Source organism: Lathyrus oleraceus, chromosome 7 (assembly GCF_024323335.1).
Source record: "Lathyrus oleraceus cultivar Zhongwan6 chromosome 7, CAAS_Psat_ZW6_1.0, whole genome shotgun sequence".
Lineage (NCBI taxonomy): Eukaryota > Viridiplantae > Streptophyta > Magnoliopsida > Fabales > Fabaceae > Lathyrus > Lathyrus oleraceus.
This window is the reverse complement of record NC_066585.1, coordinates 536,304,775-536,376,863: the sequence shown is the minus strand read 5'-3', so window position 1 is coordinate 536,376,863 and position 72,089 is coordinate 536,304,775. Positions and strand designations below refer to the sequence as shown.

The following is a 72,089-nucleotide window of genomic DNA, read 5'->3' as shown; positions in this document are numbered from 1 at the left end:
ACAATTAAGATGATTTATCTAATTTTCAAGATTTGGAATCATTTCTTTTTGGACATAAATTTTCTTAAAAGCATTTATAGAATTCACATACATATCATTAAACGCTTTCAACAACTCACTATAAGAATACTCATTATCAATATTAGAAATGTATACCTTTGAGATTTCACATTTCTTATGTGCCATTAAACATAGGTTAGCGCACTCATCATCTGAACTTGAGAAAGAATATGAGGAGGAGCTCTCATCTTCTTCTTTCCACGTGATATAGGCTCTGCGACTTTGGCGTTTTTTTCTTTCTTCTTGTAGACTTCCTTATCCTTCATTCTATGATGTTTAGTAAGACTTGGAGAAGTGGTTCTATAATGCCCTAATTTTGCACACTCATAACACGTAACATCATCATCCTTTTTCTTATGATCTCTTTTAGGCGGGTGAATATTTTTGAAGTTTACCAAACCTTTGTCAAAATACTTAAGCTTGTTTCTTTTCAAGTATCTGTTGTATCGTCTAATAAATAAACCCATATCATCTTCTTTAGGAGCTTCTTCGTCAGAGTTATTACTTTCTTCCTCTGACTTCTTCGTTTTAGATGATGAAACTTTCAAAGAAAGATCCATTTTCTCTTTTTTCCCTTTCTACTTCTTGTTCGACTTTACTCCGCGAGTCTTTTCAGTTATGCTCAGCTAGTTTCCCAAATAACTTTGTGATGTCCGAAGTACTAAGATCGTTATATTCTTTTATAGTGGTAACTTTTGGTTGAAACTCCCCGCACATAGACCTTAATATTTTGTTAGCACAATCTTTGCTAGAGAAGTTTTTTCCCGAGTTGCTTAGTTTGTTGATTAAGTGGAGGAATTTATTCTACATGGAATTCACTGATTCTCCGTGTTCCATATGAAATAGTTCAAACTCCTCTATAAACACGTTGATATTAGGATACTTGAAGTCATTTGTTCCCTTATAGAGAGTTTGGAGAGCGTCCCATATACCTTTAGCACTCTTATGATGTGAAATTGAGTAGAATACTTTCGCTTTAAAAGTTGAGATAAGTATGTTCCCGGATTTCTAATCAAATGAAGCCTGATTGGTTTCATTATTTGTCCAATTCTTTAGGTGTTTAACAACATCATCACCGTTCTTAGGAATAAAAGGTCCTTCGATGACGGCTACCTATAGATTGTTGTCAACAGATAGTAAATGTACATACATGTTCTCTTTCCAATAAGTATAACTCTCGCCTTTAAAATCACGTGCTCTATTGTGTTCTCCATTGGGATCATCATCATCCTCCATATTCTCAAACCTTTTAGTCAATTAGACTTAATCAAAATACCAGACTATTGATGCCAATTTTTCGATGAGAATATGGAGTATAGAAACAGTCTAAAGGGGTGAATAGACCCTTATTATAAATTCAACCAATTTTCCAAAAAATAGAATATCAAAGGTTTTTCCAAATTTGTATGCGGAAGTCTTAAAGAAAAAAATAGAGACTTGTGCTTTTATTGAAATTCAACAAGTTGACAATTACACAATTCACAAATTTCTAGATTGTTCAAAGATAATGATTAATTTAGTAATTGTAGATTATACGAGATGTGTCATGTACAATTGATTCAGTTAATATTGGATTCTAACATCACTAGTTTTCCAGAATTTAATTAGCACTAAAGCTCAAATATGTATCAATTCTAACAAAACCAAACCTCACGTAATAAATCTCTACCAATTGAATAAACGATAAACTACGATAAGAAATTAAAACCTGAGCATGAAATATCCTACAAAAATTAAATGCAAAAGTGTGTGTGTGTGTGTGTGTGTGTGTGAGAGAGAGAGAGAGAGAAAGAGAGAGAGAGAGAGAGAGAGAGAGAGAGAGAGAGAGAGTTTGTCTGTGTGTGTGTGCAATAAGACCGTCAATAGCAAATTGATGATTTTTTGGCAAGTGTATCGATAATGTCGCAGTAATAAAATAAGATCGAATCCATAATGACTGCCTTCAAACAATACAAAATGTGTGCAATGTATAAAAAATAATAAAAATGCGGGGTTTAGAGTTTGCAATGCAAAAAATAAATAAGTATTAAACAGAATTACAAAAGCGGTCAGGTTGTGTTTTAGAATCCCCTATTTCTCTATTGTTGATGTTTGATTCCCTATATGAATTATCTTTTGACTATAACCCCACGGAGAATTAACAAATCCGCTATAACAAATCTCTCACGAAATAGCTCACTAATCACTACTCGGAGCTTCCTATCCCTAGTACGCCAACGTAAGTAGGATTAGGCGATGTACAAAATGTTAATTCCCTATGCCACTACTCGAGGTCTCCTATTCCTATTTAACCAGCATAAGTACAACAATTTCCCTAGGTCCAACACATAAACTAATGGTAAGTATTCCCTATGTGCCCAAAATCAATTTAAAAGAGTATCTCATACGAAAAACATTAAGAACAATAAGTAATTGAATAAGATTATAGATCAAAAGATTCATACAGAGTCAAATCAACATATTACCCAACAATATTGAAATAAGTTCATCATAACACAACCTAACATAGAGGAGCTTAACTACTCAAAATCCAGATTACAATACCATAATTGCTAGATGAAAATATCATATGAATTACCTTGAAGTAATGGCCTCCAATGGCTTCCAATGCCCTAAAAATCACCATTGGTGCTCTCAAAATCGTGCTTTGCTCTCCAATTTTCGTAACCCTTATCAAAGTGAAAAGATTCCCCTTAAAAAGAGCTCAGAATAGATCAGATGCGTCAGAAAAAGCCCAAAAAAAAGGGGCCATCACACGCGCGACATAACAATTATGACCTTATCACGTGCGCGATGATGTGCGTGATTTTTCCCAAAAGTTGCCTCTTTTGCTTCTTTTTTTCACCCAATTTTTCACTAAGTCCATAATCTTCACACTTAGCTATTTTTTTCTCATTCTTTGGCTTTTCATCTTCAAATTTTCTCATCTTTTACATGTTTTGATCCGATTCCTTGACTAAATTCATGCAATGACGGACTGTTATCACAAACCTTCATTGTACTAACATGGTCTATAAAACCTAAGTGAGTTTGCATTCAGTCATGGATGGATGACAGCTGTAACATCCTAAACCCCGTAACTTGTATAGGGATTACTCGAATATTCAAGGTATCACCAACGATAATCCTTTAAAACTTATCAAACAATTATCAACATGTAGCAGAAATCTTATTATAACAACCTCAATAAAGCATCCTCAAATAAGTATTAAACTTTTTAAAACACAAAAACAACATCAACTCAAAACATAACAAACGCCACATTCCCGATGTTACAAAATCTGAGCACTAAGAACCACTAATGTGTGATAAAAATGGTAAATGAAAACAAATAATGGCTCCAACAAGCCACCTTCAACATACATCAACAACTTAAGTCCTGAGTATCTGCAAGATGTCTATGGTAGACAACATTCACCAAATGGGTGAGAAACAATATTCAATATGAATAGTATAAAGAATGTGAAGGTAGAGAAACATACAACATAACACACATTCAATACACAATCAACGTCACCATAATCTCACACTCATTCACATCAAGATACAATTATATGTATGCAATGGGACTCACAACACAACATGACACTTATGGATGTGATACCAACTCAATATTTGGTTCCCTCTAGAACTGAGTCCTCCCTTCTGAACCCATGATCCCCCCCCCCCCCCTAATGAGCTTGGGACAAGCCACTAGTCCCCCCTTCTGAACTAACGAAAATGCCTCTTTCAACGACATGACACTATGATGCATGTCCATAAAAATCAATGAAAAACAATAATATTGTCCACGACCCCCTTCTGACCATAAACAACATGCATTGACACACAATAGTAATCCCCCTTCTGACCATAAACAACATGCATTGACACATAATAGTAATCCCCCCTTTCGAATTACTATCCACCAATAGCAAAAATTATGCACACCAATAATACATAATTAATCACCACATAATCATGTATTTCAAACACAATATGGATCATATTCACACCATGTATCATCACCAAACAACAACACCGTGTCAAACATATATTCAAATACAACACCCAATCATGTTATCATTCAACATTGATTCATCATTAAGCATGTATGATAACTCACATAATTAGACATACATTGCACAACATATACTCACACATGAACATACAATCCTATAGCACTCAAGCATGTCAACTTCTCTTATTGAACACACCCAAATAGCAACCAACGTGTCACCGGAGTAAAAAACGAAGTAATAAATCCACATGCTTTTCATCATACTTTGAATATATCAGAATGTCATCTATGAACACCACCACAAACTGATCTAAGTACAGATGAAATATTCTATTCATATACTCCATGAACACTCCATGCATATTAGACACACCAAACGACATTATTGAATACTCATAATGACCATATCTCGTTCGGAATGCAGTCTTCGAAATATCTTATGGTTTCATGCGAATCTGATGATAACCTGAATGCAAATCAATCTTACTGAATACACAAACACCAACCAGCTGGTGCGTCAAATCATCAATTCTCGGAATAGGATAGTTGTTCTTGATTGTCACTTTATTCAGTTGTCTATAATCAACACATAATCTCATGTTGCCATCTTTCTTCTTGACTAGCAACATTGGCGCTCCCCAAGGTGAAACACTCATCCAAACAAACTTCTTATCGAGCAATTCTTCCAATTGTTTTTTCACCTCACTCAACTCTGAAGCATGCATCCTATAAGGATACACCGACATAGAACTAGTACTAGGTACTAAGTCTATGGCGAACTCTACCTCACACTCCGACGGAAAATTAGTGATATTATCTAGAAATACTTTTGGAAAATCATACACCACTGGTAGTTCACCAATCGCATATTTGCTTTTGGCCTTCATATAAGGTAATATCATAAACACCTCAGCCTCATCCTTCATGAATTCACCCATTTTCTTAGCAGACACAAACAACTTATCACTTGCATCAAACTCGGGAAATGACACTGACTTGTCAAAACAGTTGATATGAACATGGTTGAACTCCAACCAGTTCATTCCAAGGATAACATCGAGTTTATTCAAGGGTAGATATACTAACTCCATCCCAAAATTCTTACCATAAATTGTAAGTGGGAAATTCAAACACACCTACGAGGTAGTCACTGAACCATTAGTTGGGGTATCAATAACCATACTCCCAACCATAGAACACAATTTTAAACCCAACCTCTCAACATAATTAAGTGAAACAAAATAGTGTGTTGCATCCGTATTAATAATAGCAATCAGAGGAATACCATTAATAAAACACGTTCCTCGAATTAATATGTCATAGCTAGTAGTTTGTGAGCTAGTCAAAGCAAAAACCTTCCCTCTAGACTGAACCTTCTTGGGCTCTTGACAATGATTACTAATGTGACCTGACTCTCCACAGTTGAAGCAAGTCAGGCTATTATCTTACAATCAACAAATATAATGTCCAGTCTTCCCACATTTGAAACATCTCTTCTTAGAATTCGTGAAGTCATTGGCATGATAACCCGTGACACCACACTTAAAACACTTGATAGAAGAGAGAGTCTCTCCCCCACTTGGCCTTTTCTCATCTGGAGCCTTCTACTTCCATTTGTCAGCTAGAGCACTATACAACTTCCCTCAATATTAATTCTTCCCTTTCTTCTCACTAAGACTCTTATAGTGAGCAGAACGAGCCTTGCTATCCTCATCATATATCCTACACTTGTTCACCAACACGAGAAATCGGCGAATCTCATGATAACCAATACCTTGTTTGGTCTCAGGATGTAGACCGCTTTCAAATTTGATGTACTTCGACCCCTCAACAGCCACACTATTGTAGTGTGGGAAAAACTTCAAGAGCTCTTCGAACTTAACATCATACTCAGCAACTGTCATATTTCCCTGCTCGAGCTTCCGAAACTTGATCTCATTCTTACTGCGCATGTTCTCTGGAAAATACTTCTCTAGGAAATAAGCTCCGAACACAACATAAGCAATATCAGTACCAGCAGCCTCCAGTCTGACGTGCATTAGCCCACCAGTCTTTGGCCTCTTCTGAAAACATGTGAGTATCAAATTGCACCTTCTGAACTTCAGTGCAAGCCATCACTCGAAAAATCTTCTCAATCTCTCTGAGCCATGATTGTTCATCCTCTGGCTCATATCTTCCCTTGAACATTGGCAAATTGTTACTCTGAAACTTCCTTAATCCACGAAACTCATCACCAGCCTGATTCTACTGACCCTGCAGCACCTGAGCCATTGCTTCCAAAGCATTAGCAATAACTCTGTTGTTTCTTCCAGTCACTCTGCACACCGACAAATAGACATTAGAATAAATAATGCATCGACAATGTTCACACACTCGTTGCATACTAGGGAACAAACAACATTACAAAAATCTGGCCGGATGGACCGACCTACTATGATACCACTAATGTAACACCCTAAACTCTGAAACTTGTATAAAAATGATTACTCGAATATTTAAGGTGTCACCGGCGACAACTCTTTAAAACTTATCAAACAATTATCAACATGCAGCGGAAATCATGTTATAACAACCTCAATAAAATTTCCTCAAATACGTTTTACACTTTTTAAAACACCAAAACAACATCAACTCAAAACATAACAAATGCCTCATTCCCGATGTTACAAGATCTGATCACTAAGAACCACTAATGTGCGATAAAAACGGTAAATAAAAACGAAGAATAGCTCCAACAAACCACCTTCCACATACATTAACAACTTTACTCCTGAGTATCTGCAAGATGTCCATGATGGCCAACATTCAACAAAGGGGTGAGAAACAACATTCAATATGTAAAGAATACGAAGGTAGAGAAACATACAACATAACACATATTCAATACACAATCAACATCACCATAATCTCACACCCATTCACAACAAGATACAATTATATGTATGCAATACGACTCACAACACAACGTGACACTTATGCATGTGGTACAAACTTAATATTTGGTTCTTTTTGGAACGGCACCGCTCCCCCCTTCTAAACCCATGAGCCCCTCTTCTGAGCTCCAAGTCCCCCTTCTTAGCTTGGGACAAGCCACTGGTCCTCATTCTGAACTAGCGAACATGACTCTTTCAACGACACGATACTATGATGCTTGTCCATACAAATTAATGCAACAACGATAATATTGTCCACGACCCCCTTCTAACCATAAACAACATGCATTGGCATATAATAGTAATCTCACCCTTCTGAATTACTATCCATCAATAGAAACAACAATGCACACTAACAATACATAATTAATCACCATATAATCATACTTTTCAAACACAATACATGTCATATTCACACCATGTATCATCACTAAACAACAGCACCACGTCAAACATATATCCACATACAACACCCAATCATGTTAAATTATTCAACAATGATTCATCATTAAGCATGTATGATAACTCACACAATTGCACATATATTGCACAAGATATACTCACACATGAACATACAAGCCTACAACACTCAAACATGTCAACTTCTCTTATTGAACACACCTAAACAGCAACCAACATGTTCCCGAAATCGAAAACGAAGTAACAACTCAACATAAAGCAAACTGTCCATGTCATGTCTTCCTCGCCAAGCGAGCACAGTAGCTCGTTGGGTGAGACATGGCTCGCTGGGCGAGCACACTCAGACCATAACCTTCAAAAACATGATTTTCCACCATTGAAACCCTATCAAACCTCCGATTTCCAATCTCAATCAATCCCAAACGCCCAAAAAATTATATTATAGGTTATATCATTATTACAACATATTAAATCACTGAATCACACCATTTAATTAATTCAATTTTATCCATTCATGTTTATGATCATCCTTTCAACAACTTCAACAATGGTATGAGCATATATGCACAAAAACAGAATAATATACATGTAATTCAGCATTCGAAAATTGAATAATAATACCTCAATTCACCAATTTGCACCATAACTCATGGCAATAACAAATCATATCATCCCTAAAGAGAGTAAGGATCTATCATCTCTATCCTTCATGCTATTTACTCATATTAAAGCCTTTTCTCCCCCCTTTACCTTAGTTTCTTTACAAAAATTCAGAATGGACCAAGGTTGCTCTTCCCTCTTCAAGTCCTAGCCTTGCCTTTGTCTCTAATCTCCAAATTTTGTTTTTACTTAATGTGTTTTTCTCCAAAATTCTACTAAACACTATTTATCCCCAACCTAATTATTCAAACTCTTAATAATTATATTAAGGCTCAACTTATGTTACAACTTTCACCACTCCCCTCGTATTCTCTAATTTCCTACTTTTAACCCAAAATCTCCTATTTTAATTTATTAATCAAAATATTATAAATTTAATTATTTTAATTATACTAGTGCTTCTACCACCCCACCAACGTTCTCACAACACCTCACCAATATCTCAAATGTAATATAAATCACCGTACATCACCAATATCTCAAATATAAATATAAATCACCATACATATTTAATAAAAACATACCAACTTCTAAATAATTAAATAAAATATGAATAATCAAATTAAATAATTTAATCAAATTTTAAGGTATTATAATTCAAATATATATATATATATATATATATATATATATATATATATATATATATATATATATATATATATATATATATATATATATATAATCTGTTGACATTATATGTAAGCTTAAATATTTTAAATCAAATATGAACCGTTAATAAAAATAAGTTAAACTATCATATAAAATTAAATAAAAAATTAAAAAAATATATGATATTTCTTTTTTTAAAAAAGTTGTTTATTTTTTAAGGAAAAATAACTTTTTTTTATTCATTCTCGCTATCAACTGTGATTTGGTGCAAGAGTTTAAATTTTCACAAGATGTGAACTGATCATATATATATATATATATATATATATATATATATATATATATATATATATATATATATATATATATATATTTTTTTTTTTTTTTATGCCTTATTGACCTTATGGTGTATATAACCTTGCCACTAACCTGCCAGCTACTTCTAGTCCCTTCACCGATATATACTTTTTACTATAATAAAAATTATTATAGTAAACCGAATATTTATTCATTCTACTAAGTAAAAGGCATTGTTGACCTTTAGAATCTATGTTGCAAACAAAATAGACTGTATGTATGCAGAAGGAAGATAGACTGAACGTTAACGTCAAAGCATTTAAGGATTTGAAAAATGATATTACTCCTATCTCCTAAATATATGTCTCTTAAAAGTGTTGTTTTTAATTTTCAAATCAATTTTAAATTATATTTATAATTAATATTTATAATTTTTTATCTTATATTAATGATAATTAGAATTAAAAAATAATAATATTATTATGCTCTCTTTCATATATCATAATTTTTAATTTGTATAAAAATGTTAAATATAACACTCATTTGAACTGAGGGAATAGTTATTATAGTATAAAATTTTAAATTTAATTCTATTACATCCACCCAATTAAATCACATTAATTAAATATATATATATTTCTAAAAAGTTGTGTCAAACAAAAACTGTCATTATAATATTATTTAATTAAATCTATGTATTAATAAACGAAAAAAAAAACTATTTTGATATGTATAAAATTGGTTAATTCATATTATAATTTGGTTAATGAATTTTCAAATATAAAAACATTTTAAATGATAAAATAAAGGTTAATAGAATATAAATATTGTTTAATATATTTTATAATTTAATGTTGGAAAATAATTTATAATATTATATTTTTTATTAGTTAATAAAATGATAAAAGTAGTTAATAAGTTGTACCTAGAATAAATGGTTAATAATAGTGTGATGATGAAATTGGTTAATCACATAATCTTATATATAAATTATAAAAAAAATTAAATATGATTTAATTGAAATACATTTACAATGTAAAAGAATTTTACACCGTCAATTAATCTGAGACGTTGAATATAAAAATAAATTTGAATTTTATTTTAAAAATCTATAAAATAATGCAAACGGATGATGACCGTGTAAATCTTTTTAGATTGACAGTGTATAATAATTAATCTCATTAAAATATATACCATTTATAAATATTATTATTTTTATTGAAAAAAAATATTATTCCCGGTAAATAGTGCATGGTGTCATAATTTAGATGTTAACATAAATAGCTGTAAATAAAATTACAGTATTGATGTGCATACAAATTAAATGTTTGAAATAAATCATATCTTATGGGATATGGTTCCTGCTCCACACAGTAGCACCCATATCTAAAGAGAGTTTTTCAGTGATTTTGTCATGAACCAAATAATACATCCACCGTGAGAACCGGATCAAGCACCCTGCACAAATAACAATTACCATTTTTGTTTCATTGTCTTCTTCATATTAATTATATCACTTCTTCAAACATAATTCTCATAAGTCATAACTATATATTGACCTCTTTTTTGTCCTCTTTTCTCAATTACATTAATTCAAAATTTGAACAATTTTTTTTAAAAAAAATTATTACAAAAAGCTAGAAAAAAAAAGCACTTAGAATAGGGATTGTAAGTAAACACATAATGGATTTATTTTCTTGTTTCTTGAAAAGTTATAACTATACATGTTATGTTAGAAAATCTTTTTTTGTTGTTGAGATTTTGCTTTGTTTTTGGTTTGTAAATTATTGTATCTTTTACTACTACTGTTTTTCAATACTGTTCTGATGTATAAGTTTTTATTTTTCCTTATTGTTTTCTTCTCTAAATTTCTGTCATTTATAGAGTTCCACGTTCTATTAGTGCTAGCCGCAATGTCAATTATTCATGTGTTATCATTCTGTTTTCTTAGAAATGTCTAAGGATTGAAGAAGAGCTCAGGTTTGAACAAGTTTTAGAAAAATTGAGTTGTTAATAGAAAATAAAAAGAATTGAAAAATATAAGAAATGGATTTCCAAAATAATAATTATTCCAATGCGAAATAGAAGATTAATGACATGTAGATTCCGAGTTCTCCCAGTACAGTACAGTGGTGTAAGGCTCTGATGCGATAAAATGAGATTTACCTGCAAAATTAACACTCTATCGTTTAAGTCAATGAAGTCAGAAATGTGTAATTTTTCAAGAGTAAGTGAAAAGTACTTATTATGGCGCGTAGACGAACTTATATATGATGGATGGGTAAAATCATTTTTGTTTGACTCAGCGTGAAATGTGTGAGACCATCTGATTAGATCCAATGTGGCAGATCCCCACCTTGGAAATGGGGTTAGAGAGATGTTAATTAGGAATAGGTGACCTCAAGAACATGCACACTAAATGCTTGTCTTGTAGCTGAAACATTTTTGAATTTTAACTTTTCCACGTGGCCCTAGGCTTCAAGGGGCAGATGTGATACTTTTAGAATGCTCGAATGTTTTGATAAGATTGTGATCAAACCTTAAATGTTGGTTGTGAGTGTGTTTTCCTCGATCTCACGTAATATATCAACGTAAAAAAAAAAGGGGATATGATCTTCTTTTTTGCTTCTCTTGTTTGTTAAGCCCTCAATCTCTTCGTTCCCTTCTAATGTGCTCAACACAATGCATTTCTGCTCTTCCTCCTCTCAGTTTTTCTTTCTCTACTCCGATGACATTCTTGGAGTTGGGATGACTACATCCCTTTGCATATTGAGCCTTTTTTTAAGGAAGCAAACTTGATTATCTTTTTACTACTTTGTTTGTCATTCGTTGGGATTCTTAGGACGGTTGTCATGGAAAGTTCAAAGGTTAATATTCTTATTCAAGGGGAAGGTACTACTGGTGGCATTGGTCTTAAGGAAGTCGTTAGGGACTTTGCTTTCCCAACTTTTACTTTAACCAACCTAGAGCACATAGGTGACTTCAAGCGAGAATAAAAAGCTCAAACTTATATTAGGGTACATTAATGTACTTTTATTGTGATCCAACTAATAATGAATTGATGTAGTTGATAGAATCCTAATCGTGTGCTTATTCTTACGACCATTATTTTTTATCTGTTCTCAGTGAATAGGCAATGGATCGAGGAAACCATGAGAACAACATGGAGTTCGGAAATGAAGATCGATTGTCCTGGGTTAACCAAAAAACGTTGGTCACGATGTTCCCCTTCACTGGTAAAAGAGGTTTGGACGATGCTTTTACTAAGGTAAGTTCCTCATTTGACTGGGGGTGCTCTCCCAAAAGGTGATAAGAGGTTGTGCATCAAATATAAGGGGCATTTTCTTCCTCTCCATGAATGTCTATTTTTTTATATAGGGTTTTGCCTTCCTTTTAACGATTTTGAGGTGGGAGTTCTCAACCACATGGGAATCGCCCCTTCACAACTACATCACGTGAGTTGGGCAAACGTCAAAGTCTTTCGATACTTGTGAGAAAATAAATAGGGATACCAACTCTAACACGCTTCTTTCATATTATAAATAAAGTGGTGGAAATGCAAAGCTCGTTTATCACAAATGAAACCAAATGATCCAATCAGGCTTTAGGACATTTAATATGGTTGAACGTTGACGATATGTTTGCTTAAATTTTTTATTTTGCAGCTTTCAAAGATGTGAATACCTGCAAGCACTCTAACGATCAAATTAGTATAAATCGTGAGTGTGATATTTTAGGGTTTAAAATATTGTGCACTTGATTCTTAACCATTAGTTAAACCTTATATAAATGGGTTTAGGGTTTAGAGGATGTACAACCTTTCCTTCGGATTCTTTCATTTGGCATTTCACAAGGATCAGTCAACCCACATCTAATGTACCTGTTCAAGGCTGGCCATATCCTCTGCAATTCGACTACACCTTTAGAGATATGGCCACCATAAGGAAAGGACTCCCTGAATTGCTCTGAGCCATCCATGTTCCTTTTCTAAATAGGTCACCAAAAGGTGTAACATCCCGGATCAGCTCAAGTATTTACTAAAGCTTATGGAATTTTCTCCTGACCACTAAACCTTCAATGATCTAAAAGTAGGAGATCCAATCCTCCAATGCATCCAATGGTCCTCTGCATCCTATGCCGGAGGGGACCACACCCCTGGTATAACCCAAATGATTGACGAACTATAATATTTTCTTCTTAAGAATCCTTGACGGTAAAGGTGCTTTCTCTATAAACATAGGAATTATTCTCCAAAAGAAAGTGTTTCGCCGATCAACAATTGGGAAACACTGGCTTACATTCACCTTTCACATCTGACTCAACCGCACAAAAAGCTACTTGAGCCTCAGGGTGAAAGGTGTGACAAAAAAGAATCGGTCGATAAAATAAGGTAGTTCAGAGAAAGCTTCAAAAATACGTATCGTCGGCACCAAAATAACCAAGCCCCGCTCTCTTGGTTGAGCCAAAGTGCTCCGGTCGCAATGAAAAAGATGAAAGAAAAAAACAACAGAGGGTTTCCCCTTCAGATGCTCACACCAGTGCTGATAGGATTTAACATACATTCAACTGGTGGAATGGAGTTGAGATAGAGCCACCATCAGATAGTTGAGAACATCCACTTTGAAAGTAGTAAAAAGGCAAATAGGCCCCCAGAGACGAAAAAAGATACTCGTGGTTCACATTCGAAGTTACGAAGTAGTTGAAGCAAATAAAATATGGTTGATTGATGTATGAGAATCCTTTAAACCCTCACACCTATTCCTTAAATGCGAGGGCTTGGGGGGCAATTGTTCTAGGCCGACAATATCCTATGCGATTCCACCACATCTTTAGAGAACCGACCACCAAAAGGAAATGAGTCCCTAGATTGCATTGAGCCGTGCATATTCCTTTTTCTAAAACGGCCACCACAAGGAGTAACATCCTGGATCTACCTCAAGTATTTACTAAAGCTTATAGAATATTCTCCTAACCACTGAACCTTCAATGATCCATAAGCGGGAGATCCAGTCCTTCAACGGTTCAAAGAAAGCTTTAAAAATATGTATCGTCGACACCAAAATAACCAAGCTATCTCTCTTGGTTGAGCCAAAGTGCTTTGGTCGCAATAAAAGAGATGAAAGAATAAAACAACAGAGGGTTTTCCCTTCAGATACTCACACAAGTGCTTATAGGCTTTAACGTACGCCCAACTGGTGGGATGAAGTTGAGATTGAACCACCATCAGATAGTGGAGAACATCCACTTTGAAAGCAGTACAAGGCAAATAGGCCCTCAGAGACAAAAAACTATACTTATACAGAGGAATAGTACAATTATCATACTCAATACAAAATATGTCTTCGTCACTAGGAATGGTAAGCCCCCAAAGCGGAGGTTCACCAACGTCGAAAATGGCCCAATCTAAGTTCCATTCTTTGGTGAAGATTGAAACGGTTGAAGAAAATACAGAACCTTCCCACAGAGAAGATGGGTTCACATAATTGTTTTTCACGGTTTTCCGAGGTCTCTTCGCCATATCATGAAAGAAAATTTAAGAAAAATAAATAAATGCTTTAGAGGAAAAGAAGAGACAAACGGTTCAGAAACAATGGGAAAGAAAATCCTAGAATAAAGAAGTGACTCTAGTTCTTTCCACATCTACGAATTGACCTTAATAAACGAAAGACGTATTAACAGTCACTTCTCTTGCACATAATACTTGAGTATTTCAGTTTCCTAGAAAGATCATAATCACTCCTCCTAAACATATTCGAAGTTCCAAAGTAGTTGAAGCAAAAAAAATATGGCCGATAACCGATGTATGAAAATCCTTTAAACCTTCGCACCTATTTCTTAAATGCGAGGGCTTAGGGGCCAACTATTATGGGTCGGCCATATCCTCCGCGATCCTGCCACACCTTCAGAGATCCGACCACCATAAGAAAAAGACTTCCTGGATTGCTCCGAGCCAGACATGTTCCTTTTCTGAACCGATCACCACAAGGCTTAACATCCTGGATCTAGCTCAAGTATTTACTCTAGATTCTAAAACATTCTCCTGACCACTGAACCTTCAGTGATCTAGAAGCAGGAGATTCAGTCCTCCAACGGTCCTCCGCATCCTACTCCAGAAATTTAGCAAGGTAGTTATTCAGCTCCCCTATATATGCGGATTGTGTCATTTCATGTAACAAGTTTTCAAACACCATTTGAATACTTTCTCATCATTCACATACTGACTTGAGCGTTGGAGTGCTAACCTTGCATATACATCCCCGCTCCGTCGTACCGGAAGCTCCTTTCTACCGCAACTTCTACGATTCTCCACATTTCTGATTCTGAAACGGAACAGTGCCTATAGGGCGTGTTCACTCCCTGATCCACCCAATGACCTAAGATTTAGGCAATACGATCTAATACAAATCGAACAACGGCACATATCCAAACAATTTGCATATGTTTGAATTGATTCATTAGCTCCATGAATTATTCACAACACAAAATATAGGGTTTGTTGTATTTAATTTTATATAATTGTTTTTTAGTTTTTAAAATAATAAAATTAATTTAATTATCTAGTTTTACAAAATAATTTTTAAAATTAGAAAGAGAAAACAAAAAAGAAAAAAAGTGGTGCAATTTTTATTAATGACATATTTGTAATAATGTAAAAAAAAAATTAAACATGAGTCATCTTATTATGAATGCAAAGTTTCGAATTAAAAAATAAGTTTGTAAAAATATCTCCAATAATTTTTTTTTCTGTTTTATTTTTTATTATATTTTTATTTTTATTCATTTTTATTTTAAAAAATAATAATCCTTGTATTTGTATTCTTTTTTATTTGTTGTATTTGTTATATGTGTTATTCAACTTGAACATTTTTTTAGAGAAAAAAGTGTTAATAATTTTAAATTAAAAATAATAGTAAGAATGCTATTTAAATTAAGAAAAACTAATACACTATCAACACCATATAAAATACACAGCGAATTAATATATTTTTAATAAAATTAATAAAAATAATAATAGCTAAAAATTTCAACTTGTAAATTTATATAAGTCACATGTTAAAATCGTGTATGCGGAAATAGTGGAGAATTACATATTTATTTGATACTTGTAATAATAACTGTGTTCAATAAATATTCATTTGTGAAAATAAATTATTAATGTAAACCTGATGATATTAGATGTAAAGAAATATAATTGATTCAAAAATATTTTAAAAAAATTAAATACATGTTATAAATTTCAATTCTAAATCTAATCTAATAAATATTATTTTATAAATTAATATATCAATTAATTACGTACCAAACTAATTGCGTATAAAAAAATTCCTCTTATTTATTATTTTAAAAACTAATATATCAAACAAATTTCTTATTTTCCACCTCTAAAATAAATTTTAAAAATAGGTTTATCAAACATATTTTATTTTATTTTATTTTTTCTTTCAAACAATTTCTTAAAAATAAAAATTAAAACTTATTTAAAGGTGTATTATGATTCTTAAAATATCATACGAGGTATAATTATATTTATGGGAACATAAAATTTGGAGAAAGCTACTTTTGCACCCCCTTCCCATTTGGATTATTCAATCTTAAATGGAGTGAAAACATCAATTTGAAGATTTTCTTCCATACCACATTATTTTATCCCCCTACTTTATATTATACTTTTTTTTTTATCAAATACCATTATATAAATAATTTATTTTTAAAAAAAAAACACTTTTTTTTCACTCTCGTTGCTTAACTCTTCCGACACAAAAAAAAAATTATTGTATATTAGAACACTTCCAACAACTCTTCTGATTCACATATTATAAATTGGAACAAATTTATTAAGTTCTTCGATTTTATAATTTCACTGAAACTCTTAGGCTAAGTCTTCAGATTTTTATGATATATATCGGAACTCATTTGCAATGTCTTTCGATTTGATAAAACCTTCACCGAAAATCCTTTACAAAGTGTTCCAGTTTTTTGAAAAGTTAATGCACCGAAACTCTTTCAAAATGTTTTCCGATTTGTTTTTTTAAAATCGAAACTCTTTCAAAATGTGTTCCGATTTATTTTTTTAAATTTTTTTTGATGTATTTTTATTTTATTTTGACAGTGGCGCGAACAAGGCAGGGAGGGTAGGATTTAAGAACGTGGTTTAGGACGGGACGCTCCATCACATATTACCATAAAATGGACTTATGCGTGAGTGCTCAATTTCATAAAAGCTTTTTCTGAAAAGAAGGGTCGAATATTGTCCAGTTGTAACTTCAAGTTGTTATTCATAGCCTCCCAATATTTGACCATGTCACCTATACGGTTCCCCAACATTTACTTTAACTTCTAATGAAAAGACTCAACCCTAAAAAAATACATAATAAAAATACTAAAAAAAAATACATAGTAAAAATACTATAAAAAAATACTACATAGTAAAAATATTAAAACAAAATACATACCGATTAGTCATGGTGTTACCAAAATGCATCACTCGATTAATCCATTCTCCAATAAATCTCTGTCTGTGCGGACTCAACCACGTGTTTTCACATATTCAATAAATTCACTACAATCAACACATGCATGCTTAAGTTGTTCCAACCGTTGATCATACTCAACCTAATCAGTAACCTATACAACTTTCATCCATAATGTGTCAATCGTCTTTTGCATGTCATTCAACACATATTGCTTACATTTTGCACCAACATTTTTGTTGATGTGAAATCAACATAGCAAATTAATCGTCTTTGGAAACACAACTTCAATTGATTTCTTCAAAGCAAGATCTCTATCCGTCAAAATCACTTGTGGACACTAATCTTTTTTGACAAATAATTGTTTCTGCTTACCCAACACCCAATAAATATTATTTGTCTACTCATACGCCATATAAGCAAATGCAACACCAAATGTCAACTTGGTTGATGTCATGCCAACAATTTTAAACAGATGTTGTCTATATTTGTTTGTCTTGTAAGTTTTGTCCATAACTAACACAATACAAAAAATACTCAACAACTTCTTAGTCATCTCTTTTTCTACTTCACTAAACATAGCATGTGTCATCTATAAGCTTAAACAAATGTTGTATCTCACTTCTAGGACCTCTTATCTCTTTTTGTAACATACTTTTATGCTTATATATTTGCGTGATCCGAGTGACATTCTCTGGATCTCGCTCTTGCAAGGAAAACAATATGTGTCTAGGTGGAACATGTTTTTTGTCAAATAAACAACATGATGCTTCTCATATATGGTCAACCTACCAACAAAGAAATGACCTTCTAATCTATAAGGTAAACCATGATTATAAATTTCACATTTTACATCAACCTTCCATCCAGATCCATCTTTCGTCGGAGTCAACCTGATTTTGACTTTTTTGCACTGTGTTCCACTACTTGTATCCTTGTATTTTCCACCTTTATCACAACCAAATATTACTTTGTTACTTCTCCCTCTCTTGTCTATTTTATTATCTAAATGAGTGATAATAATATTTACTTTATTTATGATTCTAACCTCTTTAATATCACCTCTTCTTATATATCGAAACTTTAAGTAATTTAGAATGCATCGGAGATATCTACACATGTTTGATTTTTATCGCATATTTGTAGAGAATTCTCATACCTGAAAAAAAATTACTAAAAAAAAGTTTTAAAATGTAAACCAAACATCTTGATATAAGTGTTAAAGTACACAAAAAATGCAGAACGTATATCTTGTCTAAAGGAGTTCCGGTACACATGCATACAAACTAAAACACAATTGGCAAGTGTTTTGCAATAAAAAATTTAGGCTAGTGCTAACATGTGACTCAAGGACACAAGTTAATGACTTATTTGTAGAAATATTATCTTGGAGTGCGTGCATTTAATTTTTTGAAATTTAAAACATTGTTTTATTCCCTACAAGTTAGCGAGACCCAAAATTTTAAGACAACACCAAAACTCTTTTTACAAGTCTTTTTGAAGTTATTTAAATATTAAACAGATATCTTTATAAAGTGATCCAGTACATAAAAAAATTATGTATAGAAACTTATTTTCAAAGTCTTCCGTTAGAGATGTATAGGAGTGCGATTTTCAAAAATCTCAAATAAATAATAAAAAGTAAAATAATAAATTAATTAAAAACATGTTAGAATAAAATTGATATTTTTAATAAAGTATAGGGATGTGGGAATAAGTGTAGGTATAAGGAGAATTGTTTTCATCATTTTTGTCTCCCAAAAAATGTCGGACCAAGTGTGTCCAACAATTATTGACATATTAGAATTTTGATGAATCATCCAAATTAAAATATTCCGTGTTTAAAATTAAATATTTAAATTCATTTTTAGTTTACTTATTTTATTTTATTTCCTATAAAAATAATCAATCTTTTGATTTTCTTACAATTTATTTAGGAATTATCCTGTCACTCTTTTTATTTTACTTGACACCTTTGTGAGTAGTATTTTTATATAACAAGTAAATATTTCTGAATTAAAAAAAAGGTATAAAATCTATAATTTTATACTAAATTTTTAAAAAATTGGATATAATATATCAGATTTTAAAAAATCAATATATAAGTATTGATTTGATATTATTTTATAAAAAAAAACAATATATAAACATACTTACTTCAAAATCCATGATTTTATGCTGAATTTTTAAAAAAACATCGATATAAAATCAAACTTTTTTATACGGAATTTTTCAAATATTCATTATAAAATTATAGTTTCAAAACTAAATTATGATTTTATACAATTTTTTAAATATTAAAAAATTATAAAATATATCGGATTTATTAAAAAAACCAATAGTATTAACTTTATTTTTTTATTAGCTTATCACATATGAATTATCAAAAATTTTAAAAATCTAAAAATTAACATGATTTTGTCTAATTTTTTAAAAATATCAATAGAGATACCTACCAAATTTTTGATTGGGTTAACAGATTTTTTGCGAGAGAGAAAAATTTTCAGCACTTTATTAACAAAAAAATAAAACAGATATTTTTGTCAAATAAAAAATTGAGAATGAGGCATAAAAAAAAGTGTTACTATAAAAAAAAGTGTTTTAATGTTTTTACAGTTTTTTTTAATTTGATTAATTGGCACTAATATAATGTCAATGTGATTATCATATATTTTAGCTATATCACATATTAAAAATTAAAATTTAATGTTATATAATATAATTATAATAATATAAATAATTATATTTTAAAATATAAAATATTACAAAAAACTAAATTATTTATTTTTATTGATAAAATATTTTTTCTAACTGTTTCTATTTTTTATAAAGAAATTGAAAAAAAAAATTATAAATTACAAGATATTTTTAGCATTGTTGGGGTTTTAACCGCATCCTTTATTAACACAATATTTCATAATAGGATTTAATTGAAATACACTGAAAGTGTAAAAGAATTTTATACTATTAGTTAATCATAGCCGTTGGATGTTAAAACAAATTTGACTTTTATTTTAAAAATCTATAAAGTAATGCAAACAGGTGATAGTGATGAATCGATTGTATAAAACATTTTACACTGACAGTGTATAGTAATTAATCTTTAGTTAACGTATGATATAAAATGAAGTATATGTAGTTATATAATTGTTTTTTCTCATGTTTTTTTTCTTCAATATTTGTTAATGACTAAAACTAATTAATTTACATTAGTTATTGACTCAAATTATAATGTCTAACTGATAATGAAACTAACAAACTTGTTAATTAAAATTGAATTAATTAGTAGACATTATAAGTTTGGATCAAATATAAATAATTGTTGAGATATGTTAAATACCCCTCTCAAAGATTGGTTTCTTATCCTTCCATTTTCTACATCAAGCTACGTTTTAACAACACACGAGTGCAAATTTCTCTTACTTTACTTCAGTTGATTCTTTTGATCTCTTCCCGCACTTGTATCATACTATTATGATCATATTCAATGAACAAAACTGAATTGTGTAATGGATTTCATAAAGAGTGGAATAGTAACTCGTTCCATGTGTCAGGTACTCCTGGCAAGCACCAATGTATGCAATCAGAGTAAGATGAAGGATTTGACAACTGTTCGGCCCGAAGAGGCTCCCAAAATTTCCGGAAAATCGAAGGATGCCCGTCCTTTCGATATTCTGAAAGTTGAGTCACGTTGAGGACAGAAACTTTTGAATTTAAACTGCTAAGGATGTTCTCTACACTGCTCATGGTAGGTAAATCAGAACCACTTCCCCAATAGCCCTCAAAGTCAATAGGGTCCTTCTCGCCGTAACAGTTTCCTTCATTTCCCGGCTTCCACTCTCGGCTCCTGAATGAGAAAACATTCAGTTGAACAGTTTAGAACGATCAACTCGCGTTTAGACAAAGGAATCTTACCAGAGGTGTGTCGGGGACATGGTCACGAAAAAAACACGCTTCTTGAGCGGATTTACTTTGGAAGACACCCAATCGGCCCAGGATCCCATGGCCAACTCCATTGCTTCTTGCCCGTCTAACTTTTCGCAAGCTCCATTTTCTTCGTCGGTCCATCTGCAAAAGTACAATCAAAACATCAACAAACAGAATAGAGTTGAGAAACGAATCCGTTTGAGTATCGATGAACTGATACGGACAATAGCTTAACTGGTCCTTGTCTCCACCACAAGTATGTGTTGAAAACAAGTATATCAGCATGCTCCCAGAGTGATGCGTGCTTCATAACTGAATCAGGACGAATTATCCGTTCATCTAGTCGGTGATTCACCGGATCGTCGGAATTCGATTCAACGAGAAGAGGAGCCCAGAGGAATTCTATAGTTGCATTGTACTCCTGAAAATCGGCATAAGAATAGATGTGTGCAAGAACTTAGTATTGAGGACTACATTCAAAAACAAAACACCAAACCGAAGTTTCCATTACGGAGTCTAATTCATACCTCGGCTCTGAAAACGGTGAGATGAGCATTTGGTGACATTGATCTCTTATCAGCAGGAATTTCTGACTGTAACAAGCATACCATAGATATCCATTGCCCTCTATTCAGAGAATCTCCGACAAACATTAGCCTTTTACCTCTCAACTTTTCCCACATTTCTTTAACATTCCACCTGTTTTAAACAAGAAATATGTGAAATTGTGAAGCCTGACAAATTATCTGTCACCGAAAAATATAGGGCCTGTTTAGTGATAGAAAGCCTATAACGTTTAAGGTTAACAATTAGTGTTCACGTTTTTTTTTACGATCTTGCTTCAAAAAGCTTGATCTTGACCACACCGGCGACGAAAACGATCTTTCTTTGATCGTGGCACTCTTAGGCATCCTTGGCACGTAAGATCTTGCGATCTTACGATCCAACACTCGATCTTGACTGCACTGGTAGCATCGCTATAACACACTATTGACAACATAACAACAAAACATGTGATATTCTACTTGGAACTACACAAAACTCAACTTAGGTTATATGCATATACTGCAAAAACTACTGATATGTAGATAGCCTTAAATGCTTCATTAAGTCATTCACTACAACTTAGTATATGTTTGGTTAAACTTAATTAAGAGCGCTTATGGCAAAGCACTTATCAAATAAGTGAAGTATAAATTGCTTCTATAATAAAAGATATAGTAAAGTCGAATTGTTTTCATAAGCATTCAGGAGAGCTTATGAAAAAAAGTTGAAAACAAATTATGGACATGTCATAAGCGGTTTACCTAAACTCTCAAACAAGTTTAGTTAACAAGTGTTTATGTCAGAGTATAAGTTCAAATAACTCAATCCAAACACGTCATTGTGCCAACAACAAAACGACAACCTAAATAGAGCTAAAAATAGAAAGCACCTCTTCAAATTGCAATCATGTGGTTGCCATCTCCAATGTTGATACCCTAGATCAGTTCTTCCATGCTTGTTGCAAGCCAATTGATCAGACATATAAGGACAATCTGACTCCTTGTACAACGGATATGAAGCATTATCATACACCCAACGACCCGAGAAAACATCGCAGCTTTTAGCACTCACTCTCTGGCGAATAGAACTCTTCGAATCACCACGCCTAGCAATTCTTCTACCAGTATACTTTGTAGTGGAGTTGCATCTACTGAATCTATCCAAAACCTCTAAAATAGTAAAATTCAAATCAAACCCATCTTAACAAATCACCAAAAAAGAAACTCACAAAGCAAATCAAAGCCAAATCACAAAGTTTAAGCTATAAAGTTCTCATTTTTGAGTCACAATGCAAGTTTATGAGCTAAAAAATCCTACAACCCCATTTCAACAAATCCCAAAAAAACAAAGTCACATAGCAAATCAAACTCAAATCAAATAGTTTAACCTATAAAGTTCTCATTTTTAAGTCACAAAGCAAGTTATGAACTGAAAAATTCTACAAACCCATTTCAACAAATCACAAAAAAACAAAGTCACATATCAAATCAAACTTAAATTAGAATACTTAACCTATAAAGCTCTCATTTTTAGGTCACAAAAGCAAGTTTTGAACTGAAAATTTACACATACATAGTTACTTACCTTGAGATTTGTTGAGGTGGTTAGAGAGATTAGGTTTAACATAGGTAGCTAAAGAAGCTTCTTCTTGGTGAATGTGATCTGGGCTTTCATGGATTTGTCCAATAGTGCTCCCATTATGGAGAGTTGAGAATGCTATGAAGACTAATAACAAAATCACAAGAAAAGGAAAAACATGAACTTTCTTTTTGTTCCATTTCATCTTCTGCATAGTTTGTGTTAAAGGGTCAATGGGGCTTTTGGATTTTGAATAAAGTTTGGTTCTTTGATGAGAAACTTTGAATTACTAGAAAATTGAAGTTTTTGAAGGATTTTGAGTAGTTATGATTGGGTGTTATAGAATCTTAATTTATGGTTTGAAAAGTTATGGCAGAGAATGGAGTTTGACCAATTTAAACATTGGTTTTCATCATTTGACATTGTTTCATGTGTAATTTATGAGTTGTGAGAATTAATGGGTGTGGGTTTTGTGGGGATTGGTAGTGGTTGAGAGAACATAAACCTAAGATGAGATGTGTTTTTGATGGATGGAATTCAAGAATGTAACTTGACTAATTGACTTTGACAATTTACATAGTATTTTTATTAGGATGATAAAGAACTAGAACATTTTTGTTGGTGGGTTTTTTAGAGTTTTAAAATAAATGAAAATGTCAAATTTATAGTAGAACTATTTATAACATTTAAATCTAACAAATTAATTCATTTTTCACATACAACTGAAGTTCATTAAGAAAAATGTACATCAACTTGAAGGAAATGAAAAAAATATTTTCTAGTATGTGGGAGAAAGTAAGCTTAAAATTAGTGTTCATATGGACAAATAAATCACTCAAGCCATATTGCCACTATAGCCTACTTTTATCATAGGATTGGTCATTAGCAATAATTCAACTCCATGTTCATTGATTTAATGTATTCAAGGTTAACATCTATATATTCTTTTATATGTCCACATCACATTTTATATATATATATATATATATATATATATATATATATATATATATATATATATATATATATATATATATATATATATATATATATATATATATATATATATATATATATATATATATATATATATATATATATATAAAAGTCAGGTTCAAATGACATCAAGATGTCAAACTTAATAATATTATGTTTTCGATAACTCTTTACCATATATTTATATAACAAAATTCACCGTTAAATTGAAAGTCATAATCATATAGATCATGTCTATAAAATTTAACATCAATCGAAATTCATTTGACATGTCAGCAAAATGCTTGAAAACTAACGTCTTACAAAACTTCAACAAAACTGTTAATTTTGATCATTCTCTTTAACATATCAAATGATTTTTTATTAATGTTAAATATTATATATACATGATGGATATTATAATAACTTTCAATCCAACAGAAATTTTTATTATATGGATATCTAGTAAAAAATTATCAGAGATGTCTGTTAATAAATTTGACATTTTAGTGTTATTTGATTATATATATATATATATATATATATATATATATATATATATATATATATATATATATATATATATATATATATATATATATATATATATATAACTTTTTCAACAACAATAGTCACACATGCATATTAGATTTTGTGGACCTTTAAACTAAAAACTTATTGCTTATTAATTATTAGCAATGAACATAAATTTGTAATTTTGATAGAAGTTTGATGAATGTTTTTTTAAAAAGTGAATGACTTATATACTAATGATATACTCAAATATTCGAATAAAAATTAGATTATATATTTGGTTTGTCGGTCTTTAAGGGTTAAGTAGGGGTAACAAAACATATTAAGGTCGTCGTGTCCACTTGATTAACCTTTTATCTTTGGTGAATCGAACTAAGATTTCCTCTTCGTTCCTTCTACTTTATCCATCTCATTCTATTTTTTTTGCGAATTTTGGTGAACGCAGGCCTAAATGAAGAAAGTGTGATTTTTTTGCCACTTTTAGGTCTTAACATGCCCTGTTTTTTACGGATCGAGTCAAGGTTTTTAACCCACTTCCTCTATTTTATCTGTCCATTCTTTTCTTTTTTAAGTTTTGACGAAGCCGTCATACCTATTTGTCACCCTAAGATTAAGACCCTAAAACCCATGATATTTGTATCACACTTCTACTATTTCACATTTTGAGGGATATTTCTAATTATATTGCCTTCATGAAACATAACATTATAACCAGAAAGGTTGTAACATAAGTAGAATTCAATGTGATTCTACTATATTGTAGTGGTTTTGTAACACTTTTTAAAGAGTTATAGTTATATGTTGCCTTATTGCAATCTAATTGAAATATAGTTTTGGAATATTTATTAAGTTTTTTTTATAGAATTGTTTACTTACAATCTTTGTTTGAATTAATGAAAAGTCATGAGTGGAGCTCTCTGGTTCTTCAGAGAAGTTGGCTAAAACATCATAGAGAAATCTCACAACGGTGAGGATTTGACTAGTCCACCTTAGATGAACTAGGATAATTTGAGTGTATTAATTTCTTTATCATTAACTTTTTATTTTTATGATAGAGGGTTGATATGTTTACACCAAATATCTAACATCCTAGGCTTACACCATATGCAATAATACAACATGACCCATGTGTTTATTTGTCTCAGAACAAAGAAAAAAATAATTATTAAATATTTTAAAAAACAAAATTGTATAATAATACAGTGTAGGTGTTATATTCAATGTAAAAATAATATTTCTCTGTATGATATACAGATAATATTCATATTTATTAATTTACTTTTAAACATCTTGATGTCAGAATACTTTAGAGTTAAAAAAAATCGTTGATTGATTTCAAATTTATCTTGAGAAGTAGTTCAATCAAAATAGATAATTTTTAAAGTTCACAATTCAAATCCTTATTTTTTTTTTACTATTCTTCTACTTCGAATGAAATTAGAGCATGACTCATAGGGTTTAAACACTTAAACACTTTTAGAGAAATTTTTTGGGATGAAGCAATGTCAAAAGTTAAAGTTTATTGTATAAGTTAAGAATATATTGTGGAAGTTGTTTCTTTCATTAAATTGAGATTTCCTACTTATACACAGTAAATATGACGGTTTCAGAGATTTGCTAAAATCTCTCCATAAAGCCACTAACATAACTTACAGGCCACGTATTCAGCACAAACTAAGGAACAACATTGACTGAGTTTATTTAAATAAATAACATTAAAAGAAAAAGGTAAATACTATTAATTTGATTCTCTAACACGCCCCCGCAAGCCGGACGGCCGTTGGGAAAGTCCGAGCTTGTTGATGATGGACTCAAACTGTGGACGGTGGAGAGGCTTCGTCAAAATATCGGCGAGCTGGTCGCCTGTGGACACATGGGTTACCCGGAAAACACCGTGTTGCACATTCTCTCGAACAAAGTGATAGGCGATGGCGATGTGTTTCATTCGGGAGTGGAATACAGGATTGGAGGAGAGAAAGGTGGCACCCATATTATCACAATATATGGCAGGTTGGTGGATCCGGTGGCGGAGCTCTTTGAGTAGAGATAGGAGCCAGAGAACTTCAGATGCTGTGTCGGCGAGTGCTCGGTACTCAGCTTCCGTGGAGGAACGAGCTACAGCTCTTTGCTTTTTGGAGCCCCAAGAGATAGGGGTGGAACCGAGATAAATGATGAACCCGGTTGTGGAGACGTAAGTGTCCCTGTCACCAGCCCAGTCAGCATCGGAAAAGGCATGTAATGTTGCGGATGGGCTGGAAGAAACGACGATGCCCCTGTCGATAGTTCCGACAAGGTACCGAAGCAAGCGTTTGAGAGCAGCCCAGTGAGAAGAGGTGGGATGTTGCATAAATTGGGACAGTCTGTTGACGGCATATGCAACATCGGGACGGGTTAAGCTTAGGTACTGCAAGCTGCCGACGAGACAGCGGTAATCGGTGGGTGGGGGAAGTGGTTCACCATCTGTTTTGAGCAGGGGAGTTGACGCAGAGAGTGGTGTTGTGACTGGTTTGGCATCTTCCATGCCAGCTTTGATGAGTATGTCACTGATATATTTTCTTTGGGACAAAAACAGGCTGCCAGAATGATGTGGGATGACTTCAACACCCAGGAAATATGACAGTGTGCCTAGATCCTTGAGAGAGAAGCGAGCAGCAAGGCGTTGAACAAGTTGGGTGACGGCTGTGTCGGTGTTCCCAGTGACGATAATGTCGTCCACATAGACCAATAAGGCAATAAAGACTGACTCGCTGGAATGGATGAAGAGTGACGCATCTGCAGCAGAAGTGACAAAACCAATTTGGAGTAGAAAGGTGCGAAGTTCAGTGTACCACGCTCTCGGTGCCTGTCGGAGACCATAAAGGGCCTTGTTGAGCCGACATACGTGGTTGGGATGAGATGGATCGACAAAGCCTGGTGGTTGGCATACGTACACCTGCTCAGAAAGGGAACCTTGCAAGAAAGCATTGTTGATGTCGAGTTGACGCAAGCGCCAACCCTTGGAGACAGCCAACGTGAGAATGACTCTGACGGTAACCGGTTTGACCACGGGGCTGAACGTCTCATGAAAATCCCATCCGGGTCGTTGATGGAACCCCTTTGCGACGAGCCTTGCCTTTAGACGATCAATGGAACCATCGGGAAGATATTTGGTTCGAAATACCCATTTGCTGCCAACCAAGTTTTGTGTGGGGTGGGGTGGAACTAGAGTCCAGGTATTGTTGGCGCAGAGGGCATCATATTCCTTTTGCATTGCTTCTCGCCATGCTCGATCCTTGAGAGCTTGCGTGATAGTTCGCGGTTCAACGGGTGGATGGGGAGTGGCAAAGAGGTTCATCTTGTGGAGGGGTTTGATGATGTTGTTTTTGGATCGAGTGATAATGCCACGATCCGGGATGATTTGAGTTGGTGGGGGTGTGGATTGTGGTTCTGAGAATGATGATTGAGAGGTAGAGGGAGTGGCGGCTAAGGGACTGGAGATAGGGGAGTTATGTGGGCTGTTAGTAGAGCTTTGTGGGGCTGGAGTTGGGGTAGGTGGGTAACTAGGACATGATGGGTCCGATTGGGAAGGAGAGGGAGGTGGCATGGGAGGTGGTAGGATGGGTAGTGATATGGTGGTCCAATCGGTATGGTGGGCTGAATTTTGTGGGGTTTTGGTTGTTGCCGAAACGGGAATTCTGTTTCGACAAATTTGACGTGCCGTGAGGTGTAGATTCGTCGGGTTTTCGGGTCCATACAATAGTAGGCATGTTGAGTGGTGGAGTAACCTACAAAAACACAAACAACAGATCTGGATTCCAATTTATGAGCAGTGTATGGTTTTAACCACGGAAAACACAAACAACCAAAACTTTTTAACTTAGCATAATCTGCATTTTGTTTAAAAATAATAGAAAAAGGTGATTGGTTTTGAAGGGTTGGGGTAGGAAGACGGTTGATGAGATATACCGCGGTGAGAAGTGCGTGAGGCCAAAACTCAAGTGGCATACCAGAGTGTGTTAGTAGGGCCAAACCAGTTTCGACTATGTGACGATGTTTACGTTCAGATATACCGTTGTGTTCGGGAGTATGGGGTGGTGAAGTAAAGTGACTTATTCCGTTTTGACTTAGGAAATTTTGGAGAGCAATAAACTCACCGCCATTATCAGAATAGAAGATTTTGATTTTTGTTTTGAAGTAATTTTCGACAAGTGATCGAAATTTAATAAATGTGTGTTGGACATCGGATTTGCGTTTGAGGGGATAAATCCAAGAATACCGTGTAAAGTGATCAACAAAAACTACATAATATTTGAATTCATCATACGACAATATTGGAGAGGTCCATACATCAGAGAAAATAACTTCTAGAAAATAGTTTGAACAAAGACTGGAATTGTAAAACGGGAGCTTATGACTCTTATTTAATTGACAAGAGGTGCAATCAGATTGCTCGAACGTGGGAGAGCGAATTCGAAGTTGTTGTTGAATTAATTTAAATGTAGCAGTAGATGGATGACCTAAGGCATGGTGCCATAATGGGCTGGAGATGCGGGACGAAGACAGAATTGTAGGAGAGGAGGGCCACACGTACAAGCCGTCTCTGCAAGGCCCATTAAGAAGAATCCTGCCTGTTTTGAGACACTTAACATGAAAAGAATGGGGTAAGAAAACAATAGCACAGTTTTGTTGATTTGAAAGTTGAGAAACAGAAATGATATTTTTGGTCATTTGTGGAACACAAAGAGTATCGGGTAAATTAAACAAAGATGCAGAAGTGCTAAGTGAAAGAGTTCCAGAGTTAGTGATTCGCAAACCTTCGCCACTGCCCATGAATAGTTCGTCCGGGCCATTGTAGGGATAATGGAGGGAGAGTTGGTCGAGGTCAGTGACAACGTGGTGCGTTGCTCCGCTGTCGACGATGTAGTTTTGAGATGTGGATGCAGCGTTGACAGTGTGAGCCTGGGGTGGGGGTGGAGGTGCAGGAGTTCTGGGAAGTGTTGGAGGACGAGCATTTGGATGTTGTTGGCGGAAGAGAGGACAGTAGGCAACGACGTGGCCCGTTTCACGGCACCATTGGCATTTACCAAGAAATGGCCGAGCTTGTGGCGGGGGAACCATGGGAGGAGGGCGAAAATGAGTGGAGGGTGAGCGGTTGGATGGCGGCTGGTGGCGTTGCCGATTGGTGCGTGGACGAGACTGTGCGTTCAGGGCTGTTGCCGGTGCGGCCAAGTTGGTTGCTGCAGAGCGGAGTTCGAGTTCCTTGACAAGGAGCTTTTCGTGAAGATCGTCAATATGGATGGTGGTATCTCAGGCCTTGATCGCATCAACAATGGACTGATAGTTACCGTCGAGACCTTGGAGGACAAATGAGACAAGGTCGTCAGCGTCAACTGGTTTTCCGAGCGAAGCGAGCAGGTCGGCAGTCGAAGTGATCGATTGAATGTATTCAGTGATCGACATAGAGCCTTTTGTGGACGAGCGTAGCTTGGCTTTGAGTTGATTAATGTGGCCCTTTGATGGGTTGGCGTAGGTGCGGGCGAGAATATCCCATGCTTCTTTGGAGGTGGTGGCTCGAGTGACTAACGGAGCGACAGAGGCGTCGAGGGTGCCGACCAGAGCGCCATAAAGGAGTTTATCCTGACGCATCCAGGAAGTAAACGCCAGGTTGGAGGTGGTGACGTTGTCGGCAGTAAGAGTTTTAGGCGGAGCAGGGTGGTCGCCGTTGAGAAACTTGAAAAGGTCATAACCTGTGAGAGTCGCCTGAATTTGCGACTTCCAGGTTATGTAGTTGGAAGGGGTAAGTTTTATGGCGTTGGTGAGGTGCACAATGACGAACGGACGAGCGCCGTCGTTTGGGTTAGTAATGGTTGTGGAAAACTCAGCAGCCATGGTATAGGATTTTGGAGAAGGGATAGGTTTCCAAGATCAGCGGCTGATACCATATAAGTTAAGAATATATTGTGGAAGTTGTTTCTTTCATTAAATTGAGATTTCCTACTTATACACAGTAAATATGACGGTTTCAGAGATTTGCTAAAATCTCTCCATAAAGCCACTAACATAACTTACAGGCCACGTATTCAGCACAAACTAAGGAACAACATTGACTGAGTTTATTTAAATAAATAACATTAAAAGAAAAAGGTAAATACTATTAATTTGATTCTCTAACATATTGCAGAAGAAGGGTCATCAAATAGATCATCACTCTTTAATGGAATAAACTATTATTTTTGGGAAGATAAAATGCAATTGTTTCTTATTTTCAAGATATATCAATGTAGAAGGTAAACATAGATTGTGATTGTGAACGAAAAAGAAGAAAATGCGAACGGAATGCAAACGACAAAGGTAAGGTATTACCAAAGTCTAAAGCTCAATAATTTTTATATTTTGAACTACATGGAGGAAAGAGAAAGAGAAGATGAATATCACCCTACAAATAAAGTTTGGGGCACTACAAATTCATTATAATATTTCATTCCAAAGAAACAAGAATGAACTAAGATTTAGAAAATTTGAAGTATTGAAAACAAGAATATTTTAAATCTTTGGGGAAATATATTCAACTATGCCAAATTCAGGAAGATCCTCAAATGAGATCAATGGTTGTCGACTAAGTGATTCGAAATATAAAAGTGATGAAAATGAATTATAATATTTAAAATTCGAGATTAATTTATATAAAAATTATCTTTTAAAAAAACGTATATGTATTAGAAGATATAAATAATTAAAGAGATAGTAGGAAGAAAAGAGCTACGGAGCGAAAATAAAATAAAAAATAAAAAATAAAGATAGAAAAGATAAAGAGATTAAACTAGATATTTATATAGGTTTAATTAAATAATTTGGCCCACTCCTATCTTCAAGAATTTTCTCTTGAGAGTTTCACTAAAATCAAACTTGGGCTTTTACATGATCAATTCACAAACTTTCGATAATACTTGGAGCTTTTATATAGGATCGATGTAACACCCCTATTTTTTAAAGTAATATTTTATTTAATTATTGAAGTGTTTTTTTGTGTTATTTCGGTTATTTTTGATGTTTTGGAATAATAAAGAGTATTTTGGTAATTTAATAACTTGTGCGATTATAAAATTTGAGAGCGGAGAAATAAAATAGGATTTATTTAAATTATTGGAGATATATAGCTAATTTTAATTATTTAGTAATAATTTGAAAAAATAGAATTATTAGAAATAATTCATATCTTTGAGGATTTTTATAAAATATTTTATTTAGAAAATATATTTTGGGAATAAAATATAAGCGTCTGATTTTTTTCTGGTGTAAGTGAGATGGTGTAAGCTTAATTGAGATAAATTAAGTTATTATATATTTTAAAGTTAGAGGCAGAATTAGGTTACATAAAACAAAAAGTTAGAAAATTGGAAAGTGGTCAATCTGAAGATTTGGGATACTCAAAATTGGGGAGCGGTGTTAGGGACGTGAAGGTTTGACTAGAAAGTTTCAATCTGAGACAATTTTAGAGTTAAATCTAAAGTTTTGGGAAACCCTTTAGTAATTTAAGAAATTAAGCATAATTATAAATAATTTAAAATTGAATTAGTGATATGTCTTAGAGCTGATTAAATTAAGGGGGTTAAGTTGTTATGAGTTTAGAGTTGTTAACATGTCTAGTGTTGAATTTGAGTTCGAATATGTTTAGAGTTGTGAGTTAGTGTTGTATTTTGAACTACTGACATGTTTAGAGTTGAGTTTGAAATGTTTGAGTTCTTTTGAATTACTGACATGTTTAGAGTTGAGTTTGAAATGTTTGAGTTCTTTTGAATTACTGACATGTTTAGAGTTGAGTTTGAAATGTTTAGAGTTGAGATGTAATATAATTATTTAATAAATTATATTTTTGAGATTAATAATCTGGTGAGATTATAGTGAGGCATATGATTGACAATCTCATGGTTCAAGAGTGAAACCTTATTTTGAAGATGATTTTTGAGGTGATTTTTTATGATGATTTTTGAGGTAATTTATGAGGATGATTTTGAGATGATTTTTGAGGTGATTTTGATGATGATTGTGAGATGTTTTGATGATTGTTTAAGTTGCATGCTTGTTTGCTATACACAATCATGCATGCATATGTTTTGGAGATAGGTAGAACTTCGGTCCAGTAAGATCAGGTTCAGAGAGAAACCATGAAGGTCTCATGTCTATAGAGGGACATAGTTTAGAGAGGAACCGAAGACATGGGCAATCAGTAATAAACCTCTGACTCCAAAAATCCGGTACCACATTCATATTGATGGAGGAGTTGGTGCATTAGCATTTACATTATAAATTAGAATGTGACTGTGTTGTGTGAGAATGTTATGCTTGTTGTTTTCATTTACCATCCCGCTGTTAATTTTCACCATTAACATTTTTGAGGTGATTTTTTATGATGATTTTTGAGATGATTTTTTATGATTATTTTGAGATGTTTTGATGATTGTTTGAGTTGCATGCCTATTTAGTATACATGATCATGCATGCATATATTTTGGAGAGAGGAGGGACTTTGGTCCAGTGAGGCCAGATCCAGAGAGTAACCATGACAGTCTCATGTCCAGAGAGGGACACGTTTCAGAGAGGAACCGGAGACATGCGCAATCGGTAACAAACCTCTTACTCCAAAAACCCGGTACCACATGCATATTGATGAAGGATTTGGTGCATTAACATTTGCATTATAAATTGGAATGTGAGTGTTTGTGTAAGAATATTATGCTTGTTGTTGTTGTTGTTTTTTGTTTACCATTTTGCTATTAATTTTCACCATTAACATTTGTAAGGTGTATTCTCACCCTTTTTTTATTGTGGTGTTTTCCTCTGGGATACAGACAATCAGGTACAAGACTAATCGTTTAAGTTAGATGATGGCGTCAATGTCTATTTAGCTTTTATCATTTGGTCTTAGAAGAGTTGCTCTGATATGTAGCACTAAGATGGGTTGTTCAGTGATGTTAGATTCAGAGAGGAACCATGACAATGATACGGGCCCTGTTTGTGAGAACCCACAACAGCAAGATAATAGGTCCAATAGTGAGAGGGAGACCAAAGTAGAAAGCCCAAAGCTTGGAAAAAGGTTGACCATAAAGCCAGCTTGGATGGAAGACTTTGTTTGTTAGAGGAGAGTCCTTGGTGAAAGGCATTAGTGGTTTAATTGTGTTGCAATTCCGTTTTTTACCCTTCCGTATTTTTCGCAAGTTGGTTATGATGTAATAGCTATATAACTTTGTGTACTGAAACAGAATAGCGGTGGAATGAATAGAAACTTCTTCTCTCTCTTTTTTTTCTTTTCTCTCTCTAAGGAGTACACACTCACTCAAAGAGTGCTTTCTGGTATACAATTTGTGCAGCAGGTTGTATCACTGGTGCTTTCATCATGAACCCTTCTGAGCTTATGAACGCCCTTCAATCCAAAATGGACGCCCAATCGGCTGAGTTACGTGATCTTCTGAAATCATCACTTGCCTCACATTCTGACACCATTCATTCCACTCTCCATAGTCATTTACTGGAGGTTGATGCCAAGGTTGCTAACCTCCGTTCCACGTATCAACATCCACCGCACGGGTCTCCGGAAACGGCATCACGTTCGCTTAAACTCAGTGTTCCTCGTTTCGATGGTTCTAATCCAATCGATTGGCTGTTTCAGATCACAGCTTTTTTTTATTTTCACCAGACACCAGAAAACGCACGTCTTCAGATCGTGTCATTTCACATGGAAGGTCGCGCCGCCGCATGGTTCCAGTGGGCGATGCGCAACCACTTGCTTCCGTCGTGGACCGTCTTCATGGAAGCTGTTCGCAACCGCTTTGGCCCAACTCCATACGAAGACGTAGAAGGTGATTTATCTAAACTCTCTCAAATCGGTTCAGTAGCGGATTTTCAGGCCCAATTTGAAGATCTCATGAACAAAGTTACTGGTATTTCTGAATCCTTACTTATCAGTTTCTTTATTACTGGTTTGCGACGAAATCTCCGTCGGGAATTGCAATTCCACCGACCCTCAACACTTATGGAAGCTTTTGCTATGGCAAGGGCTTATGAAGCCCGTTTGGATGACACTCCAACCCAGGGAAAATTTTGGTCCAAAGGCCCAGCTCACAATACAAACCCAAACATATCATCTATTGCAACTTCTACGACCAATCCCCAAAACACTCCCTTCGCCCATAATACTTCTCCCACCCTTAAACCGAATACCCTACCCCCATTACTACCCACACCTAAAACCAATGTTGCTGTCCGTCACATACCTCCGGCGGAACTCCGGGATCGCCGTGCCAAGGGGTTATGTTTCCGATGCGATGAAAAATGGAATCCATCCCATCGTTGCAGTAGCAAGGTTCTCATCCTCTTAGGTGATGAAGACGAGGAACCAGACCTAGAACCTGAGGACCACCCGCCGGATGAAATTTCAGGTGACATCTCTAGCTTACACGCGTTATCTAGTCAATTACAGAATCGTTCGCTGCGCGTTACAGGGGTGTATCAGCACCACAATTTTCCGATTCTTATTGACAGCGGAAGTACCCACAATTTCATTAAACCAACACTGGCAGAGCGTTTGGGTCTAGCTGTGACTCCGTGTTCTCGTTTCCGGGTGGCAACCGGATGTGGCACCTTCTTGGTTTGTACCTTGTGCTGTCAGAATGCTCCAATTACCTTACAAGGTATTACCTTTTCCGTTGATCTGTTTGTCTTAGCAATTGAGGGCCCGAAGGTTGTGTTGGGTTTTCCGTGGCTTCAATCATTGGGAAAGGTCTCCCATGATTATTCTGCTCTCACCATGGAGTTTTGTTGGAAAGGTACTCCGGTCACTTTGGTGGGAGACTCCTCCTTGGCACCACACTCTGTTTCCTTGCATCAACTCCAAGCCCTTGTACACAGTGATGATATTGCGGGTATTTTCACTATCACAAAGTCCCTCCCGGGGTCACATAAAGAACCTGACTCCACCCATTCCTTTCCCAAACACCTCACCTCACCATTTCGCGACCTTTTACAGAGTTACAATCACATCTTCACCACCCCTATGGGCCTCCCTCCCTGTCGTTCCGTCGATCACCGTATTCATTTGATTGAAGGAACAAAACCTGTAAATGTGCGACCATATCGTTACCCACAATTTCAGAAAACAGAAATGGAGAAATTAATCCGCGAAATGCTTGATCAAGGGATCATCATTCCCAGCCATAGTCCTTTCTCCTCGCCTGTATTGTTGGTCCGAAAGAAAGACGGCTCTTGGAGGTTTTGTGTCGATTATCGTGCCTTGAATGCAGCGACGGTTAAGGATAAATTTCCTATCCCCACCATCGATGAACTTTTGGACGAGCTTGGTGGGGCAACTGTGTTTAGCAAACTGGACCTTCGCGTAGGGTATCATCAGATTCGAGTGCATTCTCGCGACACGTACAAAACGGCATTTCGCACACATGAGGGCCACTTTGAGTTTTTGGTCATGCCTTTCGGCCTTACTAACGCGCCTTCAACTTTTCAGGCGACCATGAATCAACTGTTTTCTCCGTTCCTCCGGAGGTTTGTGATTGTTTTTTTTGACGACATTTTAGTATATAGTTCTTCTATTAAGGACCACTTAAATCACCTGGATTTGGTTTTACAGTGCCTGTTAACTAATTCATTTTTTGTCAAGCTGTCCAAATGTTTGTTTTGTCAGGAATCCATTGATTATTTGGGCCACATAGTGTCTTCCAAGGGTGTTCATGCTGATCCCACCAAGTTGGATGCCATGATGAAATGGCCGCCGCCTTCCAATGTTAAACAACTTCGGGGATTCTTAGGCTTGACTGGTTATTACCGCCGTTTTATTGCAAATTATGCCACGATTGCAGCACCGTTGACAGATCTCTTACGCCATGATTCTTTTAGCTGGACTACATCCGCCACTGCTGCATTCTCTGCTCTTAAACAGGCTATGATGGCAGCTCCAGTTCTCCGATTACCAGATTTCTCTAAAGAGTTTGTCATAGAGACTGATGCTTCTAACTTCGGTATTGGGGTTGTCCTAATGCAAGATGGTCATCCCATTGCTTTTTTTAGTAAGAAACTTGGCCCAAAATTACAGGCTGCATCTGTGTACATAAAAGAACTGCATGCCATCACCGACGCAGTCCTCAAATGGAGACAATATCTTTTGGGTCATTTTTTTATCATTCGGACTGATCATAAAAGCATCCGAGAATTATTACAGCAGGTTATTCAGACTCCCGATCAACAGGCATACGTGCGAAAGTTATTGGGTTTTCAATTTCGCATAGAGTATAAACCCGGTGCCTCAAATAAAGTTGCAGATGCTCTGTCCCGCGTACCGGAAGCATGGCCCGATTGGGATTCACCTGATTCTTCTGCACTTTTGGCTTTAGTCTCTTCCCCTACTTTCGGAATTATACAGCAGATCCGAAAGGAAAATGCCTCGGATTCTTTTTTGTTGGCTTTTCATGAGAAATTTGCACAAGCTACCTTGATGTTTCCTTATTCCATCAGCAATGGGTTGGTTTTACGTCATGGGCGCTATGTTCTTAATCCCTCGTCGCCGCTTTGCACTACTATTATTAGTGAATTTCATGACACCCCTAGTGGCGGGCATGTAGGTGTTAAACGTACCCTCGTTCGTGTTGCAGCCAATTTCTTTTGGCAGGGTATGCGCCAAGCTGTGGAACGTTTTGTAGCTTCGTGCCTTCTTTGTCAACAAATTAAATACTCCACTCAAGTTCCTGCCGGACTGTTACAACCCTTTCCTGTGCCAGAGGTGGTGTGGGAAGACATCACTATGGACTTTGTTACAGGACTACCTTCAGCTCATGGTTATACGGTGATCTTAGTGGTGGTTGACCGCTTATCCAAATCTGCTCATTTTGGTGCTCTCATGGCATCCTTTACTGCTTCCAAAGTGGCTGAATTGTTTGTTTCCATGGTTGTTCGCCACCATGGTTTTCCCCGCTCAATTGTGTCTGATCGTGACCCGATCTTTATGAGTAACTTTTGGCGCAAACTTTTTGAGTTGAGTGGCACGAAGTTATCTATGAGTAGTGCCTACCATCCGCAAACAGATGGGCAGTCCGAGGTGGTTAACAGAGGCTTGGAGCAGTACTTACGGGCATTTACTCAACACAAACCTTCTACTTGGGTTTCTTTTCTTCCATGGGCCAAATTCCACTACAATACTAGTTATCACAGCAGCCTCAAAATGTCACCATTTGAAGCTCTGTTTGGTAGAAAACCTCCTTCCATTTCGGTGTACACCAGAGAATCAACTTCTATTCAAGCATTGGAAGATGCTCTCCTTACTCGTGATGAATTATTACGCACTCTTAAGGAGAATTTGCTAGCTGCTCAACATCGTATGACTCAAAAAGCCAATGCCCACCGCCGCGAACTCTCGTTTGCTGTCGGAGACTTGGTCCTTGTTCGTCTTCGCCCATATCGTCAAACGACGGCACGTGAACACCGCTATCACAAGCTGTCTAAGAAATATTATGGACCGTATCCGGTTATTGAGCGTATTGGTCCTGTTGCCTACAAGCTGCAGCTGCCACCGGATAGTCGTATTCATCCCGTGTTCCACATTTCAGTCCTAAAACCATTCCGCGCCACTGATATTCCGCCTCCACAGGACCTGTCAAGTGACAGCTTCAACAACCAGCCCCTAGAACAGCCGGATTCAATAGTGGACACACGCACTGTACTCATACATGGTTTACCAACATCTCAAGTTCTAGTTCAGTGGAAAGGATCTCCAGTGGAAGAGGCATCTTGGGAGGATCTTGCCACATTCACATCTACTTATCCTACTTTCCACCTTGAGGACAAGGTGATTTCGGAAGGGGAGGGGAGTGATACGGGCCCTGTTTGTGAGAACCCACAACAGCAAGATAATAGGCCCAATAGTGAGAGGGAGACCAAAGTAGAAAGCCCAAAGCTTGGAAAAAGGTTGACCAAAAAGCCAGCTTGGATGGAAGACTTTGTTTGTTAGAGGAGAGTCCTTGGTGAAAGGCATTAGTGGTTTAATTGTGTTGCAATTCCGTTTTTTACCCTTCCGTATTTTTCGCAAGTTGGTTATGATGTAATAGCTATATAACTTTGTGTACTGAAACAGAATAGCGGTGGAATGAATAGAAACTTCTTCTCTCTCTTTTTTTTCTTTTCTCTCTCTAAGGAGTACACACTCACTCAAAGAGTGCTTTCTGGTATACAATTTGTGCAGCAGGTTGTATCAGACAATCTCATGTCCAAAGAGGGACATAGTTCAGAGAGAAACCAGAGACATGGGCAATCAGTAACAAACCTCTAACCCCAAAAACCTAATACCACATGCATATTGATAGAGGAGTTGGTGCATTAGAATTTGCATTATAAATTGGAATGTGATTGTACTGTGTGAGAATATTATGCTTGTTGTTGTTGTTTTCGTTTACTATCATGCTGCTAATTTTCATATTAATATTTGTAAGGTGTATTCCCACCCTTTTGTTGTTGTTGCATCGTTTGTGCTCCTCTGAGGTATAAATAATCAAATACAATAGTAACTGCTTGAGTTAGAGGATGACGTCAATGTCTCTTTAACTTTTATAATTTGGTCTTAGAGGAGTCACTAAAATATGTAGCACTGGGGATGGATTATTCATTCTTTATTTGCGTTATGCCTTACTTATGTTGGAGTTTTTTTTATGATGAGACTTATATATCAATTTTAATGATTTTTTGCTGCTTACTGTTAAATCACTATGTTGTGTCGATGTTTTTATGCTATAGTGGAACATGTGTGACACTCTAATTGTGAAATTTTATTTAAACTATATTATTAAATGTCGAGCCGTGGATTAGGGTGTTACACAACCCACAAATATTCTAACAACAAACAAAGCTTTTACACAGACTTATCTCAATAACAAATAAACAGAGATTTTACATGGGCTTAGCTCAAGAACCTCCAACCAATCTTTTTTAGATTTAACTTGAAACCTTCAATCCTTTACAAAGATAATACACAAGAAACACAGACTATCTAACAAGAAATAAAGCTTTTACACAGACTTATCTTAAGAACCAACAAACAAAGCTTTTACATGGGATTAACTTAAGAGCCTTCACCCAGTTTTTTTTCTTTCAAATTTAGCTTGCAACCATCAAATCCTTTACAAAGATATTACACAAGATAATCACACTCATAAATAAAATAGATCAAGCATAACACAACTCCCGGATAGACTTTTTCAGTATTTCAACATTACAACAACTCTGGCGAAAAGAATTTTTTTAGATAAAAAGACAGTAGAAAAATATTAAAGGTTTCAATTCAAAAATCTGGTGTAAAATGAAATGTGGATAAGCCTCCTTTATATAGAAAATGATTTGGTTGAAAAAAGAAAAAAAAATCCATGGGCCAAATTAGATGAGTTAATCGATTAAAATGATGTTCTAATCTATTAAAACAACCTTAAAAGTTGCAACCTAATCTATAAAATGAAACCCTAAAATAAATATATACTTTAATCTATTAATGGTTTTTCTAATCGATTAGAATGCATTTCTCTTTGCTTTAATCTATTTGACCAAAGTCTTAATCGATTAGACGGTGATTTAGTTTTCCTAATTGATTAAAACACTTCTTAATTGATTCCATTCTTGTCTGACTTGGTTTTAATAAGTTTTACAAAAAGAGAGAAGATTCGAAAGTGTTTTCTTTGTTTGTGATTGACTTAATTGTTTGTTTATGACATGCCCATAAGCTACTTCATAATCATTAAAAACAAGATTGAGACATGCGTGATGCGCGGGGTTGAGGTGATTTTTTAAAGTAATATTATATAATTTAAATTTTATTTTATCATTAATTTTCAACATTTATAGTCGAATTAATTAAATTGAATTACCCTTTCAATTTCAATTATTTCAATTTAATAATACATTACGGAACATTGTTAAATAATGAATTATAAACTATTGTTGAAAATTTATAGTTTCATTTGTAATATGTATATGCAATTATAATTCAAAATAATATATTAGAAACAATTTGAATTATTTGTTCGTCTATTTGAAAATTATAAGTTAAATTTGCAAGAATTATTTATTAATTTTTTTTAGCATTGTAATGAGATTTAATATTTGAAGTTAAATTTTGTAACATATAACCACATTTATAAATAAGAATCATAATATAAAAAGAATATTGAAGTATTTGTTTGTCTATTTAGAAGTATTGTTTGACTATTTTATTTTAAACATTTTAATGTGATTTTTTCTGTTGTTATTATGGTTTTAAAACTAATACATCCTAATGAGTTTTTGAAAAAACTATTTTATGCATAATTTTTTACGGAGTAAAATATTAAATAATGTTTTTAAAAAAAATATTGATAGAGACAAAAGAAAATTGTGATTAGTATATGAAAAATAAAATAAATTGTATCTTTATAACTGATGTTACAAAATCGATTATCTCTTTTTGGTGAGTGATTTAAATAGTAACAAAATTATCATTTTTATTAAGAGACAAAAAATATTTTTATTTTTATAGGAATTTAATTAGTTCTCATATTTTTTTATCAAATTATTTAAAAATTGATTAATTTAATTTTTGTAAGAATTGAATCAACTCTCACCGTCTTTATCGAATTATTTAAAAATTAATTAATTTAATTTTTTTAAAAAATTAGAGTGCATAGTAGAAAATATAATAAAAATTTAATAGTTTGAGTTTTGATGTATGTTGTGTTGTATAATTTGTATAAGAATATAACTTTATATATTGAATGGAGAAACAATATAAATAATTTTTGATGCAATCTTTCCTAAGTTTTCAACTAAGATTTTTGTGTTAATTTTGAAGAGAAAGTTGGCACTGAAGTCTCCCATGTTGTCAGCACCCTGCACTTTTTGGATTAAAATAATGATATTGGAATTGAATGAATTCTAAATATTTCCATGAATAAATCACTACTAGTTCCAGACCACATGCACAAATACGTAACATACTCTGCACAAGGAGGATTAATAACATGCAACTTGTTCATAATGTATTCTTTACACTTCACCATTAAGTGAAAACAAGATAAAAAAAACAAAACACAAAATGAAATTTTAATTCTTCTACTGTCAACAATCTTACACATTCACGCAGTTAGCACATTAACACTCGTTGAATCGAGATTGAGACCATCTATATTTTTATGCAAAACTTTGCAATATCAAATTTTGTGTTATCTACTAAAGACATGAGCATAGAAAAGCTCATTCCATGTGTCGGGCACACCAGGGAGACACCAATGTATGCAATCTGCATAAGATTTCGGATTCGACATTTCCTCTTCCGTTAGAGGCTCCCATTGTTTCCTATAGATAGAGGGATGACCTTCTTTTCTATACTCAGAAAGTTGTGTGATGTTAAGCATTTCAACTTTCAAACCTCTTGTTTTCAAATCTTGTAGAACATTTTCCACCACTTGCATCATTTTCGGAACCGAACCATTTCCACTATATCCTTCTTTTATAATTTGATCTCTTTCGTTGTAACAATTCTCACCCTTAGTCCCTCCCCATTCACCAGCCCTACAATGTTTTAAAAATCAAACAAAAGATAAAATTAGCGTGACTTTTAGATCACGACTCAATTGTTATGTATTGAGTTAGTTATTATATGTACCTTTGGTGAGTAGGTGACATAGAAACGAAAAACAATTGTGTCTTGTTTCGATTAATATGAACTTCCAACCAATCTGACCAAGTACTTAAGGCCATCTCATATACTCTCACCATTCTTACCTTTTTGTATACTCCATTAGGGTCCCCAAATGATCCCCACCTACAATTGTAGTTAAAATGTCACTATTAAAATCAAGTTGCTAGAGTGTGTTTAGTAGGAATGTATCAATCATTTTATATTTGCTGAAAAAACATTCCATTAAAGTAAAGTGGTCAATGGCGAAGTAGTACTTGAAAATTGTTTGAAACTCTAATGATGATTTATGTTAGCTTTTAAAATTAGAAGCTTACGAATTTTTTTTAGTAATGTTTGAGACACGGATCTGATTAATGTCAATTTGATAAAAATAAGATAAACATATATCGATATATTAAAACTATTGTTTTTATCAAAACGTCATTGATTATATTATAGTCTCAGTCGTGAGAATGAATAAAACCACATGTTTTTAATTCTAGAATAAACGTAAATCGTTGTCGATGTTTTGAACAATTTTCAATAAACTTGCTCTTGTTGATATAAGCAAGTTGATGAAAGAAAGTGATAGTTTGTTTAGTTGTTGAACTTACAAAACATTCATTGCTTGTCTTCTCCACCAAAGAAAAGTGTTGAAAACTAAAATATCAGCATCATTCCAATACTTAGCATGTTTCTCAATGGCTTGAACTCTCACAATTCTATCGGGTACTTTATGATTCACCGGATCATCTGAATTTGATTCTACGAGTAATGGCGCCCAATAGAACTCGATTGTTGCATTGTATTCCTTAAATTCGTCAATTAAAAAAAATTAGTCTTGTAACATTTTGTAGAAAAAAATTGAAACTTTTAGTTGATGAAACTAAAGTGAAGTTTCTTACTAACTTTGGCCTTGAAAATGGTGAGTGAACCATTAGCAATGGTGTGCATGGATTTGAGAGTGGAAGGAATTGAAGATTCAACTAGACAAACCATTGAAACCCATTGGCCTCTATTGAGTGAATCTCCAACAAACACAAGCCTCTTGTTCCTTAGTTTTTCAAGCAATGTTGTCGCATTGAACCTTATTAACATAAAAAGTAAAATATATAAATAAATAAAATCGGTTAAATCAACATAGTTCAATCAAATTCAACAAAAATACGATACAATCAGGATCAAATCAATAGACAAACTAATCAATTCCTAGTTCAACTAGTTGAGCCGAACGATTTGTCCCGACGAGTCGTATTTTAACTTAAATCAACTTTTAAAAAAATTCAAAATATAAGTCATCCGATCAAAATTGATATGACTTATTATACGACATCGTGACGGAACAAAATAAAATCACCTTGGTAGGTCACATTGATGAGGCTTCCATCTCCAATTCTGATAACTAAGATCCTTCCTTCCAAATTTCTCACAAGCCAATTGATCTGACATGAACTTGCACTCTTGTTCTTTGTAGAGAGGATAAGATTCATTGTCAAAAACCCATTTACCAGAAAACAAGTTACATTTCGACAAAGATTCATCTAAGGTAGTTTTTTCATGAGACCATTCTCTTCCTTCTTGTGTGAAATATATGGCAGTGACAACTAAAATAGTTGTTAAAATTGCTACAAGAGAATGAAAAGTGAATCTGATTCCTAAACTGTTCCCTAGAACTACTATTTGGTGTACCTTAATTGCCATATGGATTCAGTTTCTTTGTTTCTTTTTTTCTCCTTTTTTTAAGGTTCTTAGCAACTGGTTGGTGAGAAGCTTTTATCATCATGCATGTATGGACTTTGCTTATGGTGTGTTTTCTAAGTTAAACATAATCAAACTTATCACCTACTTTTGACCTGAGTTTAAGTAAACAATGATCTAAAACTTGAAACTTTAGTTATATACTATTTTTGTATTAGTTGAAAATAGAAGGAACTTACAAAAGAAGTGAAAAAGAAAACGGATTGTGTTCTAGTCTTCTTTGACCATTATAGTGATCACATTATGTTAATGCTTATTAATATTTTAACATTACTAAAATTTTCTATTTAAATTTATTAATAATAATTTCTAAATCTCAAATCGATTATTTGAGCTAGTACTTCTTTTAATGGTAAAAAAGTTTACAATATTGTATTCATGATATAATAGGTTAAATACATGTTGAGATATTAATAAAGAGATGGAAGCTAGTCTAGGATGGAATCACTTTTGCAAAAGCGTGAATAATTTTAGAGAAAATAGAAGATCTACACTATCATCCAATAAATAAATGATGTGTATTTTGCCATATTATATTAATAATTTAAATCAGCATGAGTAATTTAATATATTGATGATTTTTTATTGGATGATTGTATAAAATTTATTTACACCGACGGTTCATGTCTATTAAACTCATAATTTTATTGGTTTGTCTATGAACAGATTCATCACGAGAGTTTTTAGAATTTTTGGAAGACAAATGTCTACGTTCTAAAATAATGTCCTCAAAATCTTTGACATCTATATATTTTATATGAAAGTATCAATTACAAAGGTGTGTTTGATTTGCTTAAAAATGAGAGATTGGACCGAACAAAATTTTTTATACCCAATTTGATGCAGAAACTGATCAAAGAATTGGACAAAATAGATAACAAGGGATTGGACAAATACATAATTTTATGTCCTTCAATAAACCATGAGACAACTTTTTGTGTCAAACACAAAGAATCAAAATGTCATTTTTAAAAAATATTTTATTTAAATATCTCTCTCACACACACACATTAATATTTTAATTCATATATATATATATATATATATATATATATATATATATATATATATATATATATATATTATATATATATATTATATATATATATATATATATATATATATATATATATATATATATATATATATATATATATATATATATATATATATATATATATATATATATAATATATATATATATATATATATATATATATATATATATATATATATATATATATATATATATATATATATATATATAATATTTTGTTTATTACACAAACATATTAAACAAAGTAAACTAAAACATTGTCTAGTGCAATGATCATCAAACACGTTAAAATACAAAAAGGTGTCTTGTATTGTTCTATGTTGTCTAGTACTGTTATATCTGGTACTTATTATTTTGCAAATCAAACACACTCTTGGATTCCAATTACAACTCTACTTCATCAAATCTAAGATATTTTAGAGTGGTTAAGAGTCATAAAGCTTCTCTCTTTTCCACCTAGAGGATGAGTGGGAGTCACTCTGTTCAAACTAATTTCGAGAGGTAAATGTTGATACTTATCTGATTTAAATGTGTTTCGTAAAGTTAGATATATCGAATAATATGGTTGCTTCCAGAATCATTGTATATCGATGCACTAGTTTTCTAAGATGGTGTCTAGAGTTATTTAATACATTGTGTCGTCCTTTCTACCGGGGTGAATATCTTAAATGGTATGTATATGTAGAGTTTGTTATTGAGTTTTTTTTTCTCCTTTTAAAGAGGGCATGCTTGATAGACAATCCATAATATATTTAAGTTAATTTTTATAGTGTTATCTTTGTAAAGACCCTACCAAGGGCGAGAGCTTGGTAGTCCCTACGAGAGGCGACGACTGTATGTCACCTTCTAGAAGGTACCTCCTCGCCCCAAGTACCTTCCCCTCATGCAGTTGTAGGAAATGTTGGAAAAGACATTTATTGGTCAGAGAGAAGTCAAAGTCAGCATCTGATCCACGTCTTTCCTAGGAAATAGAGATTTAATGGTCCATCATTCACTGAGTGGACGATGATCCTTCCCAAGGAAACCCTAGGTTCAAAGGCCTTTATAAATACTTCCCCTTTAATAGGAGAAAGGACGAATCCGAACGGAACCTCATATCATATAATACATATAGCCTTTCCCCTCACGTGAGTTGACATATTGTAACACCCCGTTTTTCTAAAAACTATTTATATTAATTAATAACAATTTTATGTGTGTATCTAATTATTATTTATGTGATAATTGAGATGTGTTAGGGAAATAAGGATGGACGACCCTTAGGTAGAGAGTGTGACGAGTAATTAGAGGTTAGTAGATTTATTTAGAATTATTTAATTGATTAAATAATGTTTTAGTGTTATTATTTAAATAAAATAATAAAATAAAAGAAAATAATTAGTTTGGGGTGGAAAGTTCGGATTATGGAGAGTTAAAATAAATAATGTATGTTAGTAATAAGTTGGGTCTTAGTAGAACATTAGAAAGATAGAATTAGGTTCTTGATTTATGAGGAGAGAAGTGAGGTGAAACTTTTGTAATTGGTGAAAAACAGGAAAGAGAAGAGAAAAAGTAAGGAAAATCTAAGGAGAGCTCTAGGGAAGAGAAGTCATAGCCAAAAGATTGAAATTTTCTGGGATTATAAGGTAAGAGTGGGATATGAATGGAATAGTATAGGAAAGTTTAATTCTTTTTGGATTGACGATGAATGTTGATATTTGTTAAATGAAATTTATGTTCTAAAGTGTTCATGTATGTTCACGATTGATGGTGTTTGAAGTTTTTAGGGATTGATGTAGTATATAGATCCATGATTATATTAATATAAATAGTAATTGATATAGGTATATTTATGACTGAATTTATAACCATAAAGTGTTTTTGGTGATGATTTCATGGATGTTTTTGGGGTAAGAGAAGATGAAAGTCATGTTGGAAATTTCATAAAAATAACAACTTTTTAGTAACAAATTCGTGCACGACTTGGATCATAATTTTCAACTCGTAAATCATTTTGGGATGAGATTTAAAGTGTTGGGTATATAAAATAGAGGGAAATAACTTTGTTTCAAGGGTAAAATATTTTTGGTGATGATTTCATGGCTATTTTTGGCGTTGGAGAAGATGAAAATCGTTCTGGAAATTTCAGAAAATAACAACTTTTTGGTAACGCCTTTGTGCATGGTTTTGATCATAACTTTCAACTCGTAAATCATTTTTGGACGGGGTTTGAAGTGTTGAATAGCTGAAACAGAGTACTATAAGTTTGTTTCATAGATAAAATATTTTTAACGATTTTATAAGAGGTCAATAGCAGGTGAGAAATAAGTGTATGATGTGACGAATATGGATGATGTCCGTATTGACAAATTATTTGTTGTGTCAATAGCATTATTATATGATGGTGGTAGTCTAGAAGGACGGATTATATTATGCATGGTTGCAATTGTGTGATCACTAAATATTATTCTAATTGTTGTGTTAATTGCATTATTATATATTGGTGGTAGTCCAGAAAGGTGGATTACGTTATGCATGGTTGCAATTGTATGATTGATTGTGGATCACTAAATACTATTATAATTATTGTGTTATATGTCTTATTATATACTGTCAGTCCCGATCGATACAAATCCAATCAAAAAAATAAAATATCAATGGATTTCGGGTATGAAAGGGAATAAAAATAAAAAATATATATCATTTCTAACGGGTATCTCCTTTTTTCTTTCTTTTTTAGTTTGTTTAAGGGAAAGGTTCGGACAAAGAAAGAAAAATGACTTTTTGATTGCATCATAAAGTCATTTTCTTATTTGGATATCATCAAGATCCTATTTATACTATTGAATTTAGTGACGAAAGATTTTTCATTTCTATGGGATTAAATGCCGAAGTATTTATTAGAAATTAAAGAGAAAGAAAATATAGAGATTATGGAAGTAAATATTCTCGCATTTATAGCTACTGCACTCTTCATTCTAGTTCCTACTGCCTATAATATTGTCAGTAGTCCAAAAGGGTGGATTTCGTTATGCATTATTGCAATTGTGTGATCGATTTTGAATCACTAAATATTATTATAATTATTATGTTAATTGCATTATTATCATGCCATACATCCATTGTTGATATATTGAAGAAGATACCTCATAGGTCAGAAGGGGGACGAAAGACTTATCTGGAACTCAGAAGAGGGAGTTCGGGATTCCAAAGGGAGAATCAGGTTCGTAAGAAGAACCAAATTTTGAATTGGTACCACATGTATATAAGTCATTGTCGTTGTCGTTGTCGTGAGTCACATAGCATGGATGAAACATATGCGTGAAATATGACTATGTGGGATGATGGTGTTGTTGTATGGGATACTGATGATAATTTAGGCGTGAGAATGGGATATGTTGTTGTGCATGACTGTGTAGATGTTGTACTCTATTTTACATTCTATACTGTTATTATTGAAATGAATTCCCACCTCTTTTGTTTGAATGTTGCCTTTACATGGGCATCGTGCAGATACTCAAGACTAGAGATGTTGTTGTGAGTGGAAGTTAGCTCCTGGAGCTATTTCTTTTAGTTTATTCTTGTTAGCTTTGGTTATGCTCTGATATGTAACACTGGGGAGAAAATTATTTATTTTATGTTGGAATTTCCTGAGATACAATGCATTCTCTCATATTTGTGTTATGTTTTAGTGTGATAGTACTAGGAGAAGACTCACGAGTCGGTACTTTTTATTTTGTTATGAAAACTATTATGGGATTTTAAATTGGTATGTTTTTTTTATTATGATTCTGTTGCGATGTTATTCGTATGAGCATCTGAGGTTTATGTTGGAGTTGTTGAAAGAAAACAAAATATACGCTAATCTATCTAAGTGTGAGTTTTGGTTAAGAGAAGTGATTTTTCTTGGCCACATAATTTTTAGTGGTGGTATTGTGGTTGATCCTTCGAAGGTTGATGATGTGTTACAGTTGGAGATTCTGAAGTCTGTTACGAAGATTAGAAGTTTCCTTGGGTTAGCTGGTTATTATCACAGATTCATAGAAGGTTTTTCGAAGTTGGTAATGCCTTTGACTCAGTTGACTCGAAAGGGTCAAACGTATGTGCGGGATGTTGCTTATGAAGAGAGTTTTGTAGAACTCAAGAAAAAGTTGACGATTGCTCCGGTTTTAATTCTGTCGAGTACAACCAAACCTTTTGTCGTATATTGTGATGCTTCCAAGATGGGTTTGGGTGGTGTGTTGATGCATAATGGACAAGTCATGGCTTATGCATCGAGACAACTTAGAGTTCATAAGAAGAATTATCATATGCATGACTTAGAGTTGGTCGTCACTGTGTTCGCACTTAAAATTTGGAGACACTATCTGTTTGGCTCTAGATTTAAAGTGTTTAGTGATCATAAGAGCTTGGAGTACTTGTTCGATCATAATTAGTTAAATATGAGGCATAAGAGGTTGCTTGATTTGTTAAAGGATTATGATTTTGGTTTGAATTACCATCCTCGTAAAGCTAATGTAGTGGAAGACGCATTAGGTCAGAAGACGTCGCATATGTCGACATTGATGGCTAGAGAGTTAGATCTAATCGAAGAATTTAGAGATTTGAGTTTGGTTTGTGAAGTCACATCGTAGAGTTTGAAGTTAGGTATGTTAAAGCATATACCAATGGTGTTTTGGAAAGGATTAGATAAAGTCAGATGACTGATTTGGAATTGGTATGTCATTTGGCTTTAATCAATCAAGATCGAGATGGTGATTTCAAGATTGATGATAATGGTGTTATAAAATTCCGTGACAGAATATGTGTTCCTGATGTGCCTGAACTCAAGAAGAGTATTCTTGAAGAAGGACATCGAAGTGGTCTGAGTATTCATCTGGGTGCTATAAAGATGTATCAAGATTTGAGAAAGATGTTTTGTTGGCCTGGGATGAAGAAAGAGATTGCAAAGTTATGTATGCGTGTCTAACTTGCTAGAAGTCAAAGATTGAGTATCAAAAGTCGTAGGGTTTGATGCAACCGTTGTCTATTCCCGAGTGGAAATGGGATAATATTTCAATGAATTTTGTGTCTGGATTGCCGAGGACTGTGAAGAATTGTGATACTACCTGGGTAATTGTGGATAGGTTGACGAAGTCTGCTCATTTTATTTCGACGAGACTAGATTATCCGTTGGAGAGGTTGGTGAAGCTGTATATTAAGAGGATTGTCAGTTTGCACGATATTCCGTTCAGTATTGTATTTGATAGAGATTTAAGGTTTACTTCGAGGTTCTCAGAGGGTTTGTAGATGACTTTGGGTACGAAGGTGCATCTGAGTTCTGCTTATCATCTGCAGACAGGTGGTTAGGATAATAGGACTATTCAGTCGCTAGAGGACTTGTTGGGGGTTGTGTACTTGAACAAGGAGGTATTTAGGATAGCTTTTTACCATTGACTTAGTTTACATACAATAACAATTTCCATTCGAGTATTGGAACGACGCCGTTTGAGGCATTGTATCGTAGAAGGTGTATGACGGTTTTATGTTGGTATGAGTTAGCAGAGGGTGTTGTGGTCGGACCTGAGGTTGTCCAGCATACCACAAAGAATATCAAAGTGATATATGAAAAGATGAAAGCTTTTCAGAGTCTCCAAACGAGTTATCATGATAGACAAAGAAAAACACTTGAGTTCCAAGAGGAAGATCATGTGTTTTTGAGGGTTACTCTAGTAATTGGTGTTGGTCGATCTTTGAAGTCTCGAAAGCTCACTTCGCATTTCATCAGTCCTTACCATATTTTGCAAAGAATATGAGAAGTGTCATATTGGATTGCTTTGTCATCGTTGCTTGCTAATCTTCATGATGTGTTTCATGTGTGTCAGTTGAAGAGGTACATTCAGGACTCGTCTCATGTGACCCAAATGGATGATGTGCAGGTGAGAGATAACCTGACTGTTGAGGTATCACCCACGCAGATAGAGGATCGAGAAGTGAAACAATTGTGTGGTAAAGAGATTACCTTGGTGAAGGTAGCTTAGGGAGGACCAGCTGGTGGAAACGTAACTTGCAAGCTTGAGAGCCAGATGAGATATTTGTATTCGAATCTGTTCACTTCAAGTAATTTTTGAGGGTATAATTTTTTTAAGTGGGGGAGAGTTGTAACACCCTGTTTTTCTAAAAACTATTTATATTAATTAATTATAATTTTATGCGTGTATCTAATTATTACTTGTATGATAATTGAGATGTGTTAGTGGAACAAGGGTGGGTGACCCTTAGGTAAAGAGTATGATGAGTAATTAGAAGTTGGTAGATTTATTTAGAATTATTTAATTGATTAAATAATGTTTTAGTGTTATTATTTAAATGAAATAATAAAATTAAAGGAAATAATGAGTTTGAGGTGGAAAATGTGAATTATGGAGAATTAGAATAAATAATGAAAGTTAGTAATAAGTTGGGTCTTAGTAGAATATTAGAAAGATAGAAATTAGATTTTTGATTTATGAGGAGAGAAGTGAGGTGAAACTTTTGGAATTTGAGAAAAAGAGGTAAGAGAAGAGAAAAGTAAGGAAAACCTAATGAGACCTCTAAGGAAGAGAAGTCATAGCCAAAGGCTTGTTTTTTTCTGGAATTACAAGATAAGGATAGAAATTTGGTTCAATAATAGGGGTATGAATGGAAAGGGTAGATGAAAGTTTAATTCTTTTTGGATTAATGATGAGTGTTGATATTTTTTGAATGAAATTTATTTTCTAAAGTGTTCATGTATGTTCGCCATTGATGATGTTTGAAGGTTTTAGGGATTTATATAATATATACATCCATGATTATATGAATATAAATAGTGATTGATATAGATATATTTATGACTGAATTTAAATCCATAAAATATTTTTGGTGATGATTTCATTGATGTTTTCGGGGTAAGAGAAGATGAAAATCATGCTGGAAATTTCAGAAAAACAACAACTTTTTAGTAACACATTCGTGCACGATTTTGATCATAATTTTCAACTCGTAAATCATTTTGGGATAGGATTTGAAGCATTAGGTATCTGAAATAGAGGGAAATAACTTTGTTTCATGGGTAAAATATTTTTGGTGATGATTTCATGGCCGTTTTTGGGGTTGGAGAAGATGAAAATCGTGCTGGAAATTTCAGAAAACAACAACATTTTGGTAACACCTTCGTGCACGGTTTTGATCATAACTTTCAACTCGTAAATCATTTTGGGACGGGGCTTGAAATGTTGGGTAGCTGAAACTGAGGGATATAACTTTCTTTCAAAGATAAAATATTTTTAACGATTTTATCAAACGTCGGTAGCAGGTGGAAAAGAAGTGTATAATGTGTTGAATATGGACGAGGTCTGTATTGACAAATTATTTGTTGTGTTAATTGCATTATTAAATTTTGGTGGTAGTTCAGAAGGATGGATTATGTTATGAGTGGTTGAAATTGTGTGATTGATTTTGGATCACTAAATATTATTATAATTGTTGTGTTCATTGCATTACTATATATTGGTGGTAGTCCAAAAGGGTGGATTACGTTATGCATGGTTACAATTGTGTGATTGATTGTGGATCACTAAATATTATTATAATTATTGTATTAATTGAATTATTACCATATCATGCATTCATTGTTGATATGTTGAAGGAGATATGTTGCGATGAAGAATCGGAGACCAAGCTATTGATTAGACTTGACTCATGAATCAAAATATCACCACCGAACTTTAATTTATCCAAGGGAAGGGGAAAAGATTCAAAAATAACCCAATATGTGTATACAAAGCTAGAAGATTAAATTTAAGCTAAGAAAAAAGGAGATTCTAAGGTATGAGGGTGTGTTATGAAAAGGGAAGGTATTAGCACCCTAATCATCTGTAGTACTCTACAAGAACCTTTTAAATATATGTGTTTGGTTTAAAATTGTTTGCTATTTGATTGGGGAGATAAGTTTGCTATTTGATTGGGGAGATGAGAAAAATAACATCCTTTTATTGTTTGATGATTTGTAAAGACATTGAGTCTTATGCCTACGTACCCGTGAAGGATCAAAACCTCATAGTTCGAGTTCAAAAGTAAGAAGGGATTTGTTGGGGTTGATTTTATGAGAAAGAGACAAATTTTCATCTTAAGGAGAAAACTCACTTTTAAACCACCACAAACATGTGAAAGATAAATATTTGCATCAAATTGAAAGAATGACTCTCACTTGGATATATAATCAACAAGTATGCCACATACCTCTTCCAAATGGAAAATAATCAATATCAATCTCAACAATGTTATGGGGTAGGAGATTTAAATCTCAACTAGGGATAACACATGTCTAATCCTTTTATGGAAAGGTTTTAATTTAAACATGGAAAAGCCAAAGTGGCAAAAGGGGTTGAATTAAGTTTGTGTTTTTTAGGTCTTATGAAAAGATTTTTGAATATGCTTAAGTGTTTTGAAGCATTTGATTAAGAAATAAAAGAGAAAACAATGACCTAAGTCAAAGTTTATTATGAAGGTGGTTATAAGAAGGAAAGAGAGATAGAATCCTAAGGTTTACATTGAGGGGAACCTAAGATTGTATCTAGAAGTTTTTTGGATTAAGGGGAAGCAAAGTTATATAGAATGTAGATGAACACACACATGCAAAATGACAATAATTTCATGATTCTTTTTCCTTGGATATAAACAATAATAAGGTTGAACATGCATTAACATTAAGGCACAAAATATGGCTAAATACAATGGAAATCGCAAGGTGAATGAGGTATGGATGACAATATTAATCATGGTTTTTAGGCATTGAGATAAACATAAATAAGACATGACGAAGTTTCACATAACATCACAAGACATAACACATTGATGGTGAAGACAAAATAATATTTGACATGGTAAAAGCATTCATTGATACATGGTAAACACAACATGAATCAATTTAGTTCAAACATGCATCACATTATAAGTCTTCACAAAATAAACATTAAACTTGAATCAAAGTTCATGATAAGACCAAGCTTAAGTGGAAGCCCAATCACCTCATAACCATTCATTCAAACATGTTTTCAAGGTGAATCAATTGATACATTGTATGAAGATAATCAAGTTAAAACATGTTAAGGATAACAATCAAAATTTAAAAGAGTGTGCTTTAATCATACAAACTTTTAACATTAAGAACAAACAAGACATAAGCCAAAATAAACAATTAAGAGCCTTAAAAAAACACTTAAAAGCACATGTTTTCCATCCAATCAAAAGTGGTGAAATAAATAATATTTTTGGTATTTTTTTTGGTGTCATCACAAAATAGACATTCTCGTGAACACATGACAAAAAGAATGGGTCAAAAATGTTAAGGGATCATGAAGTTATGGATATTTGAAGTTATGAAGAAAAATGAACATTTAACAAGTGAGAAAAAATAAACATTACACTAGCCAGGCTCGAACCCACGTCCTTGGGGTTCCATGTACTGTTTGGAAAAAATAAAAACTAAAGTCTAGGGTGAGGGGGATTTGAACCCCAAACCTTTTGGTTACAAGTGACTTTAGACGCACACTTCTACCACTGGGGTGGATATACATCTATTAGTTAAAATGCAAACAATTGTATATATTATATAATACATTCCTTTTGACTTTTTCAATGCCAACTCAGCATCATCTTCAACCTCTCTCTGTCATTTTGGTTTATTTTTCTTCCTTTATTTTTCAAATCTTCCATCAATCATATCTCTCTCATTTCTCAACCATTTTTTTATGAAATAAAGATCAAAATTGCTTTGAAAAATGTAAGGAACACAATGGTATGACAAGTTTTAGCTAATAATCAAAGATGAGGATGCACGAAGGAAAAAACCACAACTAGAAATTTAGGTTTCATGCAACTTAAATTCACATAAACAATAATATAAATGACATGTAAGCTAATGATCCTTCTTAACATAATAAATGCTACATATTTGCTTCAGAAATCAAAATGAAATAATGTGTGTATGATGAGCTTCAAAGTGAAAGAGTATACCTATTGGAGCAAGGTCCAATGCCTTTTCAACACTACTTCCAGCTACTATTTGATGCTTCTCCTAATGCTTATGAATTCCCAGAAGATGATTGGAACCTTTGGTTTGCAGAATGCACGAGCCAAATGACAGAATGGAGGTTAAGGTTGAAAAGTTATCAAGAATGAAGTTTTTCTTGGAAAACTTGGTGTATGGATAGATGAGGCTTTATCCTCTATTTATAGTAACCCTTGAGGGTTCAAGAAGCCTCAAATATTATAAAATAATCATGGCTTGTACTTCATTGTTTGGTTGGTTGGTTCTTGCATAATTCTCCAAGTGGGAAGCATGGAAAAAGAAAGGAGTTCATGGAGTGTTTTGTGATGTCCTTTCTGAAGCATAGGGGTTGACTTGAGGCTTGGAGTTGGTATGTATCATATCCAAGTCCATTTGGGAGCTCAATGGTACTTCTTGTTGGATTAAAGTTACTTTATGCAACAAATGGAATAGTTCATTGTGTATTGGTTTAGTTACTTGGATAATAGCTCAAAAGTGGATGAAACATTCTGATTATAGGGGATTTAGAAGCAAGAAGTACATGAACTTGTGGATTTGTTTGGATTTGTAATGTATTTTGGCTTGGAATTTGATCTATGAACCATTCCATGAGGCTATCTTCCCAAATTTGATTCTCTTAGCCCAAGCATGGGAAATTCTTGATCTTTGACATTTTGGAAATATGGAATCATGACCTACAACTTTCATGTTGATCACTTTGCTTGAATCATTTGGTATCTTGGTGAAAAATTGGCATAAAGTTGGTCACTTGACTAGGTCAGCATGCTGAAAATTTCACCAAGTGGTTTACCACTTGACAAACAAATGAATCTTCCACTTCATGGCCCCATATATTCTTATTCGTGCATTTTTTGAGGTTTCATCACCTAGGAAAAAGTTGAAGTATGAAGCAAGGTCTTTAATATGATCATTGGAGCAAATAAAATGGTGGTTTGGATCACAAGTTATGGCCTTGGAAAGTTGGATACATGGACATGATTTTTAGGGACACTGTAAAAATTTCAAATTCTCCATTTTTCCCCTTTTTCCAAATAACCATGATTTTCTTGACTAAAATTGATCAAATGACTTAAATGATCATATTTTCGTAATCTCTGACTTGAAAAGTCCATAGTTGACCAAAAATCTTAAAAGTTAAACTTTGACTTTGCCTCAGTTGACTCTGTATCAGATGAATCCAATTCTTGCAATCTTTAATGAATGGGGTCTCTTGGGCATGTTGGATGATGTGAATGGGTCACTTATGATATATTTGAAGTCTTTTAACCATACTTCAAGCTTTAGGATCATGCCTTGGCTAAAAATTCAACCAGTTGACTTTGGGTCAAAACCCTAGTTAAGGGTATCAGATGAACTCTGGCCTTGATGAATTTGAGATGGAATGATCTTGAACTTGATTCTTGTTGATGGAAGTCACTTTATCACTTGTTAAGTATGAGGAGTTTGAAAATTTGAAACTCATGCTAAGTCTTGATTGATCAATCTTTGAAAACTCTTGGGGTAAAACCCTAGCTTAAGACAAACAAAGTAAAAAAACTTTTTTTGTATTTTCAATAGGTTAGTAATGCAAAGATGTTAGATGTCATGCAAATGATACAAATGATGGTAGCATCTTAGGGTTGAAAATTAGGGTATGACAAGATAAGTCATAGGCGCGAAGGGGGATAAAATACTTATTCGAAACTCAGAAGGGGGAGTTCGGGATTCCGAAGGGGGAATCGAGTTTGTAAGAAGAACCAAATATTGAATTGGTACCACATGTATATGAATCGTTGTAGTTATTGTGAGTAGCATAACATGAATGAAATATAAGCCTGAAATATGACTATGTGTTATGATGGTATTATTGTATGGGATACTGATGATAATTTAGGCGTGAGAATGTGATATGTTGTTGTGCATGACTGTGTAGATGTTCTACTCTAATTTACATTCTATGCTGTTATTATTGAAATGATTTCTCACCCATTTTGTTTGAATGTTTCCTTTACATGGGCATCATGCAAATACTCAAGAGTATAGACTTTGTTGTGAGTGAAAGTTAGCTCCTGGAGCTATTTCTTTTAGTTTATTCTTGTTAGCTCTGGTTATGCTCTGATATGTAACACTAGGGAGCGAATTATTTGTTGTGTTGGAATTTCCTGAGAGACACTGCATGCTCTCGTTTTTTTTTATGTTTTAGTGTGATAATACTTGGAGAAGACTCACGAGTCGGTGCTTTTAATTTATTTATGAAAATTATTATGAGATTTTAAATTGGTATGTTTTTTATTTATTATGATTCAGATGTGATGTTATTCAGATGAGTTGCATATCGTGTAAACATCCTAAGTGAAAATGTATGCAAGAAAATGTTTTGTTGTAACCCGTGTTACGGAGCAGGCTATGATTATTGTGAGTGACACCCAAGTGATTGTATTTCGTTAATTAAACTCTTTGTAATTACACACAAGTTTTTAGGGTGTTACACCTATCATACGACCATGTAGGGTTTTTAGATTCCGCGAGCAAGCCCTATCCATCCTAAACTGTTACAAAACCTACTAAGGCCTCTGAGTATCCCCTACCCTCTGTAGGGATACGATGCACACCTATACTTTTTGACAAGTACAATGGCACCCACCGTGGGGCCCTAATAAAACTAACTTGAGTCACACCTCTTTCATTGTAATTGCTTCCATCTTCCTTCCAAGGATGGCCAATAAAACTCTACACTCTAATGCAAACACCATAGTCGGGGTTTCGTTGGGGGAGGAAGTTCATGCTCCTCGCGAAGGAAATACGCAAGTCGGTTGCTTGTTGCGAATGTGATATATCCTAGTTTAACATCACCTTTTCCGACAGAGATGCCATTAAGGTCAACCCTCACGGTAATGGCCTTATGGCCATCATTATGCAACATGACAAACGGGACATCAAGAGAGTACTAGTAGATTATGGGATGCTTTTCAGAAGCTTCATATCAATGCTAACGATGCCAAAGTGTTCAACGGATCATTAATAGGATTGTTAGGAAAATAGTACAAGTAACATGCCACATGACCCTAAAGATGGGATTCGAACCTATGATATCATGCATGTGTTGGTGTAAGCCCTAGAGGCCAATACTTTTGGTACTTGTATCGAATTATTTAAAGGCATTTTCTTTATTATGGTTGATTAATAAATCCCTGGAATAGATAGTCCGTTTAATGTATTAAGTGTGACTTAATCATGAGAACACATTAAACATAAGGACACTATTCTTAAAGTATCCGTAGTCGAGCTTTAGTGTGAAGTGGGATAACATTAAAGCATTAAGACTATTATGTTTGTAGACTGATGATCACATCTCATGGATCATGGATAAAGAGTTATCAAGTCTTAAACATAGGTATGAATATTAGGAGTAATATTTATACCGGATTGACCCGCTATGAGAATACTATATAGAAAGTTATGCAAAGTGTCATAAGTTATTCTCATGGTGATAATAGTGTATACCACTCTTCGACCTGAAACCACTATGGATCTTAGATGTAGAGTCGAGTGCTTTATTGCTGATCCAACGTTGTCCGTAACTGGATAACCATAAAGACAGTTGATGGGTACTCCACAAAGCATGCTGAGGGACATGAGTGTCCTAGATGGATTTTGTCCATCCTGCGTAACAGGATAAATGTCTATGGGCCCAATATTGAACTGGACAAGGATGACACGGTCTATACCTTGTGTTTAATATAGACATAAGGGCAAAGGGGTAATTATACACATAATTATTATCACATGAGGTTTTGTCAGATCACATGACATTTTCGTGACTTGGGTAGCAGTGATGTGTTGCTAGATACCGCTCACTGTTTATTATGTTAAATGCGTGATTTAATACAATTGCCAACGCCGCGAAAACCTATAGGGTCACACACAAAGGACGGATTGATGAGAGATAGAATAATTAAGGAACATCGTAAGGTACGGTGTACTTAAGTAGAATACGAAATATGGTAAGGTACCAAATACTTAAGTGATTTTGGCATTTTATGAGATATGGGCCAAAATGCACTTAAGTGGGCTTTTTGGCTTGAAGCCCACACAAGTGGTTCTATAAATAGAACCCCTTGGGTAGAAGCATAGTAACTCACTGAGACAGACAACACAACTGAAGAGTTGGAATTTCGTATCTCTCTCTCACTCAAAGCCTTCATTCATAACAGCTAGCACTGCGATTGAAGGAATCCGTTCGTGTGGACTGAGTAGAGACGTTGTCATCGTTCAACGTTCGTGATCGCCCCGTGGATCTGTATCAAAGGTTTTGATCATTATCAGAGATCTGCACCAAAGGTTTGAATCGCCACAAGAGGTAACGATTCTATCACTGATCATGCCCATTCGTAAGGATCACTAAATGGAGAAATTTTTAAATTCCGCTGCGCCTTGGATGGCAATTTTCCTTCAGTGGTATCAGAGTCACTTACGAAACCATGAATCTGATAACTGTTTTTTTCTGTAATAATATGATTAAAGACAGAATGAATCAAAGGTTAAATTGAGATCGATCAAGTTACATATATGTGATCTATGTAATCCTGATGCAAAAATACATTATATATGATATAGTGTTCTTGTTTCGTTCATTCAAACCCTCAATGATTGTTTTCCTTTGAGCGATCAATGGTCGTTTGCTTCTTGATCCGACATTAGTATGGTGAAGCAATGACGTGTTGATCAATCATACTGAATTAACAATCGAGATGTGTTTGACGGTCTGAAATTGGTGCATCAGGGTTAGTGACGGCACAAGGGTTGTGTTGTCAGAGAGTTATGCGATTGGGGTTTGATTGCATAAGAGTTGTGTGTTCTAAAAACTTTTCCGAATAGTGTTAACCGGTTAACGCGTATGGTTAACCGGTTAACGCAATACGAAAAACGACGTCAATTTTAAATGAATTGTTCATTAAAATTTTCGAGCAGTGTGATCGGTCGTCGAAATTTAATTTGATTTTAATTAATTAAAGGAATTAATAATAATAATAATAAAGTGTTTATTATTGTCTTGTGGTGATCGATTATGGCCTTAGTTTTCCTTTGTTTTGTTTTGGGTTTTTAAAATACGACCTGCGTGTCGTGCCTCTCTCTTAATCTCCCAAATGTAACTTCTTTTCTCATCTCACTCCCTCGTATGTAAAACGAGTTTCTTTTATGTAATGTAATGATATGAAGAAAGCAAAGAAGTCAGTACCAAAGGAGGACAACCTTGAAGATCTTGCTTGGAGAAGCTTAGATCGTTGTAGGTTAGCTTAGGTTCTCTCATTGGCTTGGGAGAACAATTGCGCTAGGGGCCATAACTGTTTCATTATGTATGTATGTATGTTGATGCATGTGAATGTATGCTGATGCATGTGAGAGACGGTTTATATGATAAACAAGTCGGTGAGATCAAAAAAAAAATTGCAATTCCCTCAAATTAAATATTAAGTTTATGCTTTCCAAGTTTTAACACTCATCAAGACTAGTAATGGATAATGTAGGTTTCGCCTACGCGAGGTGCATGATCTATATATTAGTAAGGTGCGATGGGATAATTGTAATATCCAACTGTTAAAACAATGGGTCAAACTTAACTAAACAAATTATGAGAATATTATATATGTTTGCTTTCCAAGTTTTAGCACTCATCAAGACTGGTATCGAATAATGTAGGTTTCGCCTACGCGAGGTGCATGTTTTGTATTAGTTAAGGTGCGATGGGATAATTGTAATATCCAACTGCTAAAACGATGAGTCAAACTTGATTATAATTTTCTTATATATGTTTAGAAGCAAGAGTTGGGAATAATCCATATGATGGATTGGAATAAGGAGTTATTCACCCAATTGAAATTTTCGAGAGTTGTATGAGATACAATTGGAAGGAGTTCCTACCTAAATAACCTAGTTTTGTGTAATCCGCCTACGCGGACTTAGAACGAAGTGAAATATGGATCTCGACCCACTAGAAAATCTTCCAACGGGATTTTCCGAATCAGATGATGAGGGTCATTTGTTTTGAGTAAAATAGTGGGAGCATGTTTAATTAAAGGCCTAATTAAATATGTCAATGATACTTATATTTTTCATTAATCCTTGTGTAGATTACCATGACAGCAAACACCTCTAACAACATCTTGCGATCAATCCTTGATAAGGAAAAATTGTCTGGGACAAATTTTCTGGATTGGCACCGAAACCTGAGGATTATCCTCAAACATGATAAAAAGCTGTATGTCTTGGAGACACCTGTTCCTGAAGAGGGACCTCCTAGTTCTGCACCTAAGGCAGAAAGAGATGCTTATAAGAAGCATGTCGATGATGCCAATGAAACTGCTTGTCTCATGCTGGCTACCATGAACTCAGAATTGCAAAAGCAACATGAGAACATGTCAGCGTTCGATATGATCGAACACCTGAAGTTGCTCTATCAAGAGCAAGCAAGGCATGAGAGGTTTGAAGTTTCAAAAGCCCTTCTTCAAAGCAAGTTAGCTGAGGGAGCCCCTGTAGGTCCCCATGTACTCAAGATGATTGGGTATGTGGAAAACCTTAAGAGATTGGGTTTTCCCCTCGAAAAGGAACTTGCAACTGATTTGATCTTGCAATCGTTGCGAGATAGTTTCAGTCAATTTGTCCTAAATTTCAATATGATTGATATGGACAAATCTCTTCCTGAACTGCTCGCCATGTTAAGAACTGCCGAGCAGAATCTGAAGTCAAAAGGGAAGTCCATTCTGATGATCGGAAATGGAAAGAGACAGAACAAAAGGCCCACTAAGCAGAGTGATAAGGGGAAGGGCAAGGAAGTTGTCAATCCCAGACCCACTGCTGCTTTGAAGCCTAGTCGAGGCATAGCAAAAGAAGGCACCTGCTTCCATTGCGGTAAGACCGGACACTGGAAGAGGAACTGCCCAAAGTACCTGGAAGATAAGAAGAATGGAGTAGAGACTTCAACTTCAGGTATTTTTGTTATTAATTTATCTACTTCTGCATCATGGGTATTAGATACTGGATGCAGTTCTCACATTTGTACAAATGTGCAGGAACTAAAAAGGAGTAGGGATTTGGCAAAAGGTGAAGTCGACCTACGAGTTGGCTATGGAGCAAAGGTTGCTGCTTTAGCCGTAGGAACTTTTGTATTGACTTTACCTAGTGGTTTAATAATTCAGTTAGAGAACTGTTATTATGTACCTGCAAGTAGCAGGAATATTATTTCCATTGCTTGTTTGGACAAGTTTGGTTTTTCATTTATAATAAAGAACAATTGTTGCTCAATTTATTTGAATGATATATTATATGCTACTGCACAAATGAACAATGGACTATATGTCCTTGATCTTGAAATGCCTATTAATAACATTAATACAAAAGGGTGAAATCTAACGAGTTAAAACCAACTAGGTAAGAATATTAAAACTCTTCGATCAGATCAAAGTGATGAGTATTTAATCCTAGAGTTTGATGACCATCTGAAAGAGTGTGGGATCCTATCCCAACTTACTCCTCCTGGAACATCCCAATGGAAGGGTGTATCTGAGAGAAGAAATCGAACCCTGTTGGACATGGTCCGATCCATGATGAGTCACACCAATCTTCCAAACTCCTTTTGAGGACATACACCATTGACATCAGCTTACACACTTAACCGTGTTCCATCCAAAAAGTTGAAAGGACACCATATGAGATATGGAGTGGTAAGAGACCACATATGTCTTACATGAAGATTTGGGGTTGCGAAGTTTATGTGAAACGACAAATTTCAACTAAGCTTAAGCCCAAATCTGACCAATGCTTATTTGTGGGGGTATCCTAAAGAAACAGGAGGATATTACTTCTACAATCCTTCGGAGGGCAAAGTGTTTGTCGCTCGAACTGGAGTTTTCCTAGAAAAGGATTTTAATTCCAAAGGAACCAGTGGGAGGAAAGTAGAGCTTGAAGAAATTCAAGAATCATAAAGCATCGATACACCTATGGAGGAATTAGAGCAGGAAACACAAGTAGTTGTGTAAGAGCAACCTGCTCAAGTAGAACAAGACCAGCGTAGGTCAGGCAGGATACGTCACCTACCTGAGATATATGGATATCTGATCAAGGTGATGTATTACTCATGGATCAAGATGAGCCTGTGACCTACTCATGGAATCTTCGCCTTGATGAAACAGTAAAACTGTATGGATTCATCAAAAACGAAGATGAGCCTTGTGTCTACAAGAAGGTTAGTGGGAGCATGATCGTATTCCTGGTATTATATGTAGATGACATATTACTCATTGGAATCGATATCCCTACCCTGCAACAAGTAAAGTCTTGGTTGGGGAAATGCTTTTCTATGAAGGACCTGGGTGAAGCAGCCTATCAGAATCTATAGAGATAGATCATGAAATGCTTGGCCTAAGTCAGAGTACATAGACAAAGTGCTGAGACGCTTTAAAATGAATGATTCCAATCTGGTTATGTGTTTTGCTTAAATGGTGGCACTGTGAGCTTGAAAAGTTCAACGCAAGATGCAATTGCTGATTCTACAATTGAGGCCGAGTATATTGCTGCCTTAAGTGCAGCAAAGGAAGCTGTTTGGATCAATAAACTTGGCATAGTCCCTAGCATTATGGATCCCATTGGTCTCTATTATGATAACAATGGTGTTATCGCACAAGCTAAGGAGCCTAGATCTCACCAACGATCCAAACACATACTTAGGCGTTGTGCGAAAATATGTAAAGTACCTACACTTGACAATATAGCTGACCCACTGACAAAGCCTCTTGCGCAGCAGAAGCATGATGGCCATACTAGATCAATGGGCATACGGGGTATGCCTGATTGGCTCTAGTGCTAGTGGGAGATTGTTGGTGTAAGCCCTAGAGGCCAATACTTTTGGTACTTGTATCAAATTATTTAAAGGCATTTTCTTTATTATGGTTGATTAACAAAGTCCCTGGAATAGATAGTCCGTTTAATGTATTAAGTGTGACTTAATCATGAGAACACATTAAACATAAGGACACTATTCTTAAAGTATCCGTAGTCGAGCTTTAGTGTGAAGTGGGATAACATTAAAGCATTAAGACTATTATGTTTGTAGACTGATGATCACATCTCATGGATCATGGATAAAGAGTTATCAAGTCTTAAACATAGGTATGAATATTAGGAGTAATATTTATACCGGATTGACCCGCTATGAGAATACTATATAGAAAGTTATGCAAAGTGTCATAAGTTATTCTCATGGTGATAATAATGTATACCACTCTTCGACCTGAAACCACTATGGATCCTAGATGTAGAGTCGAGTGCTTTATTGCTGATCCAACGTTGTCCGTAACTGGATAACCATAAAGACAGTTGATGGGTACTCCACAAAGCATGCTGAGGGACATGAGTGTCCTAGATGGAATTTGCCCATCCTGCGTAACAGGATAAATGTCTATGGGCCCAATATTGAACTGGACAAGGACGACACGGTCTATACCTTGTGTTTAATATAGACATAAGGGCAAAGGGGTAATTATACACATAATTATTATCACAGGAGGTTTTGTCAGATCACATGACATTTTCGTGACTTGGGTAGCAGTGATGTGTTGCTAGATACCGCTCACTGTTTATTATGTTAAATGCGTGATTTAATATAATTGCCAACGCCGCGATAGAATAATTAAGGAACATCGTAACAGGCCTTTGCCCTTATGTCTATATTGAACACAAGGTATAGACCGTGTCATCCTTGTCCAGTTCAATATTGGGCCCATAGACATTTATCCTGTTACGCAGGATGGGCAAATTCCATCTAGGACACTCATGTCCCTCAGCATGCTTTGTGGAGTACCCAAAGGGGTAATTATACACATAATTATTATCACAGGAGGTTTTGTCAGATCACATGACATTTTCGTGACTTGGGTAGCAGTGATGTGTTGCTAGATACCGCTCATTGTTTATTATGTTAAATGCGTGATTTAATATAATTGCCAACACCGCGATAGAATAATTAAGGAACATCGTAAGGTACGATGTACTTAAGTAGAATACGAAATATGGTAAGGTACCAAATACTTAAGTGATTTTGGCATTTTATGAGATATGGGCCAAAATGCACTTAAGTGGGCTTTTTGGCTTGAAGCCCACACAAGCGGTTCTATAAATAGAACCCCTTGGGTAGAAGCATAGTAACTCACTGAGACAGACAACACAACTGAAGAGTTGGAATTTCGTATCTCTCTCTCACTCAAAGCCTTCATTCATAACAGCTAGCACTGCGATTGAAGGAATCCGTTCGTGTGGACTGAGTAGAGACGTTGTCATCGTTCAACGTTCGTGATCGCCCCATGGATCTGTATCAAAGGTTTTGATCATTATCAGAGATCTGCACCAAAGGTTTGAATCGCCACAAGAGGTAACGATTCTATCACTGATCATGCCCATTCGTAAGGATCACTAAATGGAGAAATTTTTAAATTCCGCTGCGCCTTGGATGGCAATTTTCCTTCAGCATGTACCTCCTTAAATCTCATTTCGCTACCAAATCGGCTATCTCATTCATTCGAGATGAAAAACGACTAAAACCCATATAATAGTAAAATGTACGAACAAAATTGGTGTATGACACACGCGCCGCCAGCTGAACTACATGTCCGACAGCCGATCGCGTGATATTTTCTCTATTCAGATACTCATGGATACTCCTCATAAATTTATGCCAAACTACGATGATTTTCTCAGGTGGTATCAAAATTATCAGAACTCATATTCTACTTATACGATAACACACACTAGTATTTCGTTTGTTTGCTTCTCTCAATCATCTTCTCTTGGATCTTGGGTCCTTGATTCAATGCGTCTGATCTTGTTACTGGTAATAAAAAAAAATCTTCCATATCTACCTTTGGTTTCTTACCTACTATAACTTCTGCCAATGGTTCTCACACTCGATCCGAAGGGATTGGTACTGTTCAAATTCTACATTCTCGCTCTATTAATTCTGTCCTTTATGTACCTAATTGTCCATTTAATTTACTGTTAGTTAGTTGCTTAACTCGTTTTCTTAATTGTAGTGTCACATTCACTAACAATAATGTTACCCTGTAGGATCGGAGTTCAGGACGAATGATTGGCGTCAGATGTGAGTCTCAAGGTCTTTATTATCTCTCAGTGTCATCTCAAATATGCTTAGCCAAAGATTCTCCACTCACTATCCATTCTCAGTTAGGTCATCCCACTCTTTCCAAATTACATAATTTTGTGCCAAATTTATCAAAGGTATCTAATTTACATTGTGAGTCATGTCAGTTAGGGAAACGCACTCGTAGTTAATTTCCCAATCGAATCAATAAACGAGCTTTGTCCCCTTTTGCTTTAGTTCACCCCAATGTTTGGGGCCCCTCACACATAGTATATACTCTTAAGTCTAGGTATTTTGTCACCTTTATTGATGATTTTTCATATTGCACGTGGTTATTTTTAATGAAGAATAAATCTGAATTATTTTTTATTTTTGAACATTTTTGTCGAGAAATAAGAACTCAATTCGATGTGTATATCCGTACCTTAAAAAGTGACAATGCCCGTGAATATTTATTCCAACAATTCCAAAATTTTATGTCACACAATGGTATTCTCCATCAAACATCTTTCTCTCATACACCTCAACAAAACTGGGTAGCCGAATGCAAAAATCGACATCTCGTAGAAAACACTCAGACCCTACTTCTCCATGGTAATGTTCCACTTCGATTTTGGGGGGATGATGTGCTAACGGCATGTTACCATATAAATCGTATGCCTTCATCTGTACTTAACAATAAAATCCATCATTCGATCTTTTTTCCTAATTCCCCACTTCACCCAATTCCTCTCCGAGTCTTCGGGTCCACATGTTTTATACATAATCTCTATCCTGGTCTTGATAAACTATCAGCTCGATCACCAAAGTGTGTCTTTCTTGGTTATCATTTATCCCAAAAAGGTTATTATTGTTATTCACGTACTCTACAATGATACCTCATATTGACCGATGTTACCTTCTTCGAGTCTGTTCCATATTTCGAGTCCAGCAAAGCAACTCCAGAACCCCTTCAGGAAAGTACTCCCACACCTCTTCTGGAAGTCCCATCTGCCATTATCCCCCATAAGTCTAGGGAATATGGACCACTAGATACCCCTACAGTTGACCCCCCCCCCCCCCCCCCACACACACACTTCTCGTTCATTTCAAACATATCAGCATCATCAACCAACATTTGTCGTACCTATCCCTGAGGTCGTACCTATCCCTGAGGTCATTGTAGACTCTCCTATGACGCTTACGCCATCACCGGGTCTGATCCTGCAACCTGAGTCTGATCTTCTGATTTCCCTTTGAAAAGGTATACGTCAAACATGAAATCTTTCTCCATATTATATTGATTTATGTTATCACTGTCTTTCTCGTTTACAGTATACTTGTTTCTCTTCTTTATCTTCTGTTTCTATTCCTAAAACTTCAGGTGAATCATTATCTCACCCTGAATGGAGGCAATCAATGATTGATGAAATTTGTGCTCTTCAAAGGAGTGGTACTCGAGAACTGATTCCTCTATCCCCTAGGAAATCTTTAGTAGGTTGTAGTTGGCTTTATACAGTGAAGGTTGGACCATATGGTAAGATTGATCGATTTAAAGCTTGCTTGGTAGCTAAGGGATGCACTCAGATTTTTGGGTTAGATTATAGTGATACCTTCTCGCCTGTAGCCAAGATGGAATTTGTTAGACTTCTTCTAGCCATTGCAGCCATTCAACATTGGTCTATTCATCAACTTGACATCAAAAATGATTTTTTTACATGGTGATCTTAAAGAGGAAGTATATATAGAGCAACCACCTGGGCTTGTTGCTCAAGGGGAGTTATCGAATATGGTGTGTAGGCTACACATGCCTCTTTATGGTCTTAAGCAATCTCCGAGAGATTAGTTCAGAAGATTCAACATTGTAGTACAATAGTATGGCATGGTCCATAGTGAAGTTGACCATTCTGTTTTATATTTTCACTCAGCCCAAGGGTGTATTTATCTTGATGTGTATGTAGATGATATTTCCATAACTAGTAGTGATCAACATGGAATACTCCAGTTAAAACAACATCTCTCTGATCAATTTTAGACAAAAGATCTTGGTAAACTCCGTTATTTCTTAGGTTTTGAGGTAGCCCAATCTAAAGATGGTATGGTGATTCCTCAGAGGAAATATGTTATAGATATTTTGGAAGACACATGTTTGTTGAATGCTAAACCAGCTGATACTCATATGGATCCAAGTGTCAAACTACTATCCAATTAGGGGGAGCCTCTATCTGACTCAGAGAGGTATAAGAGAATGGTTAGAAAGTTGAATTATCTCACAGTCACTTGTCTGAACATTTCTTTTCCAGTCAGTATGGTAAGCCAGTTCTTAAATTCCCCTTGTCATGAAGACATGAATGTTGTTATCCGGATTCTGAGATACGTCAAATGTGCTCCAGGAAAAGTTCCAGTGTACGAAGATAAATGACATACTCAGATAGTTGGATACTCCGATGCTGATTGGGCAGGGTCACCCATTGATAGATGATCCACCTATGGGTATTATGTACTTGTTAGAGGAAACCTTATATCTTGGAAAAGTAAGAAACAAAATGTTGTTGCAAGATCAAGCGCCGAAAAAGAGTACAGGGCCATGGTAATGGCAACATGTGAACTTATTTGGTTAAAACAGTTGCTCAAGGAACTTTAAATTAAATAAGCAAGACCGATGACAATTATTTGTGATAATCAAACTGCATTACACATTGCTTCCAATCCAGTCTTCCATGAGAGGACCAAACATATTGAGATAGACTGTCACTTTGTCAGAGAGAAGATCAAGTCAGGTGACATTGTCACAAGCTTTGTAGCCTCTAATGATCAATTGGCAGATATGTTTATAAAATCCCTACGAAGCCTTAGAACCAATTATATATGTAACAAGCTTGATGAATTTGACTTATATGCTCAATCTTGAGGGGGAGTGTTGATATTTGTAAATATATAATGTTAAAAATATTTATATATAGAATAGTCTCACGTCGACTATATCATGTAATTAGTTTAATCTCTCTATATATAATAATGTCTCCATAGTGCTTTTTAAAAACACACAGTTTATTCAAATTTCTCTTAGTCTCTTGCATTTCAACAATACCCAAGGTATACAAAGGCTTTGCACAACTTTATTGATATTTCAAGGAAGATTCCTTCAAATCTGTAAAGCATTCATTTTTCATCTTTGTTGATGTAGAGCTTTAGTTTTATTTATACATTCCTTAGGTGAAAGTGTTTAAGGAATCCTTCCTATGATCAATGAATTTGTAACCTAAGATAGTATTGAAGCTTTCCCATCTTTCGATTTTAATATGCATCATACCATAAACTTCCTTGCATAAGGATCCATTAATAGTACCGAATCGAAAAAACATGCACAAGAAATAATATGTTTGGCTTTAAAAAGAGTTGTATCATCCTTCCTTCTTAGAAACTTGTTTTCAAGCAGAAAATTGCTTAGACTATCAAACCAGACTCTAGGATCTAGTTTTAGATCGTAGAAGGAATTTCTCATTTTGAAAACATGAATAATAAAAGTTTCATAAAATCGGGAGGATGATATAGATACACTTCCTTCTGTATGTAACCATTCAAAAACACATTCTTTACATCTATTTGTAAGAGTTAAAAAAATGCATGAGAAATCTAGAAGCATCCTTATGACTTCTAATCGAGCTATATTGGCATAAGTTTCATCAAAATATATGATTTCTTGTTGATTGTAACCTTTCACAATGAGACTTGTTTTATTTATCAAAATATTTCCAAAAGCATCAAGCTTGTTGCGAAATGCTCACTTAGGTTTCAATGACTCGATTAGTCGAAGCTTTGGGAACAATCTCCCAAACATGTTTCCTTTCAAATTGATTTAACTCTTCTTGCATATCAAAAGACCAATGTTCGTCGATGATAGCTTCATCAATTTGTGAAACAAAAGCCACAAGGTTACACATCTTGTGAAGGGAGTGTCAAATAATAACCCCTATATAGATACTACGAATTACATTCTGAATAGGATGTTCTTTGGCCGTCCTTTATTCCTTCAAAAGATATTGATTATCCATAGAATTTTCTTTACTCATAATCTAATCTTGAAATTCATCTTGATCTTGATCATGTTCTACTTCTTGATCTTTATCTCCATCCTCTAGAGTTGTATTTTCCATGATACCTGAACAATCAATAACTTCTACTTCTTCCTACTAGGGGTTAGTTCAACAAAGTTGATATGTATATGTTCTTCTATAGTCATGGTCTTTTCGAAATGAAGTTTTAAAAGAGGAAGAATCTTTTATTTCTAGATTTTAACGACCATGCATATAGAAGAAATAATTTATTTCCTCTGTTAGACAACTTACTTAATACTAAGTAAGTTATGTTATAAAATTTTATTCAATTAGAGTGACTCACGGGTAAGATTAAGGATCTTACCAAAAATCACATATTCAAAGATTTTGCCTTGTTGTTATTATGCGAACAAATTTCTCTCATCGTAGGAGTGATATAATAAAGCATATTTATTTCTTCATTTGTATGACTTGAAGAACCATTGTCGATGTAATCTTTTGAATTTAAGTTGCCAAGCATACCAGCATCACAATTTGACTATTCGACCATTGGTATCCAAATCTTTTTGGGTCCTTTTTTGTTAGTGAAATTTATATTATGAGCGGACATATTTCTCTTTTTATGTTCATAATTCTATTCATAAAAATGCGAGGGAGGATTTCCTTGTTTGATTTCATGACCTTTTTTTTATAAAACAAAACATAACAATATGGTCGTCTTTATTACAATAATTTCATTTTAGGATTTTGCATTTAGATGTTGGTTGGGTATTGCAAATATTGCTAAACCTTTTAATATTGTTCTTAGGTTCATAATAAAGACCAGGCTTATTATAAGACACTATTTGGTTACCTAAAAAAATACTCAAGTTGTTTATTCCTCTAGTGAATTTATCAAGTGTGTTTTGAATATCATCAACTTTACTTTTCAAAATGGCAAAGTAATCACACATGATAGATTCATCTAAGACTTTGTAAGAAGATGAGGAGTTTTGAATCAGACCATCTTGTCTTTCTTTAAGACTTTCTATTTCTTCCAATAAATTTTTATTTTTCAATTCGAGGGAAGAAATATTACCTTTAGAGACAGAGACAATTTGTTCTAATTTACTTATTTTTTTAGTTATCTTTTACACATGCGAGACAAGTATTGATAAGAAAAATAAGAGATTACCTCATATTCTTCATGATTTTCTATAAGACACATGTTTGCTTCTTCCTTGTGAGAAGATTTCATATCATTGTCATTCCAAGATATGTAGACTCTCTTAACTCCGTTTCACAGTTTCTTGGAGCTTCTCAGATTCTAGTTTTTTCTCTAGTTTTGAGGAAAGTTTGGTCTTATGTGTCATTCCTTTCCCCATTTGTGGC

At 34.5% G+C, this 72,089-nt stretch overlaps 3 protein-coding genes across 3 annotated transcripts; 1 reads left to right on the top strand and 2 right to left on the bottom strand.

The window, feature by feature from the left end:
* Positions 1 to 20,699: 20,699 nt before the first annotated feature.
* LOC127107734 (protein trichome birefringence-like 35) lies at positions 20,700 to 24,069 on the bottom strand. Its single transcript, XM_051045060.1, has 6 exons — positions 23,511 to 24,069; positions 22,816 to 23,095; positions 21,908 to 22,079; positions 21,605 to 21,801; positions 21,369 to 21,521; positions 20,700 to 21,300 (listed from the first exon to the last, which is right to left on the bottom strand). The coding sequence occupies exons 1-6, from the start codon at positions 23,716 to 23,718 to the stop codon at positions 20,970 to 20,972; spliced, it is 1,341 nt and encodes a 446-aa protein (XP_050901017.1). The 5' UTR covers positions 23,719 to 24,069; the 3' UTR covers positions 20,700 to 20,969.
* A 9,877-nt stretch (positions 24,070 to 33,946) lies between these two features.
* LOC127104840 (uncharacterized) lies at positions 33,947 to 36,299 on the top strand. Its single transcript, XM_051041986.1, has 3 exons — positions 33,947 to 34,124; positions 34,364 to 36,227; positions 36,290 to 36,299. The coding sequence occupies exons 1-3, from the start codon at positions 33,947 to 33,949 to the stop codon at positions 36,297 to 36,299; spliced, it is 2,052 nt and encodes a 683-aa protein (XP_050897943.1).
* Positions 36,300 to 42,018: 5,719 nt separating this feature from the next.
* On the bottom strand, positions 42,019 to 44,411 carry LOC127107733 (protein trichome birefringence-like 34). Its single transcript, XM_051045059.1, has 5 exons — positions 44,045 to 44,411; positions 43,597 to 43,774; positions 43,302 to 43,498; positions 42,673 to 42,831; positions 42,019 to 42,578 (listed from the first exon to the last, which is right to left on the bottom strand). Exons 1-5 carry the CDS (start codon positions 44,386 to 44,388, stop codon positions 42,230 to 42,232), a joined length of 1,227 nt encoding a protein of 408 aa, XP_050901016.1. The 5' UTR covers positions 44,389 to 44,411; the 3' UTR covers positions 42,019 to 42,229.
* Between the last annotated feature and the right edge of the window lie 27,678 nt (positions 44,412 to 72,089).

Coding starts and splice junctions, on each gene's coding strand:
- LOC127107734 (XM_051045060.1), bottom strand. CDS start 23,718: ATGCAGAAGATGAAATGGAACAAAAAGAAAGTTCATGTTTTTCCTTTT. Junction 21,802..21,907: donor TCACCGTTTTCAGAGCCGAG/GTATGAATTAGA, acceptor GCCGATTTTCAG/GAGTACAATGCAACTATAGA. Junction 21,522..21,604: donor CAAGGACCAGTTAAGCTATT/GTCCGTATCAGT, acceptor GTACTTTTGCAG/ATGGACCGACGAAGAAAATG.
- LOC127104840 (XM_051041986.1), top strand. CDS start 33,947: ATGGGTTGTTCAGTGATGTTAGATTCAGAGAGGAACCATGACAATGAT. Junction 34,125..34,363: donor TTGGATGGAAGACTTTGTTT/GTTAGAGGAGAG, acceptor TTTGTGCAGCAG/GTTGTATCACTGGTGCTTTC.
- LOC127107733 (XM_051045059.1), bottom strand. CDS start 44,388: ATGGCAATTAAGGTACACCAAATAGTAGTTCTAGGGAACAGTTTAGGA. Junction 43,499..43,596: donor TCACCATTTTCAAGGCCAAA/GTTAGTAAGAAA, acceptor GACGAATTTAAG/GAATACAATGCAACAATCGA. Junction 42,579..42,672: donor ATGTCACCTACTCACCAAAG/GTACATATAATA, acceptor AAAACATTGTAG/GGCTGGTGAATGGGGAGGGA.